Genomic DNA, 72,089 nt, shown 5'->3' on the forward strand with positions numbered 1-72,089 from the left:
ATAGTCACCGGCTGCCATCCTGAAAAAGACCCCTTTATCCCCACTCTTTGCCTTCTGCCAGTCAGCCAATCCTCTATCCATGCCAGGATCTCTCGTGGGGGAGCTGTCCCAGCTGCAGTGAGAATTGGATGGAATAAGAGCAATGCTGCATTGATATTTGACTCAATTGATCTTAAACTGTTCACTGTTCACTGAATATGCTCCCATTTTATCCCTGATTTGATAAATTGAAAGAAGAGACTAAAACACTATACAGCCAATTATATACTAATTATTTAAGCAATCACTGTTGTAATATCAAAAATAGGACAGTCAATTGACATATAGCAAGCTCCCACAAACAGCAGTGACCAAATAATCTGTTTTAGTTATGCTGTTTTAGTTATGCTGATTGATGGATAGATATTGACCAGAGTAGTTTATAGCCCCCCACCCCCACCCCCTTCCCCAACATTGGCTACACAATAAGACAGAGGGGACAGACATCAATAAATAATTAGGGATTGCAAGAAAGATATCACCGCAATTTTATTCCTCTTCGGAGGATGCGGGCGTCACTGTCTCTCGTTCATTGTCCTTGAACTCAGTGGCTTGCCAGGCCATTTAACGGTCAGTCATGTAGGTGTAGATCTGTTGCTGTAGATCTGGAGTAGGCCAGACCAGGTAAGGATGGCAGATTCCCTTCCCCTTCCCTCAAGGACAGTGGTGACCAAATGGGTTGTTTTCCACACAGGCTTTGTTAGACTTTTAGTTTCATATTTTTGTTTATTGTTTACAAGTTTCACCAGCGGCAATGGTGGATTTTGAATCCATGTCCCCAGAGCCTTACTCTGGGTCTCTGGATTCTGCTACTGCCTCCCCCCTTTAATAATTACATTAATTAGACAAATCAAATTGGCAATGATAGCCCGGAGGATGAGTTCATGAAATATATTCGGGACACTTTATCGAATAATATGTTCTGGAACTTATCAGGGACCAGTGTAATAAAACAGGATTAATTAAGGACCTCATAGTAAAGGATCTTCTAGGCAAGAGTGATCATAACATGATGGAATTTCACATTCAGTTTAATAGTGAGAAATGTGTGTCCCAATTAGTGTCTTAAACTTAAATAAAGACAATTACAAAGGTATGGAGAAAGAATTGGCAAAAATAGACTGGGAAAATAGCTTAAAATGCAAGACAAATGTGAAGATGCAGTGGCAGAGATTGTAAAATATATTTCAGAACTCTCAACAAAGATATATTCCATTGAAGAAGAAAGATCCCACCAGAAAGGTACACCATCCACGACCACATGAGGAAGTTAAGGGTAAAATCAAATTGAAAAAGGCATACAATCGTGTGAAAATCCATGGTTGGTCAGAAGATTGGGCCTTTTTAGCAAACAGCAAAGGATGACCAAAAAGGTATAAAGAGGGAGAAATTTGGGGTGCAAGAGAAAAGCTATCAAGAAATGTAAAAACAGACAGTAAAGGATTCTTCAAGTATATAAAAAGGAAAGGTGTAGCTAAAGGTGAGCATTTATAAGACTGGGGAATTAATAGTGTGAGTCAAGGATATTGAAGAGATTTTGAACAAGTATCATGTAACTGTTTTCACAGTAGAATACACAAATAGCACCACAAGAATAGTTGAAAGTCAAGAGACAAAATGGAGGGAGGAAGTTAGAACAATATCTATCACCAGAGAATTACTGATGGGGCTGAAGGCTAATAGATCCCATGGACCTGATGGCGTTTGTCTTCGAGTCTTAAAAGAAGGGGCTGGAGATGGCGGATACAATGGTTCTAATCTTCCCAACATTTTGTAAAACAGCAAATGTGACACACTTGTTCAAGGAAGGAGGGAAACAGAACACCGGAAACAAGAGGCCAGTTAGCCGAACATCTGTCAATGGGAAAATGCTGGAATCCATTATTGCAGAGGAGGCAGCAAGATATTTGGAAGGTAACAATCGTGACAATTCGGATTGTAGCCTCAGCTCCACATTCCTGCCTACCCCATGTAATCTTTCACCCTCTTGTTATTCAAGAATCTAGCTAGCTCTACCTTGAAAACATTCAGAGGCTGCTCCCACTGCCTTTTGAGGAAGAGAGTTCCAGAGGCACACGACCCTCTGAGAGAAAATATTTCTCCTGATCTGTCTAAAATCAGCGACCCATTATTTTTAAACAGTGACCGCTAGTTCTAGATTCTCCGACACGAGGAAATATCCTCTCCACATCCATCCTATCAATGCGCCCCCCAGGACCTTAAATGTTTTGATCAAGTCTCTTCTAAAATCTGGTGGATACAAAACTAACCTCGCCAACCTTTCTTCATGTAATGAGAGGGCCCTCATTACTGTGCATTACCCGTGGAGCCGTCAACCTAATGCCCATCGATGTGTGAGTATCTGCACTGCTGCCTGGTTCTGAGATATGGTGTGGCATTGGTGCCAGTCGAATGTCTTCCTCAAAGCTTAATGGGGGATCCTCAGTTTCTCCTTGTGCATGGCTCATCTGTGGGCGTAAGACAAAATATCAGTACATTCAATCAGCGTCGCCACTATGCACGCTCTGCAGGCTGAGAAGACAATGGAGACCTGCAGCATGCTGCCATCTGCATCGGAATGTCAATGGTCACTCTGGCTGCAACATTTCCATTTCAACTGAGAGGACCCCATAATGTTTGCAGTACCCCACCGCACAAGCATCTGGGGCCTGCACTCTTATCCTCATCTGAGACCACTCGCGCCAGAAGAGTGAGTTAGCCAGTGGCACTCCAGCTCCAGTTGTGTCACTCTCATGTTATGGTGAGCACATACAGATTGCCGACACCACCGCTCGTTCTTTGACGCTCAGGAGCATTATGGCTTCACTTCTCCTGACAGGGAAAAGTAGAATTAATCATTAGTGTTCCGTCTCCCTGAATGAAGATCTATTCCAGCTCACCCCCGACGCAAAGGCCAGCGAGCGGGGTGTGTCACACTCGCACACCTCACCCTGCAATGCACTTGGCCAAGCGTGCTGACATCCCAGTCTTGGCAGGGCAGGAGTCTGAGCCAGTTGACACACCACCCTTGAGTGTCCCAAGGAACGGGCACCTGACTGCACTCCTCCGCACAAGTCCATGCCATCTCTGCACTTAACCTTGCCGATCGCATTAGAACATTGAACCTTTTGCAGCACTAAAGCCGCGGTGCACCACTGCTTACCCACTGACCTGGGTATCGTTAAAATGACTAGAGGCGGGACCACATCAGGGGGCCTGTCCAATGCAACTGCCCGCGATTCGACCGACTTTCCCACAAGTGTCAGGAATTCATAGTGAATGTTGATATCCCCGGTGTAGAGGAATTAGAGTTTCTTGGTGAGCGTGCAGCAGATGGATTAGGAACAGTAAGAACTGCAGAGATTCTATCAGTTTAAGTGTGAGCTTTAAATTGCGTGAAGCCACCAAAAACGCTTTGGAAATTGTTGAAATTAGGAACTATGTTGGATATCCATTCTAATCGGTTTACATATTGCAACGTTAAATCAAAGCAGAATAATGTTGAGAAATTACATTGCTTTTGTAAGGAAGAGATCTCCTGAAAATGCTTCCAAATAAATGGCAGTGAGACATGAGTGGATTGGCGATCTTGCCATCGTATTTATACACAATCAAAACTACATTTGCTTAATCCAAAGTGTGCTTGCATAAAGAAGAAAATATGATTGTGAAACTCTGATTAGTTTTATGTCAAATAAATTGAAAGATTTATGTTTTTTAATCTAATGCACTTATTGTAAAAGTTTTGTCCTAAAATTCATTGCATTGAAACCAAAGGAGGAAAAGGCTAACCTTTAAAATCAAGCACAGTACATTGCGGATCAAAAGTATAATTAAGTTGCTGCTTGAAACTAAATGAAGGAGTTCTGTTTTTTTTGGTAAAAGGTCAAAATCTCAGTTTTTTTTATCCTTCATTTGCCTGCACGTTTTGAATACATTATTCTGTGTTTCACCTCAGGAAAGCACCTTTCCCCTTATGTTACTGGGATTGCAATCCTGCTTCAATCCCGTGTTACACAATAGTGCCAGTATTGGAGTAGAGTTCCCACCACAATGAGGTATTACTTTCGACATAGTTTTTCTGAAATTGCCGCAACCAACACCATATAGTGGCGCACCTGACACCGCGGGGGTTGGAGGAGGACGCCCGCCAGTGGCCATCAAGGTGACGGTCGTCCTGAACCTTTGTGCCTCCAGGGGTCGAGCGGGGTCCCTCGTGGGATCTCTCAAACCTTCGCACACAGGTGCATCCACGCTGTGATGGATGCCTTACATGCCCGGGCATTGGATTATATGACCTTCGATCTGGACTCGGCACATCCGTATGCCCAGGCAGCATGATTCACCACCATCACTGGCATGCTTCAGGTCGAGGGGGAGATCGATGGCATGCACATCTTTGGCCGATACAAGGCAGCGCATACAATGTTTACATCCTGGTGTACTCTGAGGTTTCCAGCACCTTCACGACTACCTGGCGTGAGGGGTTGCTTCTTGGGCGACAAAAGCTACTTGCTGAGGCCATGACTAATGACGCCTGTCTGGGGATCCGAGACCAACATGGAGACCTGTTACAATGACGCTCACGCAGCAACCAGGAGCAGTGCATTGGTATCCTCATGATGAGCTTCTGATGGCTGGACCGCTCTGGTGGGGCTCTTCGATGTAGCCACAGAAGGTTCTCCAGCATCATGCTGGACTGTTGCATCCTTCATAGCAACATGCAGCAGAGAGGAAACCTGCTGGAGGAGGAGGAAGAAAGGCAGGCCCCACGTGATGAAGAGGCTGATGGGGGGGGGATGTGCTCAAAGACCCCCAATCGATAAGTTGGAGCGTTGGAGGGTCCAGAGGCCGCGGTGGTGGATCGAGAGATTGGGGTGCATTTCAAAATGGGGTCCCAATCTTTTCCTGCGCTGATGATCTCAGCAGGAAATGAGGTGAGTGCGGCTTCAATGTGGTGTCCTCCGCAAAGGCCCCCCCCTCCGAGGTTCCCCCCCCAAAAACAAATGGTCCCATTGATAGTGAGATCATTTTCGACTCTGTGAAACACCCCGCTATTCGTGACCAAAAAGGATTTTTTTTTTGTTAAATCGCCTTCGTCTCCCAAACGGAGAATCCTGACCCTTGTTTCTCTATACTTGCTGTCATATCTCCACAGTTTTGGCTCAAACTATCTGTCAGAACAGGAGGAAATAATAAGTAGTTTCCCAATGTGATTAAAGTTCTAAATCACTGATATGAAAGACAAAAGCAATTGGCAACGTTCAGAATCCAAATGTGTTGTGTGGGAGGAAAACAGAAGTGATATTTATTACCATGGATAATAGGCTGCCAATCGTTCTTCTCTTTCTATTCTATTGCCTTGAACTAGATGCAAGTGTTTGTGTTGTGGTTACAGGATATTAAACGTTACGGTTACAGAAAGGAATCAAGTGGGAAACAAAAACGATATCTTCTCAAATAGTGGAACACGATGCAAACAATCAATTTTCTACTATTGCTGAACATATCAGTATGTTTTAGAACAGTCATTTTAAATACACAGCTATTAAAGCATAACTGTTAACTCTTTCTCACCAACATTTTAAAAGTTTCCATCATCGATTATGGGATTTAGCATTTGTTTGGTTGGTTTTGTTCGGAAAATATTCATCGATTGCGGTACCCATGATTTAAATATGATGATGATTGTCATTCATTTCATTTTGAATGGCCTGATTAGAATGTTCTGGTCATGATACATGGAATAATAATTGTCTCACAAAGGACGACAAGGCTGTAATTCAGATTCCAATAACTTTATAGTGGATTACAGTAATCCAGTGCCGCAGGGTGGCACGGCGGTTAGCACTGCTGCCTCACAGCACCTGGGACCCGGGTTCAATTCTGGCCTCTGGTGACTGGGTGAAGTTTGCATATTCCCTTGTGTCGGCATAGGCTTCCTGCGGGTGCTCCGGTTTCCTCCCACAATCCAAATATGTATAGGTTTGGAGGATTGGCCATGATATGTTGCCCTTAGTATCCAAAGATGTGTAATTCCTCCCCTTAACATTACGTTAAGGAGTTATTGAGATAGGGTGGGGGAGTGGACTTGGGTGGAGTGTTCTTTCAGAGGGTCGGTGCAGACTTGATGGGCTGAATGGCCCTCTTCTGCACTGTGAGGATTCTACAATTCTATTCTAAGTGAAATTGCTGCATGGATTGATTATTTCTAACACTGACTCGATGATAAGGTTTGATTACTTTGACAAGTTTGTGTGTCTGCATTGGGAGGATTTTTTACTTCTGGCAGAGCTGACCTCCATTGGTTCCTGGCCCAGAAACACCTTAATTGTAAAATTTGCATCCTTTTGTTCAAATTGCTCCAGAGTCACAGTCCTCCCTACCTCTGACACCACCCCAAGTCCCTCAACCCTCCGAGATCTCTGTACTCCTCCAATTCTTGTGCATCCCTCATTTTCAACTCTACACCATTGACGACGGAACATTAGCTGTCTGCGCCCTTTGCCTCATTCTTCCCCTAAACATTTGCACCTTCCTACTTCTTCATTCTCCCTCAAAACCCTCTTAAATTCCAAATTCTGCCCAGAATATTGGACAGGGTATAGAATAGACTTCACATAACTACCACCTATTTTCAGTAATAGTAACAATCTCATTCCATTAGGGGTGGAAATCAACCCAAAGTGCTTCCATGTATCATAGAATATCAGAGCATTTCATGGAATTTACAGTGCAGAAGGAGGCCATTTGGCCCATCGAGTCTGCACCGGCTCTTGGAAAGAGCACCCTATCCAAGCCCACACCTCCACCCTATCCCCCTAACCCAGTAACCTCACCCAACACAAGGTGCAATTTTGGACACTGAGGACAATTTAGCATGGCCAATCCACCTAACCTGCACATCTTTGGACTGTGGGGGAAAACTGGAGCACTCGGAGGAAACCCACACACACATGGGGAGAACGTGCAGACTCAGGACAGACAGTGACCCAAGCCGGGAATCGAACCTGGGACCCTGGAGCTGTGAAGCAATTATGCTAACCACTGTGCTACTGTGCTGCGCTGTATAAAGGTATGTGTAAAGGTTCAGGAGCTTCCTTCATCCTGCCGAATAATTTTCAAGCAGGTTTAATTCTGGGACATGCAGAAATAAACACCTCCAATGTTCAGCTGAAAAAAACGATGTTGGTTGCCAGGGTAATTTTCCACTTCAGTAGATTTTATATCTGCAGTGGTGTAAAATTTGGAGAATGCATTTGCTTCATGTTTTTAAAAAATGTACAGAGTTGGTCATGGATGCCCGCACGTTGCACGATCATATTCTGTCAGTTTGTAGCAATCTCGCCACCAAGCCACAAGGCTGTGGACTCAAGCCCAGCGCACAGACTTGAGCAACAAACTCTAATCTGACACTTCAGTGCGGTACCAGAGGAGCACTGCACTATTGGGAATGTTGTCTTCATGATGGGATGTGAGACCAAGGCCCATTTTCCTCTTTTCGGTGGATGCAAAAGAATTCTTGTTGCGCTATTTCAAAGAACAATGCAGCACAGGAACAGGCCCATGGCCCCTCCAGGTATGCGCCGACCATGGTACTTGCCTAAACTAAGAACTAAAACTGAAATGCGAGAGAGCGTCTTCGTCACTTCCTGTCCCTCAACCAACATTGCTAAGAAACACATCATTATTGAACGGTTTGGGATGGCACAGTTGGTAACACTCCTGCCTCACAGCGCCAGAGACCCAGCTCCGTTTCCGCCCTTGGGTTATTGTCCGTGTGGAGTTTGAGCGTTCCCCCCGTGTCTGCCTGGGTTTCCTCCGGGTGCTCCGGATTCCTCCCACAGTCCAAAGATGTGCAGGTTAGGTGGATTGGTCATGATCAAAGTGCAGAGTTATGGGGATGGGGCGGGGGAGTGGGCCGAGGTAGAGTGTTCTTTTGGAGCGTTGGTGCGGTCTCGATGGGCCGAGCGGCCTCCTTCTGCACCATGGGGATTCTGTGGTTTATGGGAGTTCATTGTGTGCGGATTGGCTGCTGTAGTTCCTGAGTTACAACAGTGACTACATTTCAAACGTTCTTAACAGGCAGTAAAATGCTTCGGGATAATCTTAGCCTGTGAAATGTGCGGCATAAATGCAAGTCTTTCCTGCTTTTCTTGAACAATTATACATACTTCTATTCCCAAACCTGGTTCACCTGTCTTATTGGAAAATTCATTTGTCAATGGTCTTCAAAATGTCTACTTTAATCAGAATGAACCCTGTTCAGAATGGGGAAATTCCATTCCTGGTGGGGATAAATGCTGAACAGTGCTATGTAGAAACTATTGACTGTTACATAGTATTCAGTGCGCTCAAGGTCTCTCCCGAGTACCAAATTCCTCCTGGATATTGTGGTAAACCACTGTTGCACCTCTATGAGGTGATGTATGGTAGGAGTATAAATGTGTGCGTCCTCCATGCTGCAGCCATTTCGCCATCTGCTGTGGGAGGCCACACATCTTAGAGCAATAAAGCCTCAGTTGTATCCATCTCAAGTCTTTGTGCAATTGATTGTGCATCAATTTATTGCTCTAAGATTTTCAAAAATGGACCTCCGTATCAAGCCAGAGCGCCTGCAGCTGGATCCGCATTCAAGCGACGGCAAAAAGGACTTTAATCACTGGCTAGCTTGTTTCGAGGCGTACATCAACCCTGTCTCGGAGGCTCAGAAAATACAGATCCTGTACTCAAGGTTGAGCTCCAACGTCTTTCCGCTGATCCAAACGCCGAAGCCATGACGCGTCTCAAAGAGTATTACGCTCAGAAGACGAACACGCTCTTCGCCAGGCATGTAATCGCCACTCACTCTCAACTCCCTGGTGAGTCCATAGAAGACTTCTGGCGGGGCCCTAATCCCACTCATCCGGGACTGTGACTGTCAGGCCTTTACGGCCACAGAACATTCAAACCTCCTTATGAGGGACGTGTTTGTTACGGCGATTGGGTCGGACCTCATACGCCAGTGACTGTTAGAAGGGGCAACGCTCGACCTAGCAGAGACAAAGAAGCTAGCTCTCTCTATGACGGTCACCTCGCGCAACATTCAGGCCTACACCCCCAGACGCGCGGCACACCCCTCCTATGCATCGTGGAACGCATAGACGGCTGCCCCAGCGAGGCCCTAACCCAACCAATACGCCTGCGCCACGCGCTAGCCAGCGAACCCCGGGGGTCCCCGATGTTACTTTTGTGGCCAGCAGAAACACCCCCGCCAACGCTGCCCGGCCCGCGCTGCCCTTTGTAAGGCTTGCGGTAAGAAGGGGCACTTTGCCGCGGTATGCCAGGCCCGTGCAGTCGCCGCTATCTCCCCCACCCCCCCTCGTTTACTGGATTTTCAGTGCCATCTCCAAAGCCTGACTTTGAAATTCGGCGGACCCCTGCCCCTGTTTGCGAACCTCACCCCGGACTGCAAACCCGTCGCCACTAGGAGCAGACGGTACAGTGCCCAGGACAGGACCTTCATCAGGTCGGAGGTCCAACGGCTTCTGCGGGAGGGGATCATCGAGGCCAGCAACAGCCCCTGGAGAGCTCAAGTAGTGGTAGTGAAAACTGGGGAGAAGCACAGGATGGTCATTGACTACAGTCAGACCATCAATCGGTACACGCAGCTCGACACGTACCCCCTCACACGCATATCTGACATGGTCAATCAGATTACGCAGTATCGAGTCTTTTCCACAGTAGACTTGAAGTCCGCCTCCCACCAGCTCCCCATCCGCCTGGAGGACCGCCAATACATCACGTTCGAAGCAGATGGCCGCCTCTATCACTTCCTTTGTGTTCCCTTCGGCGTCACCAATCGGGTCTCGTTTTTCCAGTGAGAGATGGACCGAATGGTTGACCCGTAGGGTCTGCGGGCCACCTTCCCGTACCTAGATAACGTCACCATCTGCGGCCATGATAGGCAGGACCACGCCACAAACCTCCAAAATTCCTCCATACCGCCAAACTCCTTAACCTCACCTACAATGAGGAGAAATGCGTGTTCCGCACCAACCGCTTCGCCATCCTTGGCTATGTATTGGAAAATGGAGTCCGAGGGCCTGACCCGGACCGCATGCACCCCCTCCTGGAACAACCTCTCCCCCACTTCCCCAAGGCCCTGAAACATTGCCTGGGATATTTCTCATATTACGCCCAGTGGGTCCCTAATTAAGCGGACAAGACCACTCATCACGTCCACAGTTTTTCCCCTGATGGCTGAGGCCCGCCAGGCCTTCAACCACACCAAGGCGGACATCGCCAAGGCCACGATGCACATGGTCGACGAGTCCCCCCCCTTCCAAGTGGAGAGCGTTGCATCGACGTGGCTCTGGCCGCCACCTTCAACCAGACAGGCAGGCCCGTGGCTTTCTTTTCCCACACCCTCCATGCTTCTGAAATTCGGCACTCCTCTATCGTGAAGGATGCCCAAGCCATTGTGGAAGCTGTGTGGCTTTGGAGGCATTACCTGGCTGGCAGGAGATTCACTCTCCTCACTGACCAACGGTCAGTTGCCTTCATGTTTAATAACACACAACGGGGAAGATCAAAAATTACAAGATCTTGAGGTGGAGGGTCGAGCTCTCCACATGTAACTATGAGATCTTGTATCGCCCGGGGTAGCTCAATGAGCCCCCAGATGCCCTATCCTGTGGTACATGTGCCAGCGCACAGGTAGACCGGGCTTTCCACTGTGACCTCTGCCACCCGGGGGTCACCCGGTTCTTCCATTTTGTCGAGGCCCGCATTGAGGAGGTTAGGGCCGTCACCAGAGACTGCCAAGTCTGCGCAGAGTGCAAGCCGTACTTCTACCGGCCAGATAGAGCACACCTGGTGAAGACCTCCCGCCCCTTTGAACGCCTCAGCATGGACTTCAAAGGGCCCCTCCCTTCAACCGACCGCAACGTGTACTTCCTCAACATTATTGATGAGTGCTCCCTGTTCCCCTTCACCATCCCATGCCCGACATGACTTCTGCCACGGTAATGAAAGCCCTGCACAGCATCTTCACTCTGTTCGGTTTCCCCACCTACATCCACAGCGATCGGGGATCCTCTTTCATGAGTGATGAGCTGCATCAGTTTCTGCTCAGCATGGACATTGCCTCGAGCAGGAAGACCAGCTACAATCCCCGGGGAAACGGGCAGGTAGAGCGGGAGAATGGGACGGTCTGGAAGGCCGTCGTGGTGGCCCTCCGATCTAAAAATCTCCCGGTCTCCCGCTGGCAGGAGGTCCTCCCCGACGTGCCCAACTCCATCCGGTCGCTCCTCTGCACCGCCACGAATGAGACCCCTCATGAATGTGTGTTTGCCTTCCCCAGGAGGTCCACCTCCGGGGTCTCGCTCCCGACATGGCTGACAGTTCCTGGTCCTGTCCTCCTCCGGAAGCATGTGCGGAGCCATAAATCAGATCCCCTGGTCGAGAAAGTCCACCTCCGACATGCAAACCCACAGTACGCCTACGTGGCACACCTCGACGGGCGCCAAGACACCGTCTCCCTCCAGGACCTGGCACCCGCTGGGTCCCCACCCATGACCCCCAACTTGACACCGCTCCTTCCCCCCCCCTCCCCCGGTTGTCTCAGTCACCTCTGCGCCACTCACCCTCCCTCCAGCGAACCTCACTGCAGCCCCCACTCCAGCAGGATCCGGTCTCCAAATGGATCCACTCAGGGGTGACGAAGACGAGGACAACACACTCCCGGAGTCGCAGGTGACCAGGCCGGTGCCCACATCACCACCAGGACTGAGGTGATTGCGGCGGAGGGTCAAAGCCTCCGACAGACTTAATTTGTCATGTTTCAGTCACCCCCGCCGGACTCTTTCTTTAACAGGGGGTGAATGTGGTAAACACCCCTAGTGGTATATTGTATGTATTACGGCACTGCCCGTATATTACAGGTACAACGGTAAATCCCTGCCTGCTGGCACCGCCCAGCACCGGCGTATAAATGTGTGTGCTCTCCTATGCTTCTGCCATTCTGGTTCCAGCTACAGGGGGCACAACGTAAGAACATAAGAACATAAGAACTAGGAGCAGGAGTAGGCCATCTGGCCCCTCGAGCCTGCTTCACCATTCAATAAGATCATGGCTGATCTTTTGTGGACTCAGCTCCACTTTCCGGCCCGAACACCATAACCCTTAATCCCTTTATTCTTCAAAAAACAATCTATCTTTATCTTAAAAACATTTAATGAAGGAGCCTCAATTGCTTCACTGGGCAAGGAATTCCATAGATTCACAACCCTTTGGGTGAAGAAGTTCCTCCTAAACTCAGTCCTAAATCTACTTCCCCTTATTTTGAGGCTATGCCCCCTAGTTCTGCTTTCACCCGCCAGTGGAAACAACCTGCCCGCATCTACCCTATATATTCCCTTCATAATTTTACATGTTTCTTTCAGATCCCCCCTCATCCTTCTAAATTCCAAAGAGTACAGTCCCAGTCTACTCAACCTCTCCTCGTAATGCAACCCCTTCAGCTCTGGGATTAACCTAGTGAATCTCCTCTGCACACCCTCCAGCGCCAGTACGTCCTTTCTCAGATAAGGAGACCAAAACTGAACACAATACTCGAGGTGTGGCCTCACTAACACCTTATACAATTGCAGCATAACCTCCCTAGTCTTCAACTCCAACCCTCTAGCAATGAAGGACAAAATTCCATTTGCCTTCTTAATCACCTGTTGCACCTTTAAACCAACTTTTTGTGACTCATGCACTAGCACACCCAGGTCTCTCTGCACAGCAGCATGTTTTAATATTATCATTTAAATAATAATCCCTTTAGCTGTTATTCCTACCAAAATGGATAACCTCACATTCGTCGACATTGTATTCCATCTGCCAGACCCTAGCCCATTCACTTAACCTATCCAAATCCATCTGCAGACTTTCAGTATCCTCTGCACTTTTTGCTTTACCATTAATCTTAGTGTCGTCTGAAAACTTGGACACATTGCACTTGGTCCCCATCTCCAAATCATCTTTGTAAATTGTGAACAATTGTGGGCCCAACACTGATCCCTGAGGGACACCACTAGCCACTGATTGCCAATCAGAGAAGCACCCATTAATCCCCACTCTTTGCTTTCTATTAATTAACCAATCCTCTATCCATGCTACTACTTTACCCTTAATGCCATGCATCTTTATCTTATGCAGCAACTTTTATGTGGCACCTTGTCAAAGACTTTCTGAAAATCCAGATACACTAAATCCATTGGCTCCCCGTTATCTACCGCACTCAAATGTCACATAATGTCCTCAAAAAATTCCACTGAATTAGTTAGGCACAGCCTGCCCTCTATGAACCCATGCTGCCTCTGCCCAATGGAACAATTTCCATCCAGATGCCTCGATATTTCTTCCTTGATGATAGATTCCAGCATCTTCCCTACTACCGAAGTTAAGCTCACTGGCCTATAATTACCCGTTTACTGCCTACCTCCTTTTTTAAACAGTGGTGTCACGTTTGCTAATTTCCAATCCGCCGGGACCACCCCAGAGTCTAGTGAATTTTGGTGAATTATCACGAGTGCATTTGCAATTTCCCTAGCCATCTCTTTTAGCACTCTGGGATGAATTCCATCAGGGCCAGGAGACTTGTCTACCTTTAGCCCCATTAGCTTGCCCATCACTACCACCTTAGTGATAACAATCATCTCAAGGCCCTCACCTGTCATAGCCTCATCTCTATCAGTCACTGGCATGTTATTTGTGTCTTCCACTGTGAAGACCGACCCAAAAAACCTGTTCAGATCCTCAGCCATTTCCTCATCTCCCATTATTAAACCTCCCTTCTCATCCTCTAAAGGACCAATATTTATCTTAGCCACTCTTTTTTGTTTTATATATTTGTAGAAACTTTTACTATTGTTTTTATATTCTGAGCAAGTTTACTCTCATAATCTATCATACTCTTCTTTTTAGCTTTTTTAGTAGCTTTCTGTTGCCCCCTAAAGATTTCCCAGTCCTCTAGTCTCCCACTAATCTTTGCCACTTGGGATGCTTTTTCCTTCAATTTGATACTCTCCCTTATTTCTTCCTTAGTTATCCACGGTCGATTTTCTCTCTTTCAACCGTCCTTCCTTTTTGTTAGTATAAACCTTTGCTGAGCACTGTGAAAAATTGCTTGGAAGGTTCTCCACTGTTCCTCAACTGTTTCACCATAAAGTCTTTGCTCCCAGTCTACCTTAGATAGTTCTTCTCTCATCCCATTGTAATCTCCTTTGTTTAAGCACAAAACACTAGTGTTTGATTTTACCTTGTCATCCTCCAACTGTATTTTAAATTCCACCATATTGCGATCGTTCCTTCCGAGAGGATCCCTAACTATTAGATCATTAATCAATCCTGTGTCATTACACAGGACCAGATCTAGGACCGCTTGTTCCCTCGTAGGTTCCATTACATACTGTTCTAGGAAACTACCGCGGATACATTCTATAAACTACTCCTCAAGGCTGCCTTGACCAACCTGGTTAAACCAATCGACATGTAGATTAAAATCCCCCATGATAACTGCTGTGCCATTTCTACATGCATCAGTTATTTCTACGTTTATTGCCTGCCCCACCATAATGTTACTATTTGGTGGCCTATAGACTACTCCTATCAGTGACTTTTTCGCCTTACTATTCCTGATTTCCACCCAAATGGATTCAACCTTATCCTCCATAATACCGATGTCATCCCTTACTATTGCCCGGATGTCATCCTTAAATAACAGAGCTACACCACCTCTCTTACCATCCACTCTGTCCTTCCGTATAGTTTGATACCCTCGGATATTTAACTCCCAGGCGTGACCATCCTTTACCCATGTTTCAGTAATGGCCACTAAATCATAGTCATTCACGATGATTTGCGCCATCAACTCATTTACCTTATTCCAAATACTACGAGCATTCAGATAAAGTACACTTATGCTGGCTTTTATACCTCTGTTTTGAATATTAACACCTCGATCAGTAACCTCTCCTAAGTTATATTTCCTCTTAACTTTTCTCCTAATTTTCCTTGTCGTTGAACCCATATATTTATGTAACAACCTGCCACGCCGCTTACCATTTATGTTTTTATTTCCCGTTTTATTTCTTTTATTATTACTGGGCCTATTCACTGATGCCCTCAGTCACTCTACCTTGAACTGTCGCCCTTTTTGATTTTTGACTATGGCTTCTCTGCCTTACACTTTCACCCTTTCTGCCTCTTATTTCTGTCCCTATTTTACTACCTTCCGACTTCCTGCAATGGTTCCCATCCCCCTACCACATTAGTTTAAACCCTCCCCAACAGATCTAGTAAACACTAGGACCTCGGTTCCAGTCCTACCCAGGTGTAGACCGTCCAGTCTGTACTGATCCAACCCACCCCCAGAACCATTCCAATGCCCCAGGAATTTAAATCCCTCCCTCTTGCACCACCTCTTGAGCCACGCATTCATCCTATCTATCCTGACATTCCTACTCTGGCTAGCTTGTGGCACTGGTAGCAATCCTGAGATTACTACCTTTGAGGTCCTACTTTGAACATCTTGTTCAATAAAGCCTCGTTTGTTCCACTATTCTCGTCTCGTGGTAATTGACGGTACATCAGTTTGCAAATCAAGGCTGTTAAGAGTTCAAAGATTAGTGTTTCTGGTGTGATATCTTTGTTGATCTGAATGCAAAATGACTCCCACATCCCTGCGCCTCATGGCAGAGGTCACATGACTACAGCAAACCAGATAGGACATGTGGTAATGACTGCATTTCAAAACCACGCATTTTAAAATATAAACAGGGAGAGCTGTCGCCCTGCACATACATGCAGATGGGTCATTCACCCAAAGTCAGCACACTGGTTTCCCCCTATATAGTAGGTAAATGGTTGTTGAAATCAGCAGTCTTCCCACCATTTAAAGAAAAAAGTATTAACAGGCAATTAAGCAAGGAACTCCCCCCAAGCAGAATCTGCCCACTCCCCACCTTCATCTTTTGTGCTTCCCCACCTGGCCTCCAAACCCACCACCCGCCCATCCCACTTGCCTTTCTCTCTCAACGGTGCTCGATCCCTCACTGTGTAAAAGGCATATCCGAGTCTGGGATTCATTGTTCTCTTCTTCATGGACTTGCACTGCAGTGCCAGCAATGCTGAGCACTGACATTTCTGGGACTGAGGGCGACGACTTCCTCGCACTGAGGGCCGGACACTCTCTGCTTGTTTCGGCTGCTGACCTAGTGCAAGGACGTTGCGAGGAAGCCATTTTGAAGTTGGCAGATTTGTGAGTGACAATTGTGTGTTTTTTTTAAATTTAGAGTACCCAATTATTTTTTTTCCAATTCAGGGGCAATTTAGCGTGGCCAATCCACACAGCCTGCACATCTTTGAGTTGAGGGGGTGAAACCCACGCAGACACCAGGAGAATTTGCAAACTCCACATGGACAGTGACCCAGGGCTGGGATTCGAACCCGGGTCCTCAGCACCGTAGGCAGCAGTGCTAACCACTGTGCCACTGTGCCACCCATGAGTGGCATTTGTAATGGGGACATGAACAATACAGCCCCCACATCTGTAAATTCACCCTAAGAACTTTCTCCTGAATTCTTTATTTATGAGTTATTTATGAGTGTCTTATATTTGCGTCCTCTTATATTTATATTTGGACTCCAAAGAAGTGGGAACATCTTCTTTATGTGCACCCTATCAAACTCTTTCATAATTTTAAAGATGTCTATTAGATTAACCACCACCAAAAACCACCCATGTCCCCTAATGTTCCCTTCCCTCGTTCTGCTTTCACACTTGCTGGGATTTATGGTTGAGTAAACAATATTAAACTATATTACATCAGCCAGCTATTTCTCCAGATGCTGTAAATAAACCAGTAAAATGGATTTATCTGTGAGGCACCACATCATTCTGGAATTAGCAGACATTTTGCAATTAAAACAAAATATTTGACAACAGCTAACTCAATAAATTAGTGGATAAGTGTAAATAAGTTTATTTACAAAATTAAATTTGGATTACTTTTGTTAATTTCCAATGCCGAACCCAGTTCTGACAATGCTCACTTGAGCCATCGTGTTCTTGTATCATTGACACTCTTTGCGCCCATTTTTTTTGGCAGAATTATACTAAATCTCTTAATTATGATATGCAAAGCAAACACAGATATGATGAATGATCAAGCTTCCAATAAGCGAGAATGGCAGTGGTTATCAATCCCTTAAAAATGTTTGGAGTTCACTGTTAAGATGATCCCCACTAATGTCTACACTGAAGCTTTCATGACATGACTCTTTTGTTTTGCTCTTTCCATTCTGCCTTGATCTTTTCAGGTGACAACCAAAACAGCAGAGTACTCCACATTAATTTAATAGACCTCACCAGGGCCTTGAATCTCTTTAGCAGCGACGGACTCTTCAAACACCCCTCCCGGACTCTTGGGTGTCATTTCGCTTTTCCAAAAGAACATGCACAATTCTATCAGTTCCAAAGGAGCAACATAAAGAAGCTTTCAGAATCAGCCATGAGGTAAACAGGTCAGCATCCCAGCACCAAGCCTCTTTGGCATATTCTTCTCCATGTCGCTATTGTACACTTTTGGTAGCTCAAATTGGGATGTGCAACTGCATATCAGGCTGACAGCGAGCAGTTCAGCTTGGGAAGACAGTGCCGCACGGTCAAAGTGCGTAAAGTCGTAGTTCTCGAGTTGCTGTCTGCTGATGACGACATCCCATATTGAAGTTCACCTGCAATAGTTTGTGGACCTGTTCCTTTGGCCCTGCAAGGAATTTGGACTGTCAATCAGTGTCAGGAAGATCAAGGTTATGGGCTTGAATGTAAAAACTTTACCTTCCGTCAACATGGACAACCTCCCTCTGGAGGTTGTCAACCACTTTGCATACCTTGGATCACGAATCACCAGCAACCTTGACCTTGAAGTTGAAATCAGCATGGGGATACAAAAGCTGAGCAGTCAAAGACAAACTGAGCAGAGGTTCAGAGCTCGTCGTGTAACAGACTGGTGTCAGCACCCTGTTTACATTCGCAAGAGATGGACAACTTATTCAAGCCGAGAAAAGTGACTGAACTGCTTCTGTCTCTGCTGCCCCAGACTAATATTAGTCATCTCCTGGAAGGATCGAGTGCCAAATACAAAAGTGCACCAGTGTGCAGGGGTCGTCAGCATATTTTCCCGCTTGAGTCTGGGTCATGTGTGCCAAATGGATGCCGACTGCATTTCCATGGGCATGCTCTATGGTGAGCTTGCTATTGGGCTGAGACCGAAAGATTGCCCAAGTCTGCGATACAAAGCTGTTGTAAGCCAGACCTCAAGGTGTCCACTGTCAATGCATGGGAAGTCTTTGCTTCTGACCGGACTGCCTGGAGACAAGCAGGCAGGAAAGACTTGGAAAAAGCAGAGGAAAAATAAACGACTGTGGAAAAGGAAGAAAAAAAATTATCGCTCAACCTCAGCCCAATGCCATCTGTGCCAACTGTGGGAATAGCTGTCACTCATGAGTCACTTCCTACAGCCTCAACAGATGACGTCCAGTCAAGAAGTGACACATCTTGGGTTCAGTCCATCATCTCCTGAGACAAAGATTCTACGACTAATTCTACTAATTAATTCTACTACTAATCAGATAATGCAACAACTTTGTAGTGAGATTATTTCACTGTGCTTTTTGAATACTAAATAAATCATGGAATTTAAGGTCAGCAACTGTAGAAGTTTAAAGAGTATAAATATATTGGTGCAGATATCTGATGCTTAAGTCGTTTGTTTTAAAATATGACTTTTAGTTTTGGGAATTAAAGTTTTAACTGTAGATTAATGGGGGGATCTGATTGAGAAACTGATAAGCAACCCTGAAGTAAATGCAATACATGGAGTTAAGGTTCAAAGCTAACTCGTGTTGGTCTTACGAGGTTTGAGTTGATAGTGAAAAACTTAAATGATCCATCTCTAAGTTTGCAATGGAGCCACAGAGTCTGGGGAGAGGGCAATTTCTGCTATTCAAAATGTCAATTATTAATGTGGGTTGCAGAATTAAAGAGTTGTGTTGAAAGTAAGATTATTTGCCTTTTATTTGAGTCATCCTGAAGCATACCATATTGCCATAGAAGTAGTGATTCAGGCCTTGGTTAGAAGGTTAATTTGTAGAATTTATCGGTGTGAGTGTTAACGGTAGCAGGCAGCTTAGCTTAGGTTCAATGTGAGAAAATCAGCTGGGAGATTTATTCCAGATTATAGCTAATGGAGGAAATCTACAATGTTTTTCACAGAGACTTACGGCTGAGCATAGTCACTTTGAATAGATAGCTTGGAATTAGGTGTACAGAAGATAAAGGAGCAGACTGTGGAAAAAGCAGTCTTTCTTTGTCCGAGGACAGAACAAGTCGCTGGAGAGTACATGAGAGGGGATCTTAAAAGAAAAGTGGAGGATCATTTACCCAACAGCTAATGGAAGGATTCCCTTAGAATTTGTACCTCGAGGAATAGCTGAATACTAAGTAGAATCAAAGTAAATTCCAGAGGGCTGTGGCACGTGTTTGGGTTGGTCCCAGGAAAATTGAATGATTTTTCAACATTTCAGAAGATCAGGGAGGAAGTAAAATATCTGACTTAATGGGTGGGATTCTCCTGTTCCCCAGCCGCGTGTTTTTCCATTGCATGCTGTTCGCTGGCAGTGGGATTCTATCCTCCCGCCGTTGGTCAATGGGATTTCCAATTGACACCACACCGAGCCGCCATGAAACCCAAACCCACTGGTGGGTGTGCACTGCCAGCGGGAAGAGCAAACCCGATGACTAGAGAATTCCAGCCAATATCTCCTTTTGTATCTTGGTCTCATCTTGGTTTTACAACTCTGTTGTGAAGCCTCTCAGAATCTTTCAAAAAATTAAAGGCGCAACATAAATAAGTTGTTGCGTTGGTGAAATTTCCTGTATTTTGTTTTCCAAAGAGTCGTTGAAGGATATTAAGATCTATATCTTGATGGAGTTATCAGTAATTCTGTCAACAGTATAAGTATAAGTTATAACAATGCATAAGCTATGTTTCTCAGGCCTGCATATATTAATTTGAGTTCCAAAAGAACACATCAATTTACATTTTAGTTCATGTGCATCTTGTTGCCATATATGGGTTAATGGATGGGATTTTCCGGCTGTTCCCGCCAACGGGATCTTCTGGTCCTGCCGATGGTAACTCTCCCCCCCCCCCCCCCCACCGAATGTGCGAACAACGGGAAACCCTTTTAACTGCAGCGGCACAGGAAGATCCCACTGCTGGCTAATTGCAGGCTGCCTCTCACAAGGCGGGAGAGCGGAAAATTCTGCCCAGTGATTCAGAACTTCTAAAAGCATGACTTAATTCTATTCTACTGGTTGCACGGTGAATAACCTCACTCAAAATCCAGAGATCTGGAAAAATTCAATGAAATGAGTTGAAACCCCCAAAAATTAACAAAAATTTAAGTTAATTAAATATACCTGGAATAAAAGGTTAGTATCAGTAATAGTGGCCACATAACTACTGGATTACAAAAAAAACCCGCTAATCTTCAGAAGGACGTGGAGGTTTTGGAGAGAGTACAGAAAAGGTTTACCAGGATGTTGCCTGGTATGGAGGGTATTGGCTATGAGGAGAGGTTGAATAGACTGGGATTCTTCTTCTTAGAAAGACAGAGGCTGAGGGGGGGACCTGATAGAAGTATATAAAATTATTAGGGGCATAGATAGGGTGAACAGTTGGAGGTTTTTTCCCAGGGAGGAAATTACACTTACAAGGGGGCACAAGTTCAAGGTGAGAGGGGATAGGTTCAGTGGGGATGTGCGGGGGAAAGTTTCTAAACAGAGGGTAGTGGTGGCCTGGAATGCACTGCCAAGGTGGTTGAGGCAGATACGTTTAAGACTTATCTGGAGAGACACATGAACAGATGGGGTAGAACGATACAGGCATTTGGTCTAGATAGGACCTGTGATCGCTGCAGGCTTGGAGGGCCGAAGGGCCTGTTCCTGTGCTTTACTGTCCTTTGTTTCTTTGTTTTGTTTTACTAGTAGCGTTCAGGGAAAGAAATCTGCTGTCCTTACCCAGTCTGGCCGATATGTGATTCCGGATTCACAGGAATGTGCTTGACTCTTAACTGTCCTGTGAAACGGCTGGAGCATGTCACTCAGCTGTCAGGAAAATGACTCAAATCCAACTTCTCAAAGGAAATTAATGATGGGGTGTAAACGTTGGTCTTGTCAGTGACGTCTAAGTCCCAGCGAGAGGACCCGGGCAGAGTGCTCTTACGGAGGGTCGGTGCAGACTCAACTGGCTGAATGGCATGCTTCTGGACTGGATGACACATTGCCGAATGAGAAAATAAAATCAGAACATGCTGTAGCTGGTCAATTTTGGAAGAATGTGGGCCGACTCTCTTGCTGTGGTGTGGCCAGAAGATTCAGGCTAGGGGAACATCTGCGGCAATCCCCAAAGGGGCATCTTCAAAGCCAGTCACTCACTCCCTGATTACAGAGTTATTTGGAAATCAAGAATAAAGTGGCAGTATTGAAAAAATAAACTAGATGGGGAGTGAAGAATGGCAAAAAGGCATACAACGATAAAACTCAACCTTTCTTGCAGATGGCATCTGTAGAAATGATTTGAAAAACTGCTGAGATGAGTTGTTGTGTTACCACCAAAGGCAGGGTAGTTTAAAACAAAAGCCAGAAGTGATAGATTGCACCTTTGCAAAAATTCTCAATCAGTTGCCTCACGGTAGCACAGTGGTTAGCACAGTTGCTTCACAGCTCCAGGGTCCCAGGTTCAATTTCCGGCTTGGGTCACTACCTGTGCGGAGTCTGCATGTTCTCCCTGTGTCTGCGTGGGTTTCAACCGGGTGCTCCGGTTTCCTCCCACAGTCCAAAGATGTGCAGGTTAGGTGAATTGGCCATGCTAAATTGCCCTTGGTGGCCAAAGAGTTTGGGTGGGGTTACGGGGCTAGGGTGCTCTTTCCAAGGGCCGGTGCAGACTCGATGGGCTGAATGGTCTCCTTCTGCACTGTAAAATCTATGCTTCTATTAACTTCAATTACAGGAAAGCAGATGTCAAGAAGATGGAAATCTTTACGATAGACCACAATTCGGTGTGAATGTTCGTAAGGTTTGCACCATGTTCCCACCAAATGTATTTTAAGGAAGATATTAACCCATCTATTTTCACGATCCATCAGAAATGCTCCAATGGCAAGACCAGCAAAGCACTATTATCCCTCGATTGGAGTTCTGTGACTTGCTGCATTTCCACTAAATTTCACATTCAACAAGATCAATGGGTTTGGCGATAAAGAAATGCGGTGAATGCCCTTCTTCAGCTTCCTGGACATGGGTCACCTAAACGATAGCTGAAGGGATTTTGTTAATTTGCAATCCAACACAACGGCTGAGGTTTCAGCGCTGGCGCAATGAAATCTCCCGTGCAACTTGTGGCTCGACTGAGTCAGCCAGCACTTTGTGCAAGAGCAACACTCTCTCAAGCGTTTGATTCGGGTCAAGCAGATCAAAAGCAATCAAGAAGCTTCCGCTGCATTCGCACAATTCACATTAGCGAACAAACAAGCTACTTTGCAGTACAATGCACTTCACTGGAGGCAAAAAGTTATGGGAATCACTGAAATATTACAAAACGCATCATTTTAATTTTTGTTGGGTTCATAGGTCAAACAAACTCAAAGAAGTTATATATTTTCTTAATAAAGGCATCACATTGAGCTCCAATCTACCAGTATTCTTTATGTTCCAAAGATTAACCTCCGAGAATAGTCCGGCGTTGATTGTAAAGGCAATTTCCTGTTGATAGTCTACTAATTTTTTGCATTCCGAGAATTTGTGGAATTCTTGGAGCAAGTTCAATGCAAATAACACATCATAGAATTTACAGTGCAGAAGGAGGCCATTCGGCCCATCGGGTCTGCACCGGCTCTTGGAAAGAGCACCCCATTTAAGCCCCAAACCTCCACTCTATCCCTGTACCCCAGTCACCCCACCGAACCTAACGGCAATTTAGCATGGCCAATCCACCGAACCCTGCACATCTTGGGACTGTGGGAGGAAACTCCGGAGCACCTGGGGGAAACCCACGTGGACACAGGTTGGGACACTGGCGCTGTGAAGCAACTGTGCTAACCACTGTGCTACGGTGCCGCCCCATCATCGACATTCCATGCAAAAAATCCAATCCTCAGGTAATTTGTTGCAAGTTAATTTGAAATGCAATTGCATCTGAATGGTAGAAATTTACAAAAGAAAAAACGTTCAATCTGAAATGGAAATGGAAAATTTTGGAATTCCTTTGGAGATTGGGCAATATCTATTGATGGAACAGATGCATTGACTATTCAGCTGCAGATCCTTATGTAGAGAGGGGGAGAATGGATACTTGCTTCCCCCCACCCCCCCCATGCCCCCCCCCCCACACACACATTATATGAGATCAGTTATGTCCCCCTTTCCCTTTATATACATCCCAGAATTGCTCTGACTCTTTAACTCTTCAGGAGTGAATTTCCATGGAGGATTTTAGTGGGAATGCCATCCACGTGACCATCTATGGTTTCCACCGATCTATCATCAAAGTCACGACTGTCAATCCTGAAAATGCAACTGTTTTATCCACTTACATTTTCAGTCCATAAATCTAATTGGGGAATAATTTCAAGCGTTGTGACAAGAAATCATGAAGTCTTTAAAAATGCACAAGTTCACAGATATTCCTCCACAAAACCATAAATTATCTTAATATTTATATCTCTGCATGTTATTTATCTTCATCCAAGAAGCCAGTGCTCCTCATCATGAAGATTACAAAGGGATCCAAAATCTTGAAAGGAGACAAAGAGTGAAGAATCTAAGAGCTGTATCTTCGGAGGTCAAGATAGACTCAAAACCTGTCTGTGGGTTTGTGGAATCACAGAATTGTTTCTGTGCAGAAGGAAGCCATTTGGCCAATCATGTCCACAATGGCCCTCTGAATTGGCGTTACAATTTTGAGCCATTTCCCTGCCTTTTCCCTTTGTCCCTACACATTGTTTCAATTCAAATAGTGGTCTAATGCCCTGTTGACTGCCTCGGTGGAATGAGCCTCCACCACGCTTCCAGACAGTGTGATCGAGATCCGAACCACTCGCAGTGTGAAAAAGTGTTTTCTCACTACGCGCTTGCTTCCTTTGCAAATGACTTGAAACCGATGCCCTCTTGTTCGGGATTCTTTTACAAGTTTCCCCCTATCTACTTTGTCCAGTCCCCTCATGATGACGAACACCTCTATCAAATTGCCTCTTAGCTGTCTTCTCTCCTGGGGCGGCACGGTGGCGTAGTGGTTAGCACGACTGCCTACGCCGCTGAGGACCCGGGTTCGATCCTGGTCCTGGGTCACTGTCTGTGTGGAGCTTGCACATTCTCCCGTGTCTGCATGGATCTCACCCCCACAACACAAAGAAGTGCAGGGTAGTTGGATTGGCCACACTAAATTGCCCCTTAATTGGAAAAAAATAATTGGGTACTCTAAATTTATATTTTTTTAAAAACTGTCTTCTCTCCAAGGAGAGTAGTACCAATCTCGAATTTATCCTCGTAACTGAAGTTTCTCATCCCTGGAACCGTAATGTTCACTGTCCTTTCTCCAATTTGTTCATGTCCTTCCTATAGTGTGACGCCCAGATCTGTAGACAATACTCCTGTTAATATTGCAGTACGAATAATGTGTTCCCTTATTTGCGGGCTAATTAATAGGCAGGAATCAGATGAGGTGAGAGCCAAATGAAATATATACTTGAAAAGGAGTGTTTGGCAGGGCTAAGTAAGGGTGTGGGAGTAATTGGATCACTCTGTCAAAGAGCTAGCATTGACATGATGGGCTGAATGCTCCACTCTTTACTGTAAAGTTCTATTCTATGATTCTAGGTGGTCGATATCTAATTTCTACAGCTATTGCCCTTTACCTAGTCATTCTCATTAGAGGATGAACCCATGATTCTTGGAGACCCACAAAGGGAAACTGTTAGGCTTGCTAGTGAGATGGGACCTTTAGATTTTTCTTCAAAGACACTAACATTCTGATCTTAATTGAATTTCCAATATCAACACTAACCAAATAAATCACACTTAGAACATTAAACAACCGAACCGAGTGATAAATGCATCAATGCTCAAACCTTTTTTTTAAATTTAGAGTACCCGATTCATTTTGTCCAATGAAGCGGCAATTTAGCGTGGCCAATCCACCGAGCCTGCACATCTTTGGATTGTGGGGGCAAAACCCACGCAAACACGGGGAAAACGTGCAAACTCCACACGGACAGTGACCCAGAGCCGGGATCGAACCTGGATCAATGCTCAAACCTGATGAACCATTGAAGATATATCTTTCAGCTACAATTACAACTACAAGAAGGGATTTTGGTAAAGGACGGAAGTACTCAACATTATTAAAATTATCATTACCTCCTTATTAAGACTTGTGGGTGGGATTCTCCAACTCCCGCCGGGTCGGAGAATCCCCAGGAGGCGGTGTGAATCCCGCCCGCCGCTCCGATGCTGACTGCCGTATTCTTCGCCGCCGGTTTTCGGGCAGGGGCGGGCTTTACGCCGCGCCGGTCGGGAGTTGTTGGCAGCGCCCCCCGCCCCCCCCGACAATTCTCCGGCCCCGATGGGCCGAGCGGCCTTCAATTCCTGGCCAGTCCCGCCAGCGTCAAATGGACATGGTCCATCACGGTGGGGCTTGGCTTGTCGACCGTCTAGCGGGGTCCTCGGGGGGGGCACAGGTGGATCCGGCTCCGGGGGGGGGGGGGGGCCACGGTGGCCTGGCTCGCGATCGGGACCCACCGATCTGCGGGCGGGCCTGTGCCGTGGGAGCACTCTTTTCCTCCGCGCCGGCCTCTGTAGGGTTTCACCATGGCGGCGCAGAGAAGAACCCCCCTGCGCATACGCAGGAAACATGCCAGCCGGTCTGCGCATGCGCAGAACCATGCCGGCGGTCTGTGCATGCACCAACTTGCGCCGGCCCTTCAGCACTGATTGGTGCATCGCAAACCCCTCCACCGCTGGCCTAGCCCCCGGAATTGCAGAGGATTACGCACCCTCCGGTCGGCCCAATGCCACAGTGGTTCGCGCCACTCTTGGCACCGGCATCGGGCCATCCGGCCAGTTGCGGGTGAATCCCGCCCATAATGCCAGTCATTCAGATCACAGATGTGATTAGCCTTTGAGTTAATCCCTTTCTTGCCACACCATCGTCCGAAGGTGATTCTCTCCAACAGCTGTACACCTATTCCGTAAAGTATGTGTTAAAAAGGGCAGCACGGTGGTGCAAGTGGTTAGCACAGTTGCCTCATGGCGCCGAGGTCCCAGGCTCGATCCTGGCTCTGGATCCATGTGGAATTTGCACATTCTCCCCATGTTTGCGTGGGTTTCGTCTCCACAACCCAAAAGATGTGCAGGGTAGGTGGATTGGCCATGCTAAATTTCCCCTTAATTGGAAAATATAAATTGGATTAAAAAAAGTATATGTTAAATTGGCAGGAAATGTTTTACGACCTATGCCATAACACTTGAAGCCGAATCACTGCAAACAATTGTGAGCCAAAATGCCAATGGTCTATGATTTTGGGTGACATAGGAGCAGAAATTGATACGGCATTGCATAAGAAATTGGGGTTGGTGACACAATCTGGGGGCCTGTGCCCAATCTTCACTGAAAATGATCTGGCTGCTAACTTGTGCACCCACAATACACAGGATTTAACCTTTTCTTTCTGCCATCAATGCCCAAATCAGTGGCCTCCAAGTTGGTAAGCTTCATTGGGATGTCCAGTTGGTGTTCCCAGCTCATCGGCTAAATGCACATGTGGTCTCTGGGATTGCCTTCTTGTCTTAATTCATCTTGCGATGTCAAACACCAGAGCATATGTACATGCCATTGTTACAATGCAAAGACAGAATACTTCAAAAATCCTGTCTGAAGCGGCTCACTTAACAACTCTTGTCCTAGTTCTACATTTGATCCCTACATTCCATACAAACCACCAATGAGTCGCAATACATCAAAGAGACACAGAGGTGACACCATCGTAGCAACATGGAGTCACAAATCTGCACTTCGCCTTATTCAATCCATTCTAATCATTTTATGGCTTGGTTATATTCCCCTCATAAACACTTCTGACCATTGGCCTATTGTAAACACATGTGAACAAATTTACTTTTTCTAGAACGTCATGTAGTTGGATACATTCTCCATATTCCATCACCCCCTTAGCTGAGATGGTATCTTGACATAAGACCACCTACACCATGCATCTATGCTCATATTATAATCATGAGGTTTACAGATTTGTTATGCTTTGGAACTTTGTCTTTAAGTTAAGGTCAAATGGAGGCCTTTTCTGAAGCCTGCTTCACTACAGGCCTGTGCAGTTTAAGATAAAATTGGCTCAGGTTGTGTTACTGGGGTAATGATGTAAAGTGTCTGTTCATAGTTGGAAACAATGCAGGAGCATCTTCTTTCACAGTGGGTAGATTCTGAGTCTCCCTTTTTCCTTAAAAAAGTGTTGAAAGTATTGGATTGTGATCAGTTTTGCGGTAAACTGTCCATTTACTTGAAAGCGAAAGAAAGTTAGGGTCAAGAATAGCTAATCAGCTTTTCTACCTAGAAGCAAGACTACTGTATTCCATGTTGCCATGGGGAAAGAGTGCAGAGGAAGCCATGTTTGATATCAGGCTTCCTTAAATTTCAGTGAAACCTTATTTTTGAGTCTGCCTTGTTAGACGTTTTAGTTGCTGTGATATGAAGAGTCTAAAGTTCTGTTCCTTTTTCACCAACACATATTTATTTCATTCCAACAGACTACACATCACCTGACAGAGGCCACCTGAAGCCCCTTTACATATCAGTGTCAATTAATGGATACTTGACATAAATGAGACAACTAATTGCAATGTCTCTTAACCCATTGCTTAACAGTCTCCCCTTCCTTGGAGAAAAAAAAATTAAGTGAAAACAAAATTTCAAGAAACTCAAAAACACACATATGATTTCCCCCCCTTTTTTTTTGTTTGACGAGAAAGAAAAAAAAAAACAGTCACAGAAACATGCGCCCTTCATTAACAAGATCCAAAAGTTTCTGTGAACTCGCCCCACTTTTCGTAAAACAGTCTGACAGTTGATAGCTACTGTCGACCCACTTAATGTTTGTTATTTCCCCTCTGTCCAACCAATGTACTATCTGAACTGGCACTGCGTTTCTGTGCCCTCCATTTTTGAACTTCGTTTTCCCAATCCATTGTCTTGACTCCTTCCCCTGAATGCTGTACATTTAACCAATGTTTATACTTTCCAGTATCCTTCCCTGCTCTACTAATAACAGTTGCATCCTTCCATTGACTAGACCCTTCAGGCAAGTATGTCACTTTTGTACCAACGTTTGGCAGTTGCCCTTTCAGAAAAATGGTCTGTTCTAATTCATCAGAAGTATTGTGTTCCTCTACAGAAACCCTGTCTATATCAGTTAACTGGTCCTCATAGTTCTGTAACACATGCGTACCAGATGACTCTGGTTCCTCGTCATGTCTGTCTGCTCTGTCTAAATTCAAAAATTTGTAATCTGTACCCATTATCCTTGATGAATGTACCCTAACAGTTTGATTACCATGTTACAAAATAATTGTTTTGCCATATATGCCTATGATCTTCCCTGGGCCTTTCCATTCATGAGAATTGTGTCTCTTATAGTATACCATGCCTTCTTGCTGAAAAACAGCATCTGATGGCAGTACGTTATGTCTTAAAGCTCTGTGAATTCTTTCAGAGACTTTTGCTTCCAAAAAAGCTTTTCTACTACGATGTAATGCATTTAAATGTTCAGCAAAACCAGAGCTAATTGGAGTCCCCTCCCAAGCTGGAGGCTGGTCATCCAAAATGGACGGAATTTTAGGATTTCTACCAAACACTAATTGACAAGGACTATAGCCCCCAATCATCTGCAATGAATTCTTTGCATGTACCGCCCATGCTAAAGCTGAATTTAGCCTGCAATTTGGTCGAACTGCCAAAATCTTCCGAAGCATGTCGTCGATGACAGCATGATTTCTTTCACAAACACCATTACTAAATGGGCTTTCTGCAGCTGTATTCATAACTCTGATATTCACGTTTTCACACATATCCCTAAACTCATCATTAGCAAATTCTCCCCCATTGTCCGTAAGGAAGTTTGCCGGTGGACCCATTCCTGTCCCTATCCATTTTTTCACGACTTGATCCAGAATTACCCTCTTTTCTTTACCTCTTACAATCGTTGATTGACTAAATCTGGTTGCTAAATCTACAAAATGCAAAATAAATATATTATTTGCTTTATCCCAGATCTTAAGGTCCATGGTCACAATGTTGTTAAAATCCCTGGCCAAAGGTAGGGTTACTATCGGTCGCGCTGTGTCCTTCTGTACTTCCTACAAACTTCACAGCAGTCACTAACCTGTTCTATCAGTTTAGTATAGTCATCATCCCTTACCCCTGTATCCTTTAATACATGTTTCAGCCTCCGAAGAGACGGATGTACAAATTGCCGATGCAGTTTTAATACCACAAGCTTCTTATCAGCTAAAGTCCCATTTTCAACTGCCATTAACACATCCTTATCCAATCTACTTGAAATATTATTTGTCAGTAATGGAATACAATAGTGTCCTGACTGTTACTAAATTGTAAGTCCACCGTCTTTCCAAAAACTGTTGCCTTATCCTGTTCCATATCCAGTTTCATGTGTGCTTTCTTCATCGACGGTCTGCTCAGAAGCAAAGGTATCTCACTTGATACAACATCCGTGCTAATGAAATGATTCACTCCGGCAATATTGCAAGGGATTACCACTCTTTTCAGCGACTTCAGAGTATTATCATCCCCAAACCTGAAACTTGTGGAACTTTCAAATTCCTTAATCTTGTTACGATTTTCAGCATTCAAGGAGTTCAGATAACATTTTAACCAGTCGATTCCACACACAGTAGATGTGCAATCACTGTCCAATACAGCACAGTTGAAGGATTCTGCAACCAACACCCTCATTACCGGCGTAAAATTGCTTGTCAATAGGACAATGCCTTCTTCCTGGTCACTATCTTTTTCCTCTTCTGACTCTTCCGTGTCATGTGTCGCTTCAAGCACTCTATCATAATGAGTTGGACAGTTGAAAGAATAATGGTATTGAGAGCCACATCGAAAACATCGATTTATCATGCCCCGTGCATTTCTGGGGTTCATCTTCCTATTGTAGGTTCTAACTGAGTTTCTGTCTTCATAATTTTCTTGTCTCGGTCTCCTTCTATAGTCTTGAGCCCTGTTCGTAGCCATACAATTTTGCCATCCTGTTAGTAGTGTATCTTCCATATTCTGCCTTATTGCAGGCTGACCTATTTGGGTCATCAGAGCCATTGGAATCGAATGTTTCCCCAGAAATGTTTTAAGCTTCTGTCATCTGATCGAATAAGGTATCCTTATCTGCAAACTAAACTCCTGTCAAAACCAGGAGCCTATCCATGATGCTCACTCTAGCACAGTCAAGTAATTTAAAGGCCAACACAGACTGTGGAAATTCCAGGTTGTGTTTCTGCAGCCTTTTATATAGTCTGCCAAATTCCATTATATAGTCTTCCATGGAGATATCCTCCATTTTCCAGAACTTATCAAAATCCGACCATGCTTCATACGCACTTAACAAGTCATCTTTATTATAAATCTGATCCATACAATGTAATAAAGTCTCCAGACCTTCTTCTGCGTCTAAAGTTCTGTTCCCTTTTCACCAACACACATTTAATTCATTCCAACAGACTTTGCACAACACTCTAACTACACATCACCTGACAGAGGCCACCTGAAGCCCCTTTACATATCAGTGTCAATTAATGGATACTTAGCATAAACGAGACAACTAATTGCAATGTCTCTTAACCCGTTACTTAACATGCCTAGATCCAGGGAAGGATCTACATAAAATCTACAGACCAAACAATTCTCTAGGTTTTGTTGCAGGAGGAAGCTCGTACTTGGAATTAAAATACTAACTTCGCAGGACTTAAAAATGAGGTGCGTAAGAGAAAATGCTGGAAAATCTCAGCAAGTCTGGCAGCATCTGTAGGGAGACAAAAGAGCTCACGTCTCGAGTCCGATGACTTTTTGTCAAAGCTAACAGATAGAGAAAGTGGGAAATATTTATACTGTGGAGTGAGAATGAAAGATGAGTCATAGCCACAGAGATCCAGGGAAATTAGGTACTAATTGCCACCCCGTTTCCCTGGGTTGCAAAGCATAATTCTCCGCCATTTTCGCCAACTCCAACGTGATGCCGCCACCAAACCCATCTTCCGTTCACTCCCTCTGTCACCATTACGCAGAGACCGTTCCCTCCGTGATAATCTAGTCCACTCCTCCACCATACCCAGTACCTCTCCCATCACCCATGCAATCGCAGAAGGTGTAACACCTGCCCCTTTACCTCTTCCATGCTTAACATCCCAGGCCCAAAACACTCATTCCAGGTTAAACAGCGTTTCACTTACACATCTTTCAACCTGGTCTATTGCATTCGCTGCTCCCAATGTGGTCTCCTCTATATGGGAGAGACCAAACGCAGGCTGGGTGATCGCTTTGCTGAGCACCTTCGGTCTGTGTGCATTCAGGACCCTGACCTTCCTGTTGCTTGCCATTTTAACACAAGACCCTGCTCCCATGCCCACATGTCTGTTCTTGGCCTGCTGCAATGTTCCAGTGAAGCTCAATGTAAACTGGAGCAACAACATCTCAGCTTCCGGTTAGGCACGCTACAGCCTTCCGGTCTCAACATAAAATTCAACAACTTCAGATGATCAACTCTACCCCTCCTCGACCCATTTGTTTTTATCCCATTTCATTTTAACTATCTTTTACCATTACTTTCTTTCTTGTCTTTCTTAATATATATTTAAACCCCACCCCCATCTTATCCACCTTTCCATCCCCCTTCTCCCCTTTGCTTCCTCCTTCCCCTCCCCCCAGACCTACATCTGCCACACTTTACCCTCTGATGTTAGTTTCTCTGCTGTTTGGCCTCTCACACCTTTTGTTCTCTCTGGGGACTGCCATTAACACTCGGTTTCTGTGGCTATTAGCACCCCGTTTCCCTGGGTTTCTGTGTCTATGACTCATCTTTCATTCTCACTCCACAGTATAAATATTTCCCACTTTCTCTGTCTGTTAGCTTTGACAAAGAGTCATCGGACTCGAAACGTTAGCTCTTTTCTCTCCCTCCAGATGCTGCCAGACCCGCTGAGATTTTCCAGCATTTTCTCTTTCGTTTCAAATTCCAGCATCCACAGTAATTTGCTTTTATTAATAATTAGTCTGTGCCATGAAAGAATGTCTCCAGGAAAAGAAAACCTCAATGTGAAAGACAGGTCTAAAATTTCAAGTTACTGGGCTGAGAAAAGAGAAAGACAGGTATAAAACATCAGGAGCTAAGAATAACTTTAGATTGACTCTGTGAAAATTGTATATCAATGTAAAGGACAATGTTAAACATACCTGTGAAGTGTATATTTGTTTTGGTTGAGATAAGAATAAGAAGGGAGTATTTTGTTCATAGTTTAAAGTAGAAGTTGCCCACATGATAGTGTTTTGTGAACAGTGCTTTCAATCATTTGTTACAGTAAACACCCTAAAATTTAAAATCTTGTCGTGCCATTCTTTCAGCTGCGGACTGTAAGTTCACATTCCTTTTTCAGCTTTATCAGTCTCTATGGTGATGGTAACAATAGCTGAAAGCTGTTTCACTGATTGTGTGCAGGCATCACAGGACATTGAGATGGTCAGATTGTACGAACTCCCGTTGCTATAAGGTCCAATGCCAAATGTAATGCGAAACAATGGTGCCGCGGACTTGGGTGCAGGCACATACTTAGCACAGATCTCCTGCCATCTTTTGATATCTGGATATGAAAGCCTTAAATTTATTAGTTGTGCTATCAGGAAGAGATTTCGAGTTTGGTTGAATTACTGTCGAGAGAAACCCTCCCGCTTGTAACCATCTAAGCCTTTAAATTCGTTGGTTTCGTATTTGCGCGACAGCAGTGATGGATACCTGATACAATTCCTGAATTGAATTTGAATATTGGGCATTAAATAAAGGAGAGGATTCTGCATTTTGAGCCTTCAGTGGACAAGATACTTGACTTTTGAATGAGATAAATACTTATGTTGCCTTCTGTTTTAATTTTTTTTCAGCGCAAGACTTTTTTGCCATTCACCATTCCCTGATTAGGATTGCTCAGGGCTAGCCAGCTCTTGAGTCTTATCATATGATTACTACCCATGTCAGGGGATTTGAAGGTCTCTGAGAACAAACTATGGTGCCAAACTCTTTTACCTCCTTCTGTATTGGAGGATGAAAATTTGCTGACGGGTTGTGTGAAGAGCTGTATCTATAACCCCAGCTATATTATACTGTACTGCAAGCAGGGAAATGCATCAAGGTGAAGTTACAGAAAATTATCTTCAGTTTAACTAATAGGTTGACAATATACGCTAATCTTCAGATTTAATACAATATGAAATGCAATAAAATAGGCTTAATTAAAACATGCCATTCTCAGTGATCATTTCATTTCCAGATAGAGTAGTAAATATTAAGAATACATTAATATTCATTTATTAATTAATTTACAAAACATTTATACAGTTACTTTGCAGTATAATGCCATAAGATTACATTGCATAACAATTAGTCCATGAACAATTAATGCCATTATATGCAATTGTGCTGCCTGCTATTTTAATAGAGGTGTTAAAATGTTTGGATTATCTGAATACTAATATTTGTCGCCTGGGCACGATATCTCACAATCTGTCAACATGTTCTGATACAACTTCACATCCTTCAAATTACTTCTCATCCTGAAATTAACTTGAGGTGGAATTTTCCTCGAAGCTGCTTCTTCTCCACTGTTGAAACTTTACCAGAACAGGAGAGAATCCAGGGACATTCCTGGCCTATATCAATCCCCGCATCATGGAAGTGGTCTCACACATTTACTTGATGCCATAGTTGCCCAAGCTAAATAGAAAGTAATCACAGCAGAGTTGATAACTTCACGGGCCAAATTTTCATTTGAGGTTGGGGTCTGGATCAAAGACGGGTGGGCATGCAATTTGGCACCACCAGCCCTCATGCCAGTTCTCCGACATGATCTGACTCAGAACTATTTTCAGACAGATGTCGGGATTGGATCAGTTCCCCTATTATCTGAAAATTAAATGAATTATGGGTGAACTAAGGCCCCATTCCCACATTGACAGGGTTTTCCATTTGGCACTGTGGGCAGTCCGCATCACCTTTTACCACATTGAGGGGAGGCGGTGGCATAGTGGTATTGTTCACTGGACTTGTAATCCAGAGACCCAGTACAATGCTCTGGGGACCGTGGCAGATGGTGACATTTGAAGTCAGTAAAAAAAAAAAATCTGGAATTACAAGTCTAATGATGACCATGAAACCATTGTCAATTGTTGTAAAAGCCCACCTGGTTCACCAATGTCCCTTCATGGATGGAAATCTGCCACCCTTACCTGGTCTGGCCCACATGTGACTCCAGAGCCACAGCAATGTGGTTGACTCTTAAATGCCCTCAGGGATGGGCAGTAAATGCTGGCCCAGCCAACGAGGCCCACATCACATGAATGAATTTTTTAAAAAACCATTTAGACCAACACGTTAGGCTCAGAACAAGAATGGGGGGGTGTGATTGTTCACCTGAGGGGATTCCCTCTCCCACATCCATCTTGGATGTTGGGCAGCAATTGTAGGTGTTGGCCACCTGCACGGAGGGCTGGTCCTTCAGGATCATGCCTACACAGCTGCCCACAATGGAAATAATTTTTCTAATATTCCGGTTTTCCATCCTCACTGTCTCCATCTTCAAATCAGCAGCAGCCGCCTCAGCTGGCGGAGCTGCCAGTCTAAGTGTGGTCTCCAGCCTCGGGAGCCCAGGCTCCTTTTCTGATTGGTATACGTGCCTTTATTTGGCTTCCCATTTCAACGTGACGGCAAGCATTTCTGGAACACCATGTGCGGGGAGGCGAACAGAACTGGCTACCATGTTGGGTTGACGACCTACGAATGAAAATTCAGACCCATGTGTCTAATCGTTTCACTGGGGGTGTTTAAATTATTGACTCAAATTGTACATAAAAGAAATATATGTATACATAAATAAATAAGCCTTTCATGGAGTATCTGACACAAATAATTCAATCCGATTATTATTTGAAGCGTTTGGGCGCCATTGAAAGTCTCGTCACCCCCAACATTGTGACACAAGGAGGCCCTTAAATCTCGCAGGGTGTGCTGTTCGGAACACCTCACTAGATCTAAGAGATCTCATAAGACATCGCGATCTGGATCTTGCCCTCAATGAGCAAGATCCACATTAACATATTTAAGTGAGCTATGCAACTCATTTAAATACGTTAGCGGCCGATTCTCCCAAGTCACAGGAAGAACCCCAGTATCTGGGAGCCCTCGCCATGGCACCATTTAGCACTGGTCCATACAGACTTGGACCAGGCGTAATGGTACTGGGGAGGGAGGAGGGTCTCCCAGGCCATCAGAGGCCCCTGGGTGTTTGGTCACTGGTCAGGGTGGTAACCTGGCACTCCTGCGGTCATTTGGGCACCTTGGCACTACTGGCTTGGTACCTTAGCTGTGCCAGGTTGTCCAGGTGGCACTGTCAGGCTGGCAGGGGAACTGCCAGGGTGACAGTCTGGCAGTGCCAAGGTGCCCAGGTGCCAGGTTTCCCGTGCCAGGAAATGGGACCTTAAGAGGTGGGATGATGGTGGGCTCGAGGAATCCCTAAGAGTTCAGTTGGGGTAGTTGGAGGGTCCAGTCACTGTGGTGTGATGTCTGGGGGGTTGGTCAAGAGACATGCCACAGGATCTCATCCTGCACTCTCAGTACAGGGAATGAGGTAAATGCGGCCTCGGAGGGGCTTTCCCGACCAAGAACCCATTTGAAAGCGGGGTCATTCTCGATGCTGCAGGCACGGAGGATAACCCTGTTATACCCGCCCAAAACAGGATTCTGATTTTTGTGCGTTAAATCATGTCCTAAAGAATGGAAACACTGGTAACACTCAGCAAGTGAGTTCCTATCTAGGGAACAGTTGAGTCAGTGAGGATACTTTAATCTAACTTGTCAGGTAGGAATCCCATAACATCAGGTGGAGCTGTAGATTTCCCCCATAGTACATAGATTAGCATTGAAAGAATAGTATGGAAACAGGCCATTCGAACAAATGAATCTATCTTATTCAATTGAATATGTGGTAGCGAGTTCCACATTTTCACCGCTCACTAATCAAGTAGTTTTTCCTGAATTCCCCGTTGGATTTATCAAGTACTCTGCTATATTCACAACTCTGAGCTCTAAGCCCAATGGAGGTCTTGTGTTGCAGTGGGTAGCGTCCCTGCCAGAAGCTCCAGGTTCAAGTCCCGCTCCAGGCCTTGATGGCAATGGGAAATCCATCCATGACATGACTGAACAAGTTGCTTATTATTGCATAAATCCTCCCAATACATCGGCAGGCAGTAAGAGCAAAATAGTACCTTTCTGTTTAACCATACAGGAGAAGGCAATATCAAACCACTGCAGTACCTTGCTGAGCATAATCATGGACCAACATCAATCATATGGAAGTCCATGGTCACCAATGTCTTCTTTGGACATGGTACCTGAGGAGAGTTATCAACACCGAGCTATAAATCTCCCTGTCCTGTTCAATCTATGAACGGAGAATAAAAGTGGGGGAAGTATAAAATCAGCAAAGCACATGACCCTGCCAGTTTTCCAACTGAGGGGAAAATTGCCCTCAGAATGCATCAGATATCTTTCAGTTCTATTGAAGGGTCAACACCCGAAACTTGTGCTTCGTTTCTGTCTCAGCAGAATCTGCCTGAACGGCTGAGCGTTTTCCAGAATTTCTCCTTTGCGTTACAGGGTTTGCGTCATTGGCATCTCATTTTTTGCTGTGTAGTTTTTTTCTCTCCCCCATTTTAACTCTGACATGGCCTACCAAAGGCTTTACTGCTGACGAATTGTGCAATAAGTTAATTTGTTGAATGCATACATTTTCCAGTGATTCCCTGTTACAATCTCCACTTTTACAAAGTGTTCAGTACGATGGTGATGATTTTTATGAAGCCGCAGAATGGGATTCTTGATCATAAATAACCCTTTGTGCATTAGCTTTGGCACTGACAATATATTGCCAGCAGGAAAGATGAATTAGCGTTCTAAAACCTGCGCAGGGCAGACTTACCATCTGGGTTTTACAGTTGACACCATCGTTCTGTGGTTATAGTTACTGTTGAAATAATTAAAAAGCAATTAATCCAATAATTAAAATACACAACACATTGGAACTCGCCAATATTGAAATTAGTTTTTAATGCTTCGACACAGACAAAGCTGTTATTACAGACACATCCAAAGCTGATCTTTTTATGAACTCCTGAAAATCATTCCATCTGATAGCTGCCTTCGCTGCTGAATAGTTCGACACAGTGCACGATTTCAATAAATTTGCCACTGTGGGTGAACTGTTTCTGCTGGTGGACACTGCTTACTTAAAGATACAGTATTTCATAATTAGTTTCAAGAGTGCAGTCGCCCTCTCAGCAATGTCTTTTGATTATTCTGGCAGCCAGGAGGGCCATCATCTCGAGAGACACAAACAAGGAAAGAAATGCGGAAGACAATTAAAAAAATGCAGATTACTGCTTGTTTGGAATTACCAGCTCCACACGTACTGAAGCTTAAAATAGCAGGCTTGTCTGGAGAGCGGGTAAACTACGACAATATCCATAATCGTGACAAACTACATGCTTATATAAAAGTTCTTTCGTCATTTGACCTCATATTACCATAATATCATTGAGATGGTCAACTTTTCCAGCATTTTAATAGGCTAATGCAAATCTTAAGTGAGTCACCTTAGACAGAAGTGTGTGTCATTTACAAGATGCACGGCAGTAATTCCCGATAGCTCCTTCGACAGCACCTTCCAAACCTGTGACCTCTGCCACCTAGAAGGACAAAGACAGAAGATGCATGGGAACACTACCGCCTGAAAGTTCCCCTCCAAGCGGCACACCACTCTGACTTGGAACTATATTGCTGTTCCTTCACTGTCGCTGGACAAAATCTTTGAACACCTTCCCAAACAGCATTGTGGGTGTACCTACACAACATGTAGGTACATGTTGGGGCAGCACGGTAGCCTTCTGGATAGCACAATTGCTTCACAGCTCCAGGGTCCCAGGTTCGATTCCGGCTTGGGTCACTGTGCGGAGTCTGCACATCCTCCCCGTGTGTGCGTGGGTTTCCTCCGGGTGCTCCGGTTTCCTCCCACAGTCCAAAGATGTGCAGGTTAGGTGGATTGGCCATGATAAATTGCCCTTAGTGTCCAAAATTGCCCTTAGTGTTGGGTGGGGTTGCTGGGTTATGGGGATGGGGTGGAGGTGTTGACCTTGGGTAGGGTGCTCTTTCCAAGAGCCGGTGCAGACTCGATGGGCCAAATGGCCTCCTTCTGCACTGTAAATTCTATGGACAGCAGCAGTTCAAGAAAGCAGCTATCACAAAATGGTAGAATGCTATTAAAATGAATGTTTTTTTTTTGCTCAAGGAAGGTCAAACCGCCATGTATTTGGTAAACTTTGTCTGGGCAGCAGCTAAGTGGAAGGAGGAGACTGGAAAGAAGAGGGAATAGGGTGTTCTTTTCAATTGATGTATTTATCAGTCAGCGTGCTGTGAGCCAGGAAAAAGGTTAGCCACAGTTGAGATGTTGAAGAAGCAACAGTGAGGAACAGCCAACCTCAGAAGACAGCTCAGCTGGAGATGAAGTGCTGAAGGTGGAAGCCAGTTTGTGTAACCAAAGACCATTCTCAAGTCGTGGTCACTGGGTTGTACAGTGTGGCAGTCACTGGCTACATTTGACCAATGGATTTATGATTGTTGTTTGGGAAATGGAGGAGTATCAGTGGAATTTAGGATTACGGGGCTCATGGACGCTTTTGGATTTCCAGTATTTGAGGGACTAAGTGCTGACTGTTAATCTGCTGAATTATAAGGTTGTTCTTTGTGGCGTTTCATTATATTTCTTCTACTTTAATAAATACTCTAATTGGTGATTTAGAGATGTGGATCAGGAATTGGCTAGCTGAAAGAAGACAGAGGGTGGTGGTTGATGGGAAATGTTCAGAATGGAGTTCAGTTACAAGTGGCGTACCACAAGAATCTGTTCTGGGGCCGTTGCTGTTTGTCATTTTTATCAATGACCTAGAGGAAGGCGCAGAAGGGTGGGTGAGTAAATTTGCAGACGACACTAAAGTCGGTGGTGTTGTTGACAGTGTGGAAGGATGTAGCAGGTTACAGAGGGACATAGATAAGCTGCAGAGCTGGGCTGAGAGGTGGCAAATGGAGTTTAATGTAGAGAAGTGTGAGGTGATTCACTTTGGAAGGAATAACAGGAATGCGGAAAATTTGGCTAATGGCAAAGTTCTTGGAAGTGTGGATGAGCAGAGGGATCTAGGTGTCCATGTACATAGATCCCTGAAAGTTGCCACCCAGGTTGATAGGGTTGTGAAGAAGGCCTATGGAGTGTTGGCCTTTATTGGTAGAGGGATTGAGTTCCGGAGTCAGGAGGTCATGTTGCAGCTGTACAAAACTCTGGTACGGCCGCATTTGGAGTATTGCGTACAGTTCTGGTCACCGCACTGGTCACCGTGGAGGCTTTGGAGCGGGTGCAGAGGAGATTTACCAGGATGTTGCCTGGTATGGAGGGAAAATCTTATGAGGAAAGGCTGATAGACTTGAGGTTGTTTTCGTTGGAGAGAAGAAGGTTAAGAGGAGACTTAATAGAGGCATACAAAATGATCAGGGGGTTAGATAGGGTGGACAGTGAGAGCCTTCTCCCGCGGATGGAAATGGCTGGCACGAGGGGACATAGGTTTAAACTGAGGGGTAATAGATATAGGACAGAGGTCAGAGGTAGGTTCTTTACGCAAAGAGTGGTGAGGCCGTGGAATGCCCTACCTGCAACAGTAGTGAACTCGCCAACATTGAGGGCATTTAAAAGTTTATTGGATAAGCATATGGATGATAAGGGCATAGTGTAGGTTAGATGGCTTTTGTTTAGGTGCAACATCGTGGGCCAAAGGGCCTGTACTGCGCTGTGTCGTTCTATGTTCTATGTTCTATGTACTCTAATTGGTGCTTAATGAAAAAGAGTTTTAGTTCTCACTGTTTCCACAGGCGACTTTTCACAAATATCTAAAAAGATACAATACATCAAACAAAACCTGTGTTTCAGGTTGGAACACTCTTGCACATAACATCAGCAGGTTCACCACCACCTTCTCAAGGGTGATTAGGGATGGCCAACAAATGCCGGCCGAGTCAGCAATGCCCACATCCTGTGAATGTATCAAAAATAAGTTTAACTCTTATGACAACTGAAACTTGTTCCATGTTTGGTTGGACTGTCAATATATATTAACTACTCAATTCCACTGCGGGGCTTTGGTACATAATATCTGGACTATGAGGAAAGGGTGCGACTGACTCAATCAAATAGATCACCTGGTTAATCCAAGTGCCATGCTACCTCAATAATCTGAAGGGTTGATCTTGTGCTACACAGGTGTTGGGAGGTGGGGTGGGGCGGGGGGGGGGGGGGGCGGGTGAGGTGTAGGGAGTGAGGTGGTAATGGTGGTGTGAAGTGAGCAGATATGAATGTACTGATTTAATTGTGGGATATGCCATCTGAAGATGCATTCACTGACTTTGACCACTCAAGCAAGACCCTTGAACTTCTAGGACACACATCCAGGTCATGGGGTCTGAACCCCTGGTATTGAACACAATGTCCATCTGTACTTGTGGCCTTCAGAGCAGTTATCTGGACTCATTATGATCTTCGGTGCATAGATGAGCATTCTTTGCCTGACCATCACCTGGACTAAGGCGTCCAGTGCTGTGTTGGGTAACCGTGGAGCATGCTCTCTGTCATGCTCTGCCATTTGAGTTTCTTTCTCTGGGAAAAGCAATAAAATAATGATTTTCAGCCTCTGCTCCAGTCCAAAAACACCTGTATTTAAGGGCTGCAGACTGAATTTAAATAATGCAGCCTTGACGTCATGCTAATTTCTTCCAGGTTTGCATCAGATTGCAGAAAATTTGTATGCTCCTTCATTTGAGGCAAATTGTTAATCGTGACCACCACGCTCCCCCCCCCCCCCCCCCCCCCCCCAAAAAAAAACTTTTCGGGCATTATCGAATTTTGCGGCCAATGTTTCTTACAATACCTTTGCAGGTTAACCTTGTGGAGACACTTGGTTATGAAATGTTTTATCGTTGCTGCCATAGGAACATAGGAAGAGAAGGAGGCCCTTCGAGCCTGTTCTGTCATTTAATGAGGCCATAGCTGATGTGTGATATAATTCTATCCATCCACCTTTGCTCCATATTCCTTCGTAATTCAGTTAACAAAAATCCAAATTCTCAGATTTGAAATGAACAATTGGCCCAGCATCAATAGCTGTTTGAGGAATAGTTTCAAACTTCTACCACCCTTTGTGCACTGAAACATTGATTGACTTTGTTCCTGAAAGCTTTGGCTCTAATTTTTAGGCTTTGTTCCCTGCTCATAACCTTTTCAACCAGCAGGAAACATTTATCTCTATCTACCTAGTACTGTCAAGAATCTTGCAAAAAAAATCAATTCTTAAACATCCAAATTCCAATGAATACATCCCCAATTGCGTAATCTCATTATAATCAAACTGTTGGAGTCCTGGCATCATTCTGGTAGACCTATGCTGTACTCTCTCCAAGGCTAACATATCCTTCCTATAGCGCGGTGGCCAAACTGAATGCGGTGCCCCAGGTGTGGTCTAACATAACTTCTGACCCCCTTGTATTTGAGTTTTCAAGCTCAAAAGCCCAACATTCCATGAGTCTTTTTGCTTCTTTGCTGTACACATCCTTGGCATTTCAATAATCGATGTACATGGGCTCAAAGGTCTGTTTGGACTTCTATCATATCTGGCTTTTCATCATTCACAAAGCTTGTGCGGCTGTGGCCTGTTACAGCTCACTGAAAAAGTCCAAGTTGCTGTGGCAACACACACTTTTTCCACGCAGATTGTAGTCTGGAGATATGGACAGTGATAGTTGAGGCTGTAACTTTTTTTCCATCATGTGGCTGACCAGGAATCTCTCCCGCTCTACCCATCTGCCATTGGTGAGTGTTGGAAGGATTTACAAGTTGATACTCCACTTTTCTGACTGCGTTGTGGATGTACCTTCGATGGCCACCAAGTCATGGGGTGGGACTTGAACCTGCAGCTTTTAGCTCAAAGGCAGGGCTGCCAACAACTGCACCACAAGACCTCCATAAAGCCTGTATGTTTATCCCTCCCTCCCTGTTATTTTAGAATAGTGTTGATTTGGAGGTCATCCTCGGGCAAGAGAAAAGAAAAGGCGATTTCTACATTTGGCTTTGAGGAAGCTCTTTTTGAGGAAAAGCATCAGCAAATTTGAGAGAGCTGGACTGGTTAGACATTTAGCAGCAAAGTAATGGGGTGATATATAAAGTAAAGTGACATTTTTGCTTCAGAATTTGGTGACAGGATACTTCAATTTAGTCGGATCCATGTACGTGAATTTTCATAACAAAACAAAGAACAAAGAAAAGTACAGCACAGGAACAGGCCCTTCTGCCCTCCAAGCCTGTGCCGACCATGCTGCCCGTCTAAACTAAAATCTTCTACACTTCCAGGGGTCCGTATCTCTCTATTCCCATCCTATTCATGTATTTGTCAAGATGCCCCTTAAACGTCACTATCGTTCCTGCTTCCACCACCTCCTCCGGCAGCGAGTTCCAGGCGCCCACTACCCTCTGTGTAAAAAACTTGCCTCGTACATCTCCTCTAAACCTTTGCCCCTCGCACCTTAAACCTATGCCCCCTAGTAATTGACCCCTCTACCCTTGGAAAATATATTTTGCCCTTCAGAATTTTGTATACCTCTATCAGGTCGCCCCTCAACCTCCGTCGTTCCAGTGACAACAAACCAAATTTATTCAACCTCGCCTCATTGCTAATGCTAAAGACAACAGATAACACATAACAGATGTGTATCATCTATGAAAATTGTTAAAGACGGGTGGCAAGGTGGCGCAGTGGTTAGTACTACTGCCTCACGGTGTCGAAGACCCTAATTCGATACCAGCCACTGGTCACTGCCCATGTGGAGTTTTCACCTTCTCCCCGTATCTGCATGGGTCTCACCCCCACAACCCGAAAAGATGTGCAGGGTGGGTGGACTGGCCACGCTAAATTGCCCCTTAATTGAAAAAAAAAGAATTGGGCACTCTAAATTTAAAGAAAATTGTCAATGACATCCAACAACAAGGACTTATATTTATATGGCATCTAAGACAGAATAAAACATCCCAGGGTGAATTCTATTGTAAACCTAGACACCAAGCTACGGAAGGCAATATTAGATCAGATGGCCAAAAGGTTGGCCAAGAGGTAGGTTCCATGGAGAGTCTTGAAGGAGGAACGCAAGGTAGGGAGGTAGTGCTATTTTGCAAGGGATTTCCAGAGCCTAGGCCTTGGGCAGCAGATGCCACATCCACCAATAATGGAGAATTAAAATCACGGATTTTCAAAGCTAGAATTAGAGGAGCACAGGTATCTAACAGGGTTGTAGGGCTGGCGGAGATTACAGAGATAGAAGTAATCCTTTCAATAAGGATTCTGTGATAAGGAATAAACCTTTGGTGCTTCATTAATAGTCTCTCCGAAGCACCATTAGCATTGTTTATCATCCATCAATATATCCGACCCCAAATCTTTCATGATGCTTACAGAAACCCAGTAAGTATTTAACCCTTCATGTTTATTTAATTCCATCAACTTTAATTGCATCACACTTTACCACTTTAACGAGTTTTAAAACTTAAATTAACATATGATCGCATGGACCACCAGTTGGTGATCACCAATAAGCTGCAAACATTTGAGTTATGGTATAAGAATGGAGCATCACCCTGGAAACTCACGATGGACCAATTTGCATATTATTCCCATGTAGTTTCATTTTAATGCCCATCTCACGCTTTCAAGTTGTTAGTTTCATACCTTTAATTTTATTGCATTTTGGTACTTCACATTCAATTTAGATGCTGCCTATATATTTCTTCTTTACAGAAATTATTCACCTTTAATTTGATTTAATTTTCTTCCTTTTTAGGAGTTCACCTTGTATTGTCTCTGCATTACTTTAATAACTTCCTGGCAGTCAGCATCATCAATTTTTATTTAATTTAGTGGAGATCTTGTTTTACAGCTTAGGTAGGAGAATTTGACATTAGTTCAATTTGATTTGATTCACTCCCTTTTATTACGTTCATCTCTTTTATTGATTGTGGTTATATTTTCCACAAGAATGAGGGAATAAGGTTGTTCAGGGTAGGTATGAAGTACGTCGGAAAGAGTAAGTGATCCACGAGAATGTCAAAAGTTAGAGCCAGCAAACATCCTGGAAAATCGATGTTGTTTTGACTTTTCCTAACTGTGCCATACTTGGTAAATCTGTGTGTGGAGATGAGTTTAAGAACACATTTGACAAAAATGACAAAGCATGGGTAAAGCCCAGGATAAAGGTCCTGAACATATCATGGCTGTCTAAACAGAAGGAAGAAGGCTCAAACAATAAACAGCAACTCACATTCAAAAAGCTCCTTGCACAGGGTAAAATGTCTCAAGGTCTGTGGTGACTGTCCCTTTCATCTGGCCTGAGTGACCAATGAGGATGCAGAGTGGAGAATCACCGATGGGAGAGGTGTTCTTGCGGACAGAGGTATTTGAGCTTTCAGCTGAAAAGCTGCTGCTGCCCTTGAAGGCCGCTGTGAATAAATCCCTTTCTCTTTACCAATGAGGTCTCTGAGTGCAACTGGACGCAGTCTGGCATTGAATTATGTAAGAGTTATGAGCGGAAGTGACCAAAATTTTGGTCAAAGAGGTAGGTTTCAAAGAGCATCTTAAAGGAGGATCAAGAAGGAGGCAGAGATGTTCAGGCAGATTATTCCAGAGCGTTGGGTTTCCGCAGCTGAAGACATGCCCCCAATGTAGGGCGATCAAATTTGGGAGTATGCAAGATACCAGAACTGGAATGTGTAGAAATCTGGGAGGGCTTTGGGGCTGAAGGGAATGATTATTATCCTGCAAGATCCATTTCCATCCTTTTTTAATGATGTAAGTGACCTTCCGGTTAATTTCCTTAGTTCCCCGTTCTTTTATTTTGCCATTATCATTTTTGATACATGGATCATCAATGCATATGTGTCTTTATGTCAAGCAGCAAAGAGGAGTGAGGAATTCAGAAGTTACATAAGAGTCTCTGCTAGTTTGAACAGGAGCTTCAGACCTTTTGGCACCAGAGAGAGAGATGGGGCGGGACTCGGTTTGATTGATTGGCTGGTGGCCAATGAATGGGCTGAAAGGCTGTACTCTGCCTGATAACAGGTGGCAATTGGATCTTATCCCAGTGGGATGGTTCTCAGAGATTTCAGGGAACAGTTGAGTCCTAGACACACTGAGACAAGGTCCTGCTTACTCTTTCTCTCCTCTGTGTTTTCTCCAGCAAGGCTGTGAGTGCTGTATTTCTGAAACTATAGATACCTGAATGAATCTATGGTAAAATAAAAACATTGAACTGTAATCAAAGTTTGAAGGGGAGTAAGGTTCTGGATACACCCATCTGATAGAAAGACTCTTTTTCCCTTTTGCCCCCTTCTTTCCCGCTATTTTTGTCTGTTGTGTGTGTGTGTGTGTAAAGGGTGGGGGTACGTTAAAGTGGGGAGTTAGGAATTGGATAATAGTTAACCAGTTGTATTTGCTGCATATTTGATTACAGTCCTTGTTATAAATAAACAGTAAATGTGTTAACTTACAAACCTGGTGACTGTAATTATTGGGCAGCCAGGGGCAAAAGACTTTAGGTATTTTTCTGAGAATTATTGGGTAATTCACTCAGGTTGTGACTCCGGGTCCAGTGAGGCTGTAATTGACTGCACACTATCCCAGGGTGTCGTAACACGTCTCACATCACACTGCTCTTTGCGCAATGCCAGACCCTATAATCACATAGCTTTCATAGATATATTTCTGAATTTGCAAAGAATTTGGGTGTTTGGGATTTACATCCAATTCGTTGCTACCAAAGAAAAATAACTACTGTGTCCCCTTGCTATTCCTGCATTTTCATTGCCCCATTGGTCCATTCAGCAATCAGCTCGTACAATTGCGCAGACATACATGCCTAAAAATAAATTACTCAAGATTTCTGCAGTTTTGACAAGGTAATTAGGAATATTACACATATCTAACATATAGAAATACGGTCTTTTTTTTTGTTAACTATATGCTGCATTGCTGATCTACTTCTTAATTGCATTTGTAGTTTTGCAGCATGTATTAATCTTGATTTGCAAACACACATAGACTCTCACCCGATGAATGTACAAATGTAATCTTCCTGGAGTAGCTATAAAGGTATAGGAAGCCTCCTGGTTAAATTTACCAACAGAAAACCATTTAGAAATGTTTATTGTACGCAGTGACACTCCATAAAGATAACTTGTCAATCTTTGAGGACAAACTGTTTCGATATATAACAGAGAACTGCGCTAACAAGGTGTAAATAAAACTATGTAAAGAGATGAAGCTCAAGAACTGGCGTCATAACCCCATCTACTGATTTCCTTGAGCAATTGCTGCTAAAACAGTGGATAATCTGTTCTCACAACACACTGCACTTTGCTGAAGGCCAGAGCCTATAATCAAACAGCTTATATAGCTATCATTAACCAGTTATTTACCAAAACCTTGTTAATTTTTTTAAAAGATTTTGATTTGCAGATGCTTTGTGAGATCACCATATATCAGAGTTTTTTGTCACAGTTATCTCTGATAAAATGCATCAACCTCGCTGATATTCACTACTTACATGGGTTTTCAATTTGAAATTGAAACGCAAGAATGTTCATGGTCATATTGTAGCAAGTGTCACGTGCATCACAATTTGAATTGAGTTCATTAGAAGCAAGCAATGCAGAATATAATTGACTGTGACATGATTCGGATAGGCTTGGGAAGGAGGGGAATTGTATTTGTGAAGTTCGATATCAATATTTTCAGCAAACATTCTGTATTCATTAGACTTCATCTAAGTGTATTGATTAGGCCTCAATAGGTGTTTCATACATACTTTTGAAGTTTGACTGGTGCTTGAGTCAGCTGAGTTATCTCAGCTCTATTCAAGAAAGGAGCTTTGAAGCACACTCACAGTGAGATTTGTGCACAAGCAGTGGGACAGAACAAAGCGACATCCAGAGTGAGACACAGCAAGAGTGAGTTTGAAACTTGGGATTTTGAAACAGAGTGGTAATTTGGTGCAGAGCGGGAACATGTGGTTTTTTTTTCTTTCTCTCCTTGCTTTGTAACTTTTTACGTCTTCAGTGAATGGTCTTGCCAGTAAGGCTTTCCAGCTTTTATTACATATAGTTTGAAAATACCTTTTCTGGTTTATAATCTGTAAGGGCTATGATTGGTAGTAACAAGGACAAGGAAAGAAGGGCCATGGAGAATTTGATATAATCTGATATCAAACATCTTCCAAAGGTTTAATTTAAAGGGCAGGGGAGCTCAAAGCTGTGGCTTGCTCCTCCTGCTACATGTGGGAAGCCGAGAACAATTCCAATGCCTGTGGCCAGCGGGTATGCAGACAGTGTCTCCAGCTGCAGCTCCTGGAAGCCCAGGCTTTGGAGCCGGAGCAGTGGTTGGGGACACTGAAGCATCCTGAGGCGGTAAGTATTGTGGATAGCACAGATATCCAAATTATGTCCAACTTTTCAAAACATCTATACAATCTCTACAATGTATAACGAGGCCATTCAGCCCATCATGTCTGCACTGACCCTCCGAAAGAGCACCCTACCCAGGTTCATTCCCCTGCCCCATCCCCATAACCTACCTGCACATCCCTGGACACTATGCATGGCCAATCCACCTAATCTGCATATCTTTGGACTGTGGGAGGAAACCGGAGCCCCCAGAAAAAACTCACGCTAACATGGGGAGAAAGTGCAAACCCCACACAGACAATCACCCAAGGCCGGAATCGAACCCGGGTCCCTGGTGCTCTGGGGCAACAGTGCTAACCATTGTGCCACCATGCTGTCGATAATTTAATTTTAGCTGGGAGTTTGCGAGGATGAAATTACAAATCAAGTGAGAATGTTCAGAAAGTGCATGAAACCTTGCCGGAAAGGGTGAAGATGGGCTGAATGGCGGGGGACTGTGGATTTGTGAGATGCCATTGAAAAGAGGTCAAACCCTTTATTTTTGTTTAACTTAACATCTTTCTCCATTTTAGTATCACTCACCAAACCCTTAAGAAGACTGTACATCCGCCATGATCCACGAAAAGTTACTCCTCGTGCTCAATGTTTCAATCATTAGAGGCAAGACACAGGAATCATGACAAAAGTAAGACCCAGGGATGGTGGCAAAAGTAAACTTCTTGTCTCTGCTAGAACCGTTCAGTGGTCAATACTATCATGGGCAGATTCTTCTCTCTGCGCATAAAACATACTGATGGAAAGGCCATGGGTTAATTCATTCATTTGCCTCTTGGCGACATGCTTATAATTGAATAGCGACTTTGGCGAGAAGTGATATCATTAAGAATGTCAGGAATAAACTAAAATCCATTATTCAAGATTAACTGTGATAATCAACGTATTCATACGAGTGTATTTTTGGTTCTCTATCTGTTCAGGTTTTGGTAGAAGTCCAGAATGTTTAACATCAATTTGGAGGATGACAATATAATCTTGAAAATTATGCTGCGCAATATTTCATGAACGTTTTTGTATTCGTATCAAATGAGTTGGTTTGATAATTTGCAGTAAATATTCAACTTTTAAATAAATTGGCTGCTGATGAAAGAGCAGACTGAAGAATTTGATATGAATGCGTTTTAATTTCCAGATGATGTTTCACTAAATTTCAGGAAGGAGAGGATTTTGCCCGAAGGTGAAATATTGGTTGGTTATATGGGTGGTGAGATAACTGTGACCTCCATGACACTGAGGATAGAATTCCAGGTGAGGTGGGCTTCGCTGGCTAGGGCGGCATTTATTACCCAACCCTAATATCCCTTGAGAAGATAGCGGTGAGCTGCTTTCTTGAACTACTGTAGTTCATGTAGTGTGGGTACACCCACCGTGCTGTTTGTGAGAGAGTTCCAGGATTCTGAGTCAGCTACAGTGAAGGAACGGCGATATAGTTCCAAGCGAGGATGGTGTGCCGCTTGGGCAGGAGCTTGCAGGTGGTGGTGTTCCCATGCTTCGGTTGCCTTTGGCCCACAAGGTGATGGAGTTTGTGGGTTTGGAAGATTGAAGGAACTTTGGTGAGTTGCTGCAGTGCAATCTGTAAATGGCACTTACTGCTGCCCACAGAGCATCAGTGGTGGAAGGAGTGAATGTTGAAAGTGGTGGATTGGGTTGTCTGAAATGTAAGACACTTCGATTAGTTTATACTAAAACCCAGGTGCCCTTACTCATGAGATGAACAAGAATGGATTTGTGGTCCAACCTAATTTTATTTAAAAAGTGTATTATCCAAACTGTTCACAAAACAACTGTAAATCCTTAATCAAACTTATTAATACTATTTGAGACTACCAGTGCAGTTGAGCTTGGCCAGGTTGCCCCGATGGGTATGACTCTTCGCTGAGCTTTGCTGATTCCGATCTACTTATCTCGGAACTCAGGGTTTTCTTTGCGAAGGTTGATCTCACACCCCCTCTTCCAATTTACAATTCGCAATTGTCCTGATAGCGAAGGTGAAAAGCTCCAACAACATGGGCAGGATTCTCCGACCTCCGAGCTGCGTGTTTCTTGGCAACAGGAGGCGGCGCGGGTTCACTGGTGGCCAGATTCTCTGCTTCCACCGCAGTCAATGGTAATTCCTTTTGAAGTCACCCCTCACCACCGGAAACCCATGGGCGGGGGTGCTCTGCCGGCGGGACCAGATAATTCTCCCTGCTAGCGAATTGCAAGACAAATTTAGTTGATGTCTTTTTTTCGGCAACACTCATGTTCCGTACACCCAAACGTTAATTCAAGATGTCCTTCCTTTATAGAAGAAGTCAGATGCATTAGTTTGATCTTCCTTTTGATGAGTCTTGCATGCAAATAGATAATCCACCTTGACAGTCCTCTCACACGTCCAGCAGAAGCAACATATGCTTTCATTGTAATAGATGCTTCTTACCCAGGTTACTTGCTGAATGCAGTTTAACACTGAGGTTTTTGTAATCAATAGTAAGGCACCCGAGTAAACTAATAAACTGATAAAATTGGTCGCTCCTATCTGACTACTGGAACTGTACAATGGTAGAGTGATTGTCAAATTGCTCCACGACGTAATGATTGGTACTTGTCTGCTGGGGCTAAATTGCCTCAAGCATTGCCTTTTAATTACAGCTGGATTATTCATGAAACCCTGCCAATTCTGTTTCTCCTCTCAGTATGTTCATGAGACTGGTAATGTGCAGCGATTTGATTAGCAAGTGAGTTTGAGAGTATCCTGTTGAGATTTCTAAAACCAACTTCAACTTGAGATGAAGACTATCAGTTTAATATTGGAAATTATCCCTGGAAATCACATGTGAATTTTCTTTGTTCCTCTGTCACTCCATCGCCTCAATTAGCTCATATTTCACACCATTGTTATTAATTGTTGACGGCATTAAGTATTGATGCAATATGCTGTGTAGGAGCTCCCCATCCTCGCTAATGTGACGCTTGTACAAAAGGAAGGTTCACAACTCCAGATGTCAAAGTACATTTCTTTGCATCAGATTATCCAGCAACTGCATTGCGTTTTATTTGAAATGACCAGGCATCTGTTGTTTGTGCTTTGATGGTAAATTCATAATAAAATGAAAAACAAAAGTAGAATATTGTTAAAAGCCAAGAAAAATATAATGCAAATGCAGGCTGATAAGCAAAGTTCCACCACAGATTTATATTAGCTGCTATACTGTTTATTTTAATTGTATTGACCATGAGAAAGGAGCTACGATAGAATGGTCTACCGCATCTTGTCCCATTGAACCCATTTCCTCTTATCCTGACTGCATTCTCAGTCCCCTTGTCCAGTTTCTTACCAGCTACACCCTGATTCCTCTGATGCCCTACGTCATTTGAAGAGTTTTCAGTTAATTGGCCCTAACTGCCTCCTCTTCACTCTGGATGTCCAATCCCTCTACACCTCCATTGCTCGCCAGGAGGGACTCATGGCTCTCCGCTTATTCCTCGAGCAGAGGCCCAAATTATCCCCATCCACCACCGCTCTCCTCCGACTGGCTGAATGTGTTGCCAGTAAATAATTTCTCCCTTAACTTGTCTCCATTCCTGCAAATAAAAGGCGTGGCTATGGGTATCCACATGGGCCCCAGCTATGCCTGTCCTTGTTCCAGTCTTACTCAAGCCCTCTCCCACAACTTTTCCTTCGAACATCGATGACTATGTCAGTGCCGCTTCATGCTCTCCTCTGGGCCTGGAAATATCTATCAAATTTGATTCCAATTTCCAGCCCTCTCTCACTGTCTCCATTTCTGGCACTTCCCTTCCTTTCATTGACTTCTCTGTCTCCGTTTCTGGCGATAGGCTGACCACCGATATTCATTCCAAAACCACCGACTCCCACAGCTATCCCACTACAGCTCCTCACACCCGGCTCCCTCTGAAGACTCCATCTCCTTCTCCCAGTTTCTCCACTTGCACCTCTTCCTGTGATGCCGCCTTCGAAAACAGCGCTTCCGACATGTCTGCTTTTTCCCTCAACTGAGGATTCCCATCCACTGTGGTTGGCAGCGCTCTCAACTGTGTCCGACCCAGCTCCCGCTGCATTGCTCTCACCCCTTCCCCCCCTCCCAGAACCAGGACAGGGTCCATCATGTCCTCCCTTTTCACCCTACCAGCCTCCACATTCAAAAGATCATCCTGCACCATTTTGTGCAGCTCCAGCACGATGCCACCACTAAACACAATTTCCCCTCATTCCCCCATCAGCATTTTGCAGGAACCACTCCCTCTATGTCTCCCTGGTCTACTGTAGCATGGTAGCACAGTGGTTAGCACTGTGGCTTCACAGCACCACGGTCTCAGGTTCGATTCCCCGCTGGGTCACTGTCTGTGCGGAGTCTGCACGTTCTCCCTGTGTCTGCGTGGTTTTTTCCGGGTGCTCCGGTTTCCTCCCTGTGATAGTATGTATTAGGGGTCATGTGGGACTGGAAGCCCTAATGTCATTGGCTGACAGATCCCGGGTCCTGGTTGGCCGTTGACCTCTAGCTCCACCCTGAAGGCGGAGTATAAGAAGCCGGAGTCCTCCCCCGCAGGCCATTCTACTATCGAGCTGCGGGGGAACAGACACGCTTAATAAAGCCTCATCGACTTCACTCTATTCGTCTCACGGAGTCTTTGTGCGCTACAATTTATTAAGCGTGCCTAAAAAGGACTATGGAGCTCAGGATCATTCCGGAATGCCTGAGGATCAGCCCCCACGCAGTGAACGCGGCAGCAGCCTTCAAGCACTGGCAGACTTGTTTCGAGGCCTACCTCAGAACGGCCACCGGCCGGGTCACAGAAGACCAAAAACTACAGGTCCTGCACTCGAGGGTGAGCACGGAGATTTTCTCCCTCATCGAAGACGCGGAGGATTTCCAGACGGCGTTCGCAGCACTGAAAAGTCTCTATGTCCGCCCAGTTAACCAAATCTACGCTCGCTACCAGCTCGCGACGAGACGGCAAGGTCCCGGAGAATCGATGGACGAATTCTACGCCGCGCTGCTGATTTTGGGACGAGCCTGCAGCTGCCCTTCGGTGAACGCAAATGAACACACGGACATGTTAATGTGCGATGCTTTTGTGGCAGGTATGAATTCCTCCCAAATCCGCCAAAGACTTCTAGAAAGAGAGTCGCTAGGACTCTCAGAGGCCCGGGCCCTAGCAGCCTCCCTAGACGTGGCCGCGCGTAATACCCACGCCTACGGCCCCGACCGCGCGGCAACCCATTGGACTCCGTACGTACCCGTCGCGACAAACCCCCCCCCCGCGGACACACCACAGGCTTGCGCGGTCCAAACGCCAAGTCGCACCGGGGGCGCCCGCTGCTATTTCTGCGGCCAGGCGAAACACCCCCGGCAGCGCTGCCCGGCCCGCGCAGCAATCTGCAAGAGCTGCGGGAAAAAGGGCCATTTCGCGGTTGTGTGCTGGTCCCGCGAGGTCGCCGCTGTCCCGGGAGAACAGGGAGCCCTGCAAGCCGTTTACGCTCCCCAAACCCCCCCAGCGCCCCATGTACGACCCGCAGGCGCAGCTGCTCTGGGTCCCGACCACCGCGGTCCCGGGAGAACAGGGAGCCCTGCACACCGCTTACGCTCCCCCCCCCCCCCCCGTCCCCACGTATGACCCGCCGGCGCTTCCACTTTGGGTCCCGACCACCACTCTCCCCGGAGAAGAGGGAGTTCTGCGCGTCTCTAACGCCCCCCCAAACCCCTCCCCGCGCCCCGCGTCTGACCCGCCGGCGCTACCAACTTGGGTCCAGACCACCGCTGTCCTCAGAGATGAGGGAGCCCCGCGCAGTCCTAACGCTCCCCAACCCCCCCCAGCGCCCCATGTGCGACCCGCAGACGCCGCCATTTTGGGTCCCGGCCACCACGAGGGGAGGAAGGGCGCCGCCATCTTGGACCACCCCAGACCTGTACGACGCGTGGGGGCGGCCATTTTGTCCACCCCCGCCGCCATCTTGTGACCCCCCAGCCATGTGCGATGTATGGGGGCAGCCATTTTGTTCATTCCCGACGCCATCTTGGACGGCAACAACGGACCCCACTCCACTACTACAACCACGCCTCGCTTCAATTATGCTCGATCAAGCTCGGCCCCGGACACTCCAGACGACGACGACAACGGTGCTAATAAACGGCCACGAGGCACCATGCCTAGTCGACTCCGGGAGCACGGAGAGCTTTATCCACCCCGACACGGTAAGACGCTGTTCCTTGACCACCTATCCCAGCGCACAAAAGATTTCCCTAGCTGCAGGATCCCACTCCGTACAGATCCAAGGATTCTGCATAGTTACCCTAACGGTGCAGGGGAGGGAGTTCAAAAACTACAAACTAAACGTCCTTCCCCAACTCTGCGCCCCCACCTTACTGAGATTAGATTTCCAATGCAATCTACAGAGCCTTACGTTCAAATTCGGCGGCCCAATACCCCCACTCACTATCTGCGGCCTCGCAACCCTCAAGGTGCAACCCCCGTCCTTGTTTGTGAACCTCACCCCGGATTGCAAACCCGTCGCCACTAGGAGCAGACGGTACAGCGCCCAGGACCGGACCTTCATTCGGTCCGAAGTCCAGCGGCTACTAAAGGAAGGCATAATCCAGGCCAGCAATAGTCCCTGGAGAGCACAGGTGGTAGTAGTGAAGACAGGGAAGAAACAAAGGATGGTCATAGACTATAGCCAGACCATCAACAGGTACACACAACTAGACGCGTACCCTCTCCCCCGCATATCCGACACGGTCAATCGGATTGCCCAATATAAAGTCTTCTCCACCGTGGACCTCAAGTCCGCCTACCATCAGCTCCCCATCCGCCCAAGTGACCGCAAGTACACAGCCTTCGAGGCAGACGGGCGATTATACCATTTCCTAAGGGTCCCATTTGGCGTCACAAACGGGGTCTCGGTCTTCCAACGGGAGATGGACCGAATGGTTAGAACATAGAACATAGAACAATACAGCGCAGTACAGGCCCTTCGGCCCACGATGTTGCACCGAAACAAAAGCCATCTAACCTACACTATGCCATTATCATCCATAATGGGTTCAGTGACAGACAGTTGTCAGGCAGGGGGATGGGATTGAAGACTGGGGAGCAGGGTTTGTGGTTGATCAACATGGGTTGCGGGCCACGTTCCCGTATCTCGACAATGTAACCATCTGCGGCCACGACCAGCAGGACCACGACGCCAACCTCCAAAAATTCCTCCAGACCGCCAAAGCCTTGAACCTCACGTACAATGAGGACAAGTGCGTTTTTAGCACCAATCGGCTAGCCATTCTGGGCTACGTAGTGCGCAATGGGATAATAGGCCCCGACCCCGAACGTATGCGCGCCCTCATGGAATTCCCCCTCCCGCACTGCCCAAAAGCCCTGAAACGCTGCCTGGGGTTTTTTTCATACTACGCCCAGTGGGTCCCCCAGTACGCAGACAAGGCCCGCCCCCTAATACAGACCACGACCTTCCCTCTGTCGACAGAGGCTTGCCAGGCCTTCAGCCGCATCAAAGCGGATATCGCAAAGGCCACGATGCGCGCCATCGACGAGTCCCTCCCCTTCCAGGTCAAGAGCGACGCCTCCGACGTAGCTCTAGCGGCCACCCTTAACCAAGCGGGCAGACCCGTGGCCTTTTTCTCCCGGACTCTCCACGCCTCAGAAATCCGCCACTCCTCAGTGGAAAAGGAAGCCCAAGCCATAGTGGAAGCTGTGCGACATTGGAGGCATTACCTGGCCGGCAGGAGATTCACTCTCCTCACTGACCAACGGTCGGTAGCCTTCATGTTCGATAATGCACTGCGGGGCAAAATCAAAAACGACAAGATCTTAAGGTGGAGGATCGAGCTCTCCACCTTCAACTACGAGATTTTGTATCGTCCCGGAAAGCTGAACGAGCCATCCGATGCCCTATCCCGCGGCACATGTGCCAACGCACAAATTAACCGCCTCCAAACCCTCCACGAGGACCTCTGCCACCCGGGGGTCACTCGGTTTTTCCACTTTATCAAGTCCCGCAATCTCCCATACTCTTTAGAGGAGGTCCGTACAGTCACAAGGGACTGCCACATCTGCGCGGAATGCAAACCGCACTTTTTCAGGCCGGATGGTGCGCACCTGATTAAGGCTTCCCGCCCCTTTGAACGCCTTAGTCTCGATTTCAAAGGGCCCCTCCCCTCCACCGACCGCAACACATATTTTCTTAATGTGGTGGACGAATACTCCCGCTTCCCATTCGCCATTCCCTGCTCTGACATGACCGCGGCCACAGTCATTAAAGCCCTGAACATCATCTTCACACTGTTCGGTTGCCCCGCATACGTCCACAGCGACAGGGGGTCCTCTTTCATGAGTGACAGGCTGCGCCAGTTCCTGCTCAGCAAGGGCATAGCCTCAAGCAGGACGACCAGCTACAACCCCCGGGGGAACGGGCAAGTAGAGAGGGAGAACGGCACGGTCTGGAAGACCGTCCTACTGGCCCTACGGTCCAGGGACCTCCCAGTTTCACGGTGGCAGGAGGTCCTCCCGGACGCTCTCCACTCCATCCGGTCGCTATTATGTACGAGCACTAATCAAACACCTCATGAGCGTCTCCTTATCTTCCCTAGGGGGTCCTCCTCTGGAACGTCGCTGCCGACCTGGCTGGCGGCCCCAGGACCCATCTTGCTCCAAAAGCATGTGCGGGCACATAAGGCGGACCCATTGGTCGAAAGGGTTCACCTCCTCCACGCGAACCCGCAGTACGCTTACATGGAGTACCCCGACGGCCGACAGGACACGGTCTCCCTGCGGGATCTGGCGCCCACCGGCAACACACACACCCCCCCCGACACCATTCACCCAACCCCCCCTTTCCTGCCACCGCTGCACCCCGCGACCGCCCCCTTCCCAGGAGGATCGGTTCCCCTCCCCTCAGGCCCGACCAAGAATAAAGCCCAAGCTGAAACCGTAAGGCTCCCGGAGACGACAACACCGGTACAAGCACCACCACCACCACCGGGGCCGAGGCGATCGCCACGGACGACCAGACCGCCCGACCGACTCGTGGCGTCGATCTAAATCAATATATGGACTTTTCACAAGAACATTTTGCTTTTCTCCCGATACCTTCTGTAAATAGTTGAAACAGGACAAAATTGTACAATACTGTATTGCTATGTGAATGTTTTCCTCCCAGGACCAGCCCTGTAAACCCTTACCACCATACGAAGCATCACCCCACCGGGTTCATTTTTGACAAGGGGTGAATGTGGTAGTATGTATTAGGGGTCATGTGGGACTGGAAGCCCTAATGTCATTGGCTGACAGATCCCGGGTCCTGGTTGGCCGTTGACCTCTAGCTCCGCCCTGAAGGCGGAGTATAAGAAGCCGGAGTCCTCCCCCGCAGGCCATTCTACTATCGAGCTGCGGGGGAACAGACACGCTTAATAAAGCCTCATCGACTTCACTCTATTCGTCTCACGGAGTCTTTGTGCGCTACACTCCCACAGTCCAAAGACGTGCAGGTTAGGTGGACTGGACATGCTAAAATTACCCTTAGTGTCCAAAAAGGTTAGGAGGGGTTATTGAGTTACAGGGATAGGGTGGAAGTGAGGGCTTAAAGTGGGTAGGTGCAGACTCAATGGGCCAAATGGCCTCCTTCTGCCCTGTATGTTCTATGTCTATGTTCTATGTTCTATGCATGGGCCCAACCTTCCGGACGTTTGCCATTTCAACATCAGTGTCTTGCTCTCATTCCGCAATGTCAATCCTAGGCTAGCAGCAATGATGGTTTGTTGTCCATATCCGAGGGCAGTTAAGTGTCTACCACGTTGCTGTGGGTCTGGAGTCACATGTAAGCCAGACCAGGTAAAGATGACAGATTTCCTTGGTTTCATGGTCGTCATTAGACATTTTATTCCAGATTTTATATTGAATTCAAATTCTGCCATCTGCCCTGGTGAGATTCAAACCCATGTCCCCGGGCATTACCCTGGGTCTCTGGATTACTAGTCCAGGGTCAATACCACTATGCCACTGCCTCCCTATGTTCAACAACACAGACTGTGAATTTTCCCCTCCATTTTAACTGCCCCCCCATTTTGTTTTCTTGTTTCTCGGTTCCCTTGGCCTATCCCAACACAACCCCAGCTGAACCTTGTTGTTCTGTTTTGCTCCGACTGAGTATTGACCTTCTCCTAGTAACACATTCTGCTATCTTATCGTTTCCCACTATGAATACTCTTCAGTTCAGTCCTTAATAGCACCATTACCATCCCTATTTGTCTTATGTCCATGACACTTTTGCCAACCTCTCCTGTGCTCTGTTCTATCTTTGTCCTTCTATTCTGCCCCACCTCCGCCACCCGCCATCCCAAACTTTATAATTCATTACATTTCACGCTCTCTTCAATTCTGTAACAGGCTCATATGGATTTGAAACTTTTCTCTCTCCACAGATGCTGCCAGACCTGCTGAGCATATGCAGCATGTTCTGCTTTTACTTCAGATTTCCAGCATCTGCAGTATTTTGCTATTATATGATCGACCACGGGCAGGATTCTCCGACCCCCCCCCGCCGGGTCAGAGAATCTCCGGCGGCGGCGTGAATCGCTCCCCGACTCCGGCTGCTGAATTCTCCGACGCCAGGGTTTTGGCGGGGGTGGGAATCGCGTCTCGCCGGCCGTTGGCAGCGCCCCCCCAGTGATTCTCTGGCCCGCGATGGGCTGAGCGGTCATCCGTTTTCGGCTGGCCCCGCCGGCGTAAATCAAACCAGGTCCGTACCGGTGGGACCTGGCTCTACGGGCGGTCTGCAGAGTCCTCGGAGGGGCGCGGGGGGGGATTTGGCCCCGGGAGGGTGCCCCCACGGTAGACTGGCCCGCAATCGGGGCCCTCTGATCCGCGGGCGGGCCTGTACCGTGGGGGCACTCTTTCACTCCGCGCTGGCTGCTGTCAACCTCTGCCATTGCCGGCGCGGAGGAGAGCCGCCTGCGCATGCGCTGGGGTGAAGCCAACACACGCTGACGCTCCCGCGCATACGCCAACTCATGCCGGCTGGCGGAAGCCCTTTGGCGCCGGTTGGTGTGGCGCCATGCCCTTCCGCACCAGTTGGCGCGGCGCCAACCCCGCCGCCGCTGGCCTAGCCCCTGAAGCCACTCCTCGGCGTCAGTATGGCCCACCCCGCCAGATAGGGGAGAATCCTGCCCCACATGTTGGAATCACTGCATGGAACAGATATGTAAATGGTTACATTATTTACGTGGGTGAAGTTAAGAAGTGTAATTTTAAATTCAATTGTTTTTGCAATGGAATTTTTGATTACATTCTTCCAAGCCATTTTTGTAGAATTATTTTAAATTCAAACTTATATCCTATTACAAATCTGGCACCAATGTGGTGTGTAGAAGGAATTCTTTATTGCCTTAAATTTGTTGTGTTTCTATGTCTTCAAAACACTGCGGGTGGAATTTTCCAGCCCTTCCTGCCAGAGGGATCTTCCGGTGACCCCCCCAACCCCGCCCTCGCCCACGTGGGTTCCCTGGCAGCGGAACGAGCGAGCCATTCAAAACGCCACAGACTGGAAGATCACACCAGCAGCCAATGGTGACCTGCCTTCATCGCCGAAAAACGCACCACTTTTTTCTCTCAAAGGGTCGTTAGTCTTTGGAATTCTTTGCCACAGAGACCAGTGGAGGTTGGCTCATTGAATATATTCAAGGCTGAGTTCGGAATTTTTGATTACGAAAGGAATCAAGGGTCATGGGGATCAGGCAAGAAAGTTCTGTTAAGGCCACAGTCAGATCAGCTAAGATCTTAGTGAGGGCAGCACGGTGGCGCAGTGGGTTAGCCCCGTTGCCTCACGGTGCCGAGGTCCCAGGTTCGATCCTGGCTCTGGGTCACTGTCCGTGTGGAGTTTCCGCATTTTCCCTGTATCTGAGTGGGTTCTGCCCCCACAACCCAAAGATGTGCAGGGTAGGTGAATTAGCCATGCTAAATTTCCCCTTAATTGAAAAAAATGAATTTGGCACTCTAAATTTATTTTAAAATAGCTAGGATCTTAGTATATGGTGCAGCAGGCTCGATGGGCCGAATGGTCCACTCCTGCTAATATTTCTTATGAGCGCAATATGCATGTTTCAAAATACTTCTAACATTTCAGATTAAATGGGAACAATGTCATGCGATAACTTTGAAAAAGCTATACGATTACGTATGGTCTCCCAAGTTATTGATCTCTTCCGTAACAATAGGAATGTCATAGTTTTGAGGAGAAACTTGTGTCACAGTCACAAAATGGATGGGTAAGACTTCAGTCATTCGATCTCAATGGGGAATACATTCTACAATGTTAATGGTTTTTTCTAATACCAGTTGTGCCTCAGGCGGTATTGTGGCAGGGATTAATTGTCAAGTAATATTAAGTGTTAACACTCTGGCAACAAGCAAAGTTAAGAAACCTCATGTCAGGGTATCTGCACAATACATTTTGTCTCCACGAATTCTTGCTGGAGGCAGAGTCAGGCAGCACTGCCTGCCGGCGAATAGCTATTTATTATCAATGGAGTGGCCACACAAGAACAAAGATCTTGGTTAATTTCTGCCCCTCACCACCCATCAGCCCCCTAGAACCAGTGGTGCCAGAGGGCCAAAGTTGTGGCTGCAGTCCATCCAGGGCGGCACGGTGGCACACACATTAGCGCTGCTGCCTCACAGCTCCAGGGTCCCAGGTTCAATTCCGGCCTTGGGTTACTGTCTGTGTGGAGTTTGCACTTTCTCCCCCGTGTCTGCGTGGGTTTCCTCTCCGGGTGCTCCGGTTTCATCCTACTACCCAAAGAAGTGCAGGTTAGGTGGACTGGCCATGCTAAATTTCCCCTTAATGTCCAAAAAGGTTAGGTGGGGATACTGGGTTGCAGGGATGGGGTGGAGGTGTGGGCTTAAGTAGGGTGCCCTTTCCAAGGGCCGGTGCAGACTCGATGGGCCAAATGGCCTCCTTCTGCACCGTAAATTCTATGATTCTACGATTCTAGAGCCAGAACACCCCTCCTCAATCCTGGCTTGTCACTCTTACTTTCAGAACATTATAACATCTGCAGAGGTTGCCTACATATTGTGAAGCCCTCGTGAACACCCACCTCCATTGGCAACACCGGGCTTCTCTGTGAGTTTCAAGCTCTCAGATTGGCCCTCCCACCTGTGGAGTCTGTCCCTAATTGGACAAGTCTCCCAGAAGGTGACCTGTTATTCACTTACCTCAAGTGAGATTGTGCAGACGGGCAGCACTTGGGCATCCGTCTTAGTCAAGACTTACACAGGGACATAACATTGGGAATCTTCCCAGGGGAGAAGGTTCCACCAATAAGCAGCCACATAGACCCAGAACTTTCTCAAGAACCTTCCCCGCTTTCCTGCCATAAGTACTTTTACTTACCAAAGAGTTTCTGTTGCGTTGCTTAAAGAATTATGATGGCAGACTTGTATCAGTTCTGAGAAAATGTTGATATAATATAGCAGGAGGTAAGACCAATATAAACTACTCAGCTCAAAGTTTCCTTAAATCCTACAGTGCAGCAAAGTGAAGAAAATGTTCAGCACAAATAATCAAGGTAATTTGTGTAAAATTGTGTGTCAGTCAATGAGCGTACTTATGTATAATTTTTCAGAATTCTCTTGATTTTTAGGCTTGTTTCTCAGCCGCACTGAAATCAGGGACCATACTGTTCTTACAGAGGAACAGGAATGCTTTCTAAAAATCCAGGAACTGTGAAGGTAATCACACTTACAGTCTTAGTAGTAATGCAAGGCGATGGGAAGCTCAGTGAATCATTAGTGTAAAATATATATCGATGGGAAAATCAAGACTTGTGATCTTGGCCGTAGCTTTTTACCTCAGGTGGAACCAAGTTATTTGAGTTCTTATCTGCCTTGGGGCGTCTGCAGTGTGTAAATCCCAATGACAGATGTTCTCAGCAATGCTCCTCGAAGTAAACAAAGTATCTTTACACAAGAGGCATCATCTCTACCAATGAGCAAGGTTGAAAATAATTGCTATTTTCACTCTTGTGCTGAATTTGTAATTCAAAAGACCGAATTCCTGGATGTTCTGCGGCCTTGTTCAAACATTGGCCTGGACGCTCATCCGGAGGTGTGTTCCATCCAGGGGCTGTTTTGAGGTCAAAGGAAACCTCGAAGCATGGGTTTCTCAAGTAACCTGGAATATTTTTTGTCTGTCGGTTTCCTGCCCTCGATCATCCCAATTGATGGGCTGGAAATGGATAGGTCAAGAGTTGAGGAGGACATCTAATAGAGAGGAGAGTTAAATGTGGAAGGTGATTATGCCTCGATCATGATGATCAAGGCACCCACTGGTGTCTATGTTGAATAGTGGTTGGTGGGTTCGATGATTGGTGGACTGTGGGGGCGGGGGCGGGGGGGGGGGGGGCGGTGAGAACAGAAGGCCATCAAGGTGAGAGTTGCTGGTAGTCATGGAAGAGAGCAGACAAATTGTGGGGTGATAGATGATACAAGATAGATGGTTGATCCTGGCGGAATCACTCCTGCTCCTCCTGGCCCACAAGCAGTGCTGGAAAAGCACTCACTTCATGTATCCAGCTCCTTTACCCTTCTGAATTCTACCAGGCAGCGAATTCTAAGAATAGAATTATTGTTAAAATGAAGATGCCTTATGATAATATCCACAATTCACATGAGGGATCCCACATTGCCAGTATGAGATTTATGGCACAACATTATTGAACTGAAGAATAAAGTAACAAGCTCTCTCTTTTTGCCGGTGTGCTCTGAGGAAGAGCTTTTGGACAGATATCAATTCTGAGATGATATAATTAGGCATGCAACTGCGCATCTGGGGCTGAATCAATAATTCCAGAGAGATATAGAGAAAGAAACTCTTAACGGCACCTTTTTCAGTCTGAACAGGGAGGAATGATGCAACTTTGTAGATCACAGTTGATGATCTGCTCAGATAAGTTGCAGATAAGAAAGACATTTCATGGGCTTGAGTAAAATAAAATGAAGTCTACCACGGAGCACCTGTAATAACAATCTTTTAACACCAATGTGAATATATATACAGCAACTTTAATTTGTCTTTCAGATGAGACAATAAACTGAGGCCCCACAGCCTTCTCAGGGCATAAAAGGATCCCATGGTACTTCTTCAAAGAAGAGTGGATTAGTTTTCCCCACTGTCAAGACCATTATTTATTCCTCAGTCAACATCACTGATGCAGATTATCTGGTTATTATCAACATTGAGGTTTGTGGGAGCTTGCAGTGCATTGTTTGAAGGCCTCAGGTCCTATATTACAACTATGGCTAGACTTTGAAAGTACAAAGGATGTGGTGAAATGGTTCAAGGCACGGTATAAAGGCACGTCCTTCCTTCCAATGTTCAAGATAAAGCCACTTAACTGCTAAAATGTTACTGGATGTAGCACTGGCTCAACATTAATCGCAATGGGCACAGAGGGTGGTCAGAACTGGATGCGCTGCCCACTAAAGCGGACTTTTGCTGGGGCTGTATGGCCTTCAGCTACACAAAGAATCAAGGAAACAGAACAATATGCCGCAGGGAGGGGTAATATGGCAGCATGGAGCCAGGTGGGATTTTTAGATGAAATCCTTTCACAGATAAGGGTGTTAGAACACAATGTGCTTAACCAGGAGCTGCTTTGGATGCAGAAGTATAACCGAACTGGAATTTTCTTGTTTTGAAGAAAAATATGGCCAGGATTCTGTGGTCTGAGTCCGCTGCTGGCGAGGGCGGAGAATGTGGTGTTCACCCAAACCTGCCATTTACTGCAGCGGGTCCGGAGATTCCCACTGCTGGGGACGGTCAGAGAATCCCGCCTGAAGGGTTACACAGAAAGAACAGGAAAATTAGGTTTGATTAGATTGGATTGGATTGGTTTATTGTCACATGTACCGAGGTACAGTGAAAAGTATTGTTCTGTATGCAGCTCAAACAGATCATTCTGTACATGAAAAGAAAATACATAATAGGGCAAAAATAAAATACACAATGTAAATACATAGACACAGGCATCGGGTGAAGATGTGAGAAGAGGTCAGATCAGTCCATAAGTCCATCAGTCCATAAGAAGGTGGTGAAGGAGTCTGGTAACAGCGGGAAAGAAACTCTTTTTGAATTTGTTTGTGCGTGTTTTTAGACTTTTGTATCTCCCGCCCGATGGAAGAAGTAGGAAGAGTAAGCAAGCCGGGTGGGAGGGGTCTTTGATTATGCTGTCCAAGGCAGCGGGAGGTGTAGACAGAATCAGTGGATGGAAGGCGAATTTGTGTGATGGTACCATTTGAATTATTGGCATCGTTATTGTGGGCTAAATGTGATATTGGCTTTGCTGGCCAGGCCAGTCCCTAATTGCCATTGGAGATTTATGAAACAGGTTGCTGCTTTGAATAAGATTCTTTTAAGATTCTTTAGCCCTGTGCTAAACCAGCCCTGTACATCCATTGTCACTAAGGGGTAATTTAGCATGGCCAATCCACCTAACCTGCACGTCTTTGGACTGTGGGAGGAAACCGGAGCACCCGGAGGAAACCCACGCGGACACGGGGAGAACGTGCAAACTCCGCACAGACAGTGACCCAGCGGGGAATCGAACCTGGGACCCTGGCGCTGTGAAGCCACAGTGCTAATCACTTGTGCTACCGTGCCGCCATGCTGAAGCTGACTGAATGGAAATCTCTTTAGAGAGAGATATGTTGCCCTTACCGATACAATAAATGTCTTGAAAATGCCAGTGCGGCAAATGAAAACCTGATTGTTGCTTGTGAAGAATTTTATGTTGCATCGGGGGTAGTAATCATCAGTAGAAGGACGCTGCCAAATCTCAACCCGTAAGCAAAGCGCGTCAGGTTTATTACAGCAAGGACAGCACAGTGGCGCAGTGGTTAGCACTGCTGCCTCACGGCACTGAGGTCCTAGGTTCGATCCCGGCTCTGGGTCACTGTCCGCGTGGAGTTTGCACATTCTCCCCGTGTCTGCGTGGGTTTCGCCCCCACAACCCAAAGATGTGCAGGGTAGGTGGATTGGCCATGCTAAATTGCCCCTTAATTGGAAAAAATGAATTGGGTACTCTAAATTTTAAAAAAAGATTTATTGCAGCAAAACCCGCTTGAGGAATAAAAAAAAGCAGGAACTTTCTTGGAGCAACTGCCCTCGCTTAAGGAAAAAGATCTGTGAGAATTGTTGAGGAGGTATTTTGCTGACTGATACCAGCGAAAACAAAAGGTCATCAAATGCCTATTTTACAACAGGGAATGCAAAGTCACTGTCACATTATTAGCGAGCTAGGCAGTTGACATTCAGCAGTGACCTTTAAATGGGCTGGATATTGAATATACATGGCAAAATTATAAAATTGCAGCTTTATGCTAAAAGGATAACAACTCATTAAGTAACTGTGCATCAGGGTGTATGTGTGTGTTGGGAGGAGGCGAAACAATTATTATTCACTTTTCTGCCTTCATTGTCAGCCTATTTCTCTGACAGGGGCAGGGAGTCAAATTGCCAGCACCACGGCTTCTAAGTTGAAATTTGTCCTTCGATTCACAACAATGCTCATTGACAGGCATTGTATTCAGGTTCACCTGGATTCGATGCATGAACGAAAACGGTCACAATATTGATATTCTGTGATTTCAAAGATCAATTATTGCAGTCTGTGTCACTAATATCATGTTGCAATCTCTCCATCTGTGACATAACAGAAAGTGATCGTTTTGCATGGTTTGAGTGGTACATGATCTGACTAATTCTTGATCAGAGAGCGCTTCTTGATAATTCTTGGGACACAAATAAAACATTTTACTGTTTACCTGGATGAGATCAACAATTCCAAATTTACATTCTATCTTTTTAATGATGGAATGGGTATGTACTCCGTTTTAGTATGTAATGTTGTACCATTTAATTGAGGTATCATACATCTTAAAATCAAAATTGTGTGACATTACAACTCTAAGTCTCACTCAATGGCCAAATAACCTTCTGACTCACTGTAAACATTGGCAGCGGAATTCTCCGTCGGCAGGATCCTACAGTCCGCCGGCAGCACACCCACCCCCGCTGGTTTCCCGAAGGCGTGAGGTGTCCACAATGGGAAACCCCATTGGCTGGCTGCGGGTCGGGAGAATCCAGCTGCCGGTGGGGGTGGCCGCGGTGGAATACGTGGAGTCGCCTGGTTGATTTTTTACAACTCTCGCCATCGCAATTCACAGAGATTCTATGTTGTTCACTTCCTTCTGTAGTTCAGAGTAAAGAAGAAATAATTAATGATATTGGTTAATGAGATTGGTCTGAAACTTCTGCACCATCCTCTCGGGACTTCAAAAGTACTAATATTTAACACAATGCCAGGAATGTGTTAGTTATGAGTAAAGTCTTGATGTTCTGAGGCTCTTTGCACAGAGGAAGATACCCTTGAAAGAGTCCTTCCTGTTATTTCCATTGCTCACTTTTATTTTATTATTTTTGGTCTGTGCGCCCATAATGGGGATGTGCCTTTAAGCAGAAGATTCTATTGAAGGGGTCTCCTTGCTGGGGCACTGTGTTCCCTTCTTTTGTATTTTGAGAGGAGAAACCAGACTCCTTGGCACCAAATAGATCATAGGAACCGGCTTTGGAGGACTTTCGATTGGTTAGCTGGCAACTGGTGAGTTGGCCAGGGACAGTGTTCTGCCTGACAAGGGTCATTGTTTGGATGCTGCGTGATGCTTTCTGAGAGATCTTCATAGAAGTGTTTAGACCGTGGAAGTGAAAAGAACGCTCCCTCTCGCTCTATCCTTGACGAAGTGAAAGAACTGCTCTATTGTTCTGTAAGCAGTGAGTGCCTGCCGCACCCTTTGCTGTGAACCTGAAATGTGCTAAGTCTGCAGAGAAAGTAGACAACCTTGCTAGAGAAAACAATGTCATGCCTAGAAGGAAGAAGTATCAAAAGAAAAGCCTGAACTTCAGAAAGACATTGACTGGATCCTTGTCCTTTTATTTTTATGTATATTTTCTTTCCCTGTTTCCCTTTCCCGTCTGCATTGCTTGTCTGCCTGTGTGTGTGTAGAGAGAGAGTGGGCCGAATTAGGAAGAGGGGGGTTTGGGAAAGGGACAGTAGATATTTTCTATCCACTTAATTCTAATGCTGTACATAACAAAAGGTTACTTGTGTTGAAGTTACCAACCTGGTGACTACTTTATTGGTCTCAACCTGCGACCTTGGGTATTTTAAACAAAATCTAATTTCACCTCTGTTGCGACTACAGGACAAGTGGGGCAGGAATGGACCACATACTAGCCCAGGGGGTCATGACAACCTCAAGAGAAAATGCAGCCAAGTTTGTTTTCGAATGGGGAAGGGTTCTGAACAGGTGAATCAGGAAAAACTATTTTCTCCAGTTCGGAATAAGCGATGAAGGTGGGAATTCTCTTCATTAACTCTGGCAAACACAGCAGAAAACTGAGGCAGGGAAGTCTGCTGCCTTCTCCCTGCCCCTGACAAAGATTTCTCTCACCAGGACAGGCAGAAGATGTTCATCTGTCACTTGCCATGTGCAAATAGTCACAACCAGGCACAGGTTCTGAACACTTAGCGGGTTTCATTTTCCTCCAAAACCATTACTGCTCATTCCCAGGACGACCAAGTGAGGAGCATCAGCAGACCCTATGGTCCAGTCCGCCAATCTTGGTTGCTCGTTCATTCCTGAGTTCCTTCGACATTCCCTTGGTGACTGTGCTTTCAGGTGTCTAATACCTAAATCCTGGAATAATCTCCCTTAGGCACTTCCGTCTCGTTCTCTTTCCCCTGTTTTAAGATTTCAAACATATGCCTCATAACCTACTTCTTCAACCAGACTTTTGGTCACCTGTCTCCACACCTCCTTGTAAAGCTTGGTGCTGAATTATATTCAGTAACACCTTTGTGAAATGACTTGGGATGCTTTATTGCATGAATGGTGGTATATAATAGCTGTTCACAATGATGGTTGATGTAATGATAAATGCCTGGTTCATTCCCAGAAGGAGCCCCTCCTCTCTCTCAAGTTTGGCTCATAGATTTACCCGCTGAAGATCTTTGTCACAATTGGGGCGGCGAGAGAGAGCCTGTCTTTTGAGCTGTGGGGCCTAATGAAGTAACTCATGACCACTTCTGCTGCTGCAGTGGCTTAAGTGCTGCGGCTGTAGCTCAGTAGTGGGCCTCACAGTCGCAAGGTTGAAGGATCACCCTTGGGGCTTGTGCACACAATCTAGACTGACTCTCCTACTGCAGTGTTGAGGGGACATAGGAATGAGGCTGTTGTACCATTCAATGAGATCATGCCTAATCTGCAAGATAAATCCTTTTACCTGCCTTTGCCCCACATCCCTTAATAGTTTAGTTCGCAAAAATCTACCAATATCAGAACTAACAATTGACCCCGCATCAATTGTCTTTTGAGCATGAGCATTCCAAACTTCTACCATCCTTTGAATGTTGAAGTGTTTCCACTTTCACTCCTGAAAAACCTGCCTCTAATCTTTGGACTATGCCCCAGTCCTCCGATCCCCAATCAGCATAAATAATTTCTGTCTGAGTACACTATTTGCTGACCTTAAGTGCTTGCAAACCTCTGCCACTGGCATTGCTGAGGCCTAGTTGGTGGCCCTCAGATTGGGGTCTTTAATTGAATGGCTGGCTTGCAGACTGCCAGTTAGGAAATCACCCCCGTAGTAAAATTGCTGAGGTAGCCTGCCGTCAGCCAGTGTGAACTGAGGGCCTGCAGTTTTGCCACAACATCAGGGCACTTATGATAAAATTCAGGTTATAAACTCAAGTCGTTTCTCAACAACAGATATGAGACTAACTGGCCAATAATTCCCTGGTTTCCCTCTTCAACCTCTCTTAAACCTTTCCTGAGTAAAAATTTGTCCATCTTAGCCTTGAGCCTACTTAACATCTCAGCCTCTATAACCCTCTGTGGTAAGGAATGCAGCAGATTCTTTACCCTCTGAGAGGAGAGTCAGGAGTGGGGCAAGAATTACGCCTGGAATAGGATAGTTGGTGAGCCATAGGTAAATAGAAAGAACTTTGTATTTTTTAACTTATTTTGCTTTAGATGTTATTTAATTTACAAATGTAGTAATTCCTCAATGTATGGTATACAAACCTACAGGATTTAATATTACTTTTGGGCAGCACGGTAGCACAAGTGGCTAGCACTATGGCTTCACAGCGCCAGGGTCCCAGGTTCGATTCCCCACTGGGTCACTCTCTGTGCAGAGTCTGCATTCTCTCCGTGTCTGCGTGGGTTTCCTCCGGGTGCTCCGGTTTCCTCCCACAGTCCAAAGACGTGCAGGTTAGGTGGATTGGCCATGATAAATTGCCCTTAGTGACCAAAAAGGTTGGGAGGGTTTGTTGGGTTGCGGGGATGGGGTGGAAGTGAGGGCTTAAGTGGGTCAGTGCAGACTCGATGGGCCGAATGACCTCCTTCTGCACTGTATGTTCTATGTTCTTTGTTCTTTCACACAGGATGTTTCTACAGAACCTAAGTAATGCTTTTACATTGGTTATAATGGGAACATCTAACTCACTTAAAGTTCTTTCATTTAAAGTTGCGCTTTTCAGGAACGCAGCAACGCTAAGTGAGGAGTTAGTACAGTTATAATAATAATAATCTTTATTGTCACAAGTAGACTTACATTAACACTGCAATACTGTGAAAAGCCCCTTGTTGCCACACTCCGGCGCCTGTTCACTGCACACAGGGAGAATTCAGAATGTCCAAATTACCGAACAGCACGTCTTTCAGGACTTGTGGGAGGAAACCGGAGCACCCGGAGGAAACCCGCGCAGACAAGGGGAGAACTTGCAGACTCCGCAGACAGTGACCCAAGCCGGGAATCGAACCTGTGAAGCCACCGTGCTAGCCACTGTGCTACCATGCTGTTGAAACAAATTACGAAGTCTTACAACACCAGGTTAAAGTCCAACAGGTTTGTTTCGATGTCACTAGCTTTCGGAGCGCTGCTCCTTCCTCAGGACCAATAATCACCACGTAAGCCCTATTTCCATACAATTAACAGGAGCCACCCTGTATCCAGCGGCCTCCCGTCATCCCGCTGCCTCCCCAGCAAGTGGTCACGTGGTGCAGATTCCTTTTTAATATTAGGAACCTGGCGGAAGGGCTGCTGCAGGGGCTCAAGGAGGTGAGCACCGATCCTCGCTCAGAGGCAATGAGTCCGGGGGCACTGTGCTTGCTGCCTCGGGGGATGGGGTGGGTCCACCCTCATCTGGGGTGGTCCGCCTTGGATGGAGGGGGAAATCACAGCTGGAGTGGGGGGGGGGCGGGGCAACCGCACGTGGCTCCGATATGCCAACACCCTGGATCATGTGTATCCATTCTGGGTGCAACACTTGCCCCTGCCTGCCTGTCCCATCTACCACCCGTAACCTTCAATGACTGCGGAGGTCTCTGGCCGTGCGGCCGAATGCTATTGAGAATCGGGAATTGGCAATTGTAGTTAAGTGAGCAGTTCGCACAACCCAAGTGGTTTCCCGAGGGTGCACGGGCCATGTAGCATGAGACCGTGATGAATGGACACTGTGCCTAAACACTGTGGGAAGCAACACTACGGATGCAGCAGCCAACATCCGAACACCGGAGGGGATGGGGCCCAGCACCATGAACATGTACCCTGCCGGAGGGTGGGTGAGTGTAATAGGGTGGGGACCAGTAACATTATGTGCGGGTGTCAGGGGTACAGGGTCTGGGGTCCCGTGACTGGGGCGACCCCCTGCTGCTCTGGGTGTGCGTGGGCAGGGTTCTGGGTGTGGTGGGGGGGGAATCAATGAGGAAATGAAGGGCCCCGGGGTGGGATGTCAGTCTAGCCCCCTCTCTCAATTCCTTACATTCACCCCAGGCGGCACTGACTGCCCTGTGGCTCACCCTCCAGGACCCATGGGGGAACTGGGCATTCCTCCTGGCCTCGATGGCATCGAGGATACTCCCCTGGTCTGCATCCCTGAATCGTGGGGCCAGTCGTCTCGGTGCCATCGCTACCAGCCGAGTGGGGTTGGCTGTGCAAGGTCAGTTGACGTGCTGCTCTACCTTCTTAGCGAGGGGCTGGCGAGCACGGTTCTGGCAAATCAGCTGGCGAGCCTTCATTTGTGTCATGAAGCCCGTGGGGTCTCCTTAAGTGGACCAATGTATTGCAGTGACAGTCTTGGCGGGAGTTCCCGCTCGCTACCACACTTGGAAAGCTTTTGGGCGAATAGCGCCCTAAGTGTCATTTTGGGGAGTTTTGGCGGGGTGATTCCCGGAGGATGTTTGGGCATGATCCAGATCTGTATTCACCCACATTTAGTCCTTTTTTGGAGCTTGGTTAGATTCTCACTAAAAAATCCCACTTCTGCAGTGGGGAACTAAAGACGTCGACAAGACTGGCTCCTCAGCGATCGGGGCGCTATTTTGAAGGGTGTCCAGGTCTCAATGTTAAGTTGAGGGTCCTCCACATCCCCACCCATCAAGGTCACTTTTGAAATAGCGTCACCCAGCACAAAACCTGTTTTTGACCTTTCCCACTATGCACCTAACGTAATTGGGTCGGGCGCACCGCGGTGGAAAATCGCACCCATGGTCAATGACACATTTACCTTCAGAATTGCCTCACTAAATGTCAGTGTTTACATGTGCAACTTGCCAAACAACAGCGCCACCAAAGTGAAAGAGCTGAATTATTACAACTATGGATCACAAAGAACAAACTTAATTCAGTGTATGAAATGAAATGAAATGAAAATTGAAATGAAAATGAATGTATATTAAGCACACAATTGTCCATCATGTTTGATAACTCTCAAACTGCAGGCACTTAGGCGCATAACAATTTTACTGAGGGATACATTTTTCTATGCCTCAGTCATAAAACAAGCTGTTTAATTTAAGAGCTAATTCTGCTTCAAGAACACTTTGCCATTAATTACTATAA

The sequence above is a fragment of the Scyliorhinus torazame genome, chromosome 15 (assembly GCF_047496885.1).
Source record: "Scyliorhinus torazame isolate Kashiwa2021f chromosome 15, sScyTor2.1, whole genome shotgun sequence".
Classification (NCBI taxonomy): Eukaryota; Metazoa; Chordata; class Chondrichthyes; order Carcharhiniformes; family Scyliorhinidae; genus Scyliorhinus; species Scyliorhinus torazame.